General features: G+C 40.9%; 1 protein-coding gene across 2 annotated transcripts; it reads right to left on the bottom strand.

Annotated features, from left to right (window-relative positions):
• Positions 1 to 3,056: 3,056 nt before the first annotated feature.
• Positions 3,057 to 61,850, bottom strand: igdcc4 (immunoglobulin superfamily, DCC subclass, member 4). Of its 2 annotated transcripts, none has more exons than XM_068730343.1 (20): positions 61,513 to 61,850; positions 38,381 to 38,695; positions 31,252 to 31,393; positions 27,159 to 27,292; positions 21,269 to 21,403; positions 20,189 to 20,341; positions 18,968 to 19,375; positions 18,688 to 18,852; positions 18,110 to 18,247; positions 17,636 to 17,818; positions 16,915 to 17,127; positions 16,187 to 16,288; positions 15,859 to 16,051; positions 14,772 to 14,899; positions 13,560 to 13,730; positions 13,288 to 13,422; positions 11,212 to 11,314; positions 10,808 to 11,039; positions 10,563 to 10,691; positions 3,057 to 9,537 (listed from the first exon to the last, which is right to left on the bottom strand). In XM_068730343.1, exons 1-20 carry the CDS (start codon positions 61,577 to 61,579, stop codon positions 9,004 to 9,006), a joined length of 3,780 nt encoding a protein of 1,259 aa, XP_068586444.1. In that variant the 5' UTR covers positions 61,580 to 61,850; the 3' UTR covers positions 3,057 to 9,003. The 2 variants fall into 2 exon arrangements, with proteins under 2 accessions (XP_068586444.1, XP_068586445.1); XM_068730344.1 differs by having other exon boundaries at positions 10,859 to 11,039.
• Between the last annotated feature and the right edge of the window lie 684 nt (positions 61,851 to 62,534).

Below are 62,534 nucleotides of genomic sequence, written 5' to 3'. Positions count from 1 at the left end.
TTGGAAAAGCTGAAGTGTAAAAACAAGAAATTGTGGTTTTACAGCACAGACTATTTATTTAAAAGCACAGTGCGTTGGATTTTATGGAATCTCGGGGTGTGGTTGCAGAGAGCAACCAACTGCTTACCCTTCCACTCACTCCTCCCTTTCCATGAAAGCGGTAACATGAGCCGCCAAGTGCAAAAAAAATGGTAATGCTATTTGTGTCGCTCAGAAGCCACCCTTACCACAATAACACTGGAGCAAAGGAAGTGAGACAGCGGCTGACGGTACCACGGTTTCTGCACTTAATCACATTACCGCAAAAACATGTTGAAGAACTACAGTGGCCTTCGGGTAATGTAAAAACTTGAAAGGCTCTGGCTAGAGTCGATGTTTGGTTTATCCATTTTGGGCTACTGTAACATCATGACGAAGCAACACACCAAACTCCGTAAAGAGGACCCGCCCCCTATGTTGATTTGACAGGCTCATTCTAAGCTAACGAAAAACACAAACATTCATATTCTGGAATATCTCCCTCCGAATGTCTGACCCCCAATCATGTCTGGCTCTGGTAGAAGGTGCTCGTTTACGCAGCTTTTCAGGCTATTTAGGGTGGTAGATGCCATAATAGGGAATGTATAATTGTTCACCAGGAGTTCCATCTATCTTTACTTCTTCTACATCCTCTTTCTCAATGACTTCTTTCATGTATGCAGTGTAGTCCTTATATTTCTCGTCACTGTAGAACCTCTGTCGTAAATGAGTGAGCCTGAGTTCAGCAAGTTTTTTCTTATCAGGTAAGTGTGGCTGAGGGCAGAGGCATCTCATAATGTCCCTGATCATTTTTCCTTATGCCTTCTTTTGAGTTTTGAGTCAGGAAAACGAGATCCTCTTGTGAGACAGTCTTGTCATGTCCTTTGGTGTCCTTAAAGTCTGATTCCAGGGCGCTTATCACATCTATCGGCGTGACTATCGGGAGTTCCTTTACAGTGACTCTGTGACACAGGCTTGATTCTGTTTCATCGAGGCACGGTGTTGAGCAGCCTACAAAGCTCCACCCCATGTCTGTAAGGATGGCATAGGGCTCGTTGTCATTTCCTGCTAATACTTGCCTGGGTGTTAGTGTTCTGGGACAGTTATACCCAATTAAGAGTCCTACATCACAGCTGAGGAGAGGTGGCATCTTAGCTGCAATCGCTGTTAAGTAAGGCCATTGTTTCGCAGTTTTGTGAGTGGGAATATGATCACGATTCACAGGAATGAAGTCCTTTGTTTAAGAAGGAGGAGGGTTGATGTGAACACATGAATTGTAATGTTCTCTGCAAGCATAGTGGTTTCAGTTTCACTGGGTAGGCGTCCGCTTGTAATTCATTGCTTACCTCCTTGTTGATGAAGGTGCTGTCACTTTGAGTGTCTAATAATGCGTGGACAAGCTGTTCCCTGGATGGGTTTTCAGCAGAGGACAAACACACAGGAGCGATCATGGAAGTACTGCCTGACTGACTACCTCCAGTGTCGCTGAGTGCTGTGGCTGCCATAATTTTGTTTGCAGTGTTTGGAGCTGTGTTAACAATGGATAAAGACCTTTCTCTACCATCATGTCTTCTGTAGCTCTCATCGTGGAGACAGGTAGGGTGCCTTCCCTTACATACATCACAAGTGACATTCCTTGGCACTGTGACATGGTTCCACAGATCCACAACACAACTTGTTATCTCTCACGTATGTTCGTCAATCCTTAAGGGACTCGAGGAAGTCCGAGAATTTTCTTAACCCTTCAGCATCCTTGGGCTGAATTTTTGGCCATTTTGACAGCTTGTCCCTGAAAGCTCTTTGGGTGACAAATGGCTGGCCGTAGCGTTGGTTGAGGTTATTCCATGCATCTCTATATGCCTCATCATCATTTTGATAAAATGTGCCTTCGAGACATTTGTGAGCAGGCCTACGGACATATTTCTTTTGGTAATAAAGCTGGTTTATCAGCTGAAGAAATACCCTTCCGGTCAACATGGACGAAGTCCAATCATTGTACAGGATTGGGTCTCCACTAAACACTGTGGGCATTGGCAATGGGAGTCTGTTTATGGCTATGCTGTCTTTGATTGCTTGGGCCAGACAGAACATGTCAGTAGAGGGCACTAGTGTTACAACATGAGGGTTTTGATGGTATATAGAAGCCTCCATGTGTCTTTCTGCTTGTAGACGCTCTAATTCAGACTTCTGCATTTCTAATTCCTTCCATTAGTTTTCTTCCATTATCCTTATTTTTACCTTTTGCGTTCTTTCTTCTTGCATTATTTCATATTGAGCCTCCTTGGCAGTAAGCTCTGCGGCTGCATCAGCCCTTTTTGCAGCTATGATCGTTGATTCAGAGTGGTGACTGGTACTTGACTGAGAAGCAGTGCCATATATAGAGTAAGCATAGTCGTGGGCAAATAACTGACGGAGACGGTGCCTTTCATGCACTGCAGCATAATCGCCATCTACTGCTGACAAGCATTCAATGACTATCTTCACAACGTCTTCAGTCACAGCCTCACATGCATCGATCTTGCGTCTCAACTCAGTGGATGGTGTGGCACGCGCTCTTATGATTATGATTACTGCTACATTAAATGTTTCTATTTGCATTCAAATCCACCATATTCTACATACTTTTTGCTCTAACTGTGCGCACAGTGCAACTTAATTTCAAACTAGGAGAGCCGCCTTAAAAATAACGGCCCTTTATCTTAAAACAGGAAACAAAACAAATTTAGCGTAAGGCAGGCAAAAACATGCAACAAAGACAATAAAATTGATTGTCAAACACGACTATTTCCTTTCTAAAGCCAAAACACAAATTGGGTTACTTATATAGTCTATGCATGTAAACCTGCACAACACAATATATCATACACTGATGTCTAAAAATGATTAGAAAATGACAATAAATAACCGAAGAAGCCAAGTTATCACACAGAGATTAATAGAAAATAAAATAAAAGCTAGATTCAAGTTAGACTGAAGAGAGCAGATTTTGGCTTAGATATTATTTAAAAATCACACTGACCCTGGCTTTCTTCTTTCTTTGATCTTTATTTACAGAAGAGTAGTTTCAACAGACAACTTGAGAGTTGCTATGGGTTTTGACATTTTCAAATATGGTAACACAGTGGAATTTTTTCTACAAACCACAAGAATACCTATCCTGTGATGATACCGGTGAACAAGCAATGTTTCTATCACAAATCATTACTACGGCCGCCATGACTAACACTGAGTAATCCATCTGTCGTTTACAGACTAAGAAAATTGCACTTCTAGAAATGTAAAGATGACAATCCAAAACTGCTCATGGCCCAAAAAGTACTAATCTAAGTGCTCCTACAATTTGCTCCCACAGTAGCACATTTTGACATGGATGAATTCTTGTTCAGCAGACAATGATTACAAAGGTGTCTGAGTATCTGAAAAGCATGACTGAGCTGGTACACACAAAACTAGCGTAGAAGACAATGTGACATCACTGGACAAAGCAGCTCACCACCGAAGCACCAGAATGTACAGAGAAAAGCCAGAGAGACAGAAATACACTGAGCGATTTTCTACAAAACAATATATCATGTATGCATAAGGGTTTCCTTGATTTACTTCCCAAAAGAACAAAATGAGACATTGTGTGACATCAAATGACATGTATCTGAGTCGAATATGCTGGCATGATCCTCTACAATTCGATATAAAGATGGGGCACCTGAGTAGAGAAGAGACACATATTTTTGAAATGGCTGTCTGCACTGAGAGGTATGACCTGCCTGGGGAGGACGTCCCTTTAGCCCTTCTCCCTGCGTAGCACTTCCGTCTTCTCGGTTCTGCCTGTTGTTTTTTTAATTAAAAAGTAAGCAGACACTTTTCTGTTTTTTTTTCCCTAGGATTTTTGTTTAAAGCATGAGTACTACATGAGTGAGCCCATGCTTTAAACTCTTTACAATGCTTAGTAATAACTACTATTGCAAAATAGCAATGTAAAAGTCGATTTAGATTCCACTGACCCCTTCACCACTACACTGGAGCATCCAGGCCCCTGTAATGAGTAAAAACTCTCACTGAGGTAAAATGAAACAGTCGGTCCTGTCTTCTCTTGGCTCACAAAATGGGATGCTTACATATACGTATATATGTTCTACTTATTACAAAAATGTGCAGTATCAAGAAACTGATCAGAATCAAATCAACAAGTTACCAAAATGAGGTATACTGTTTAATAAAACCCTCACAAAAGATGATAAAATCAACTAAATTATCAAAATAATTATCATCTCTATGAAATGAGAGCATGAGTAATTTTCCTCCCAAAAATCTGATTGTTCTAGCCAACAAGAAGACAAACAAAACAATGTAAGTTATATGTCTTAAAAAGTTAGTGGTAAAGAGTTAATAGAGCTCATATAAGGAGAGCATACATCCTTTATGCTGGAGGCAGGTTTTATGCTTATCCCCATTTCAGACCCTGTCGGCTCCACATACCATAATGATCCGCTACTGCATCAAGACTGGAAACACAAGCAAACCGGCTTTGTGAAACCCCTCATTTTTAATACTGAATACTTCTATACTGAACCGTTCAATATCCAACTATCATTCTATGTTAGATTTTGACAAAAACCAACTCCTGCATCACATTTGTGTTGGTGTCTACTTGACTGCCAAATAGCTGTGGTCTTTCTTCAGTGACAATAGAGACTTTTCCATAGTGGAAGGGTGAACCTTTGCTATACGCAAAGCAATAGTTGCTTTGCATCCATTTAGAAATATACATACAAAAGTAAAACTTGAATAATTGTCTTTTGAAAATGGCTATGTTGGATTAGAGACAACTTTTCAAACTTTATACTCAAAAGATTTCAACAATCACATTTGGAAGGTCAATTTAATTTTCGTCACAGTGAATGACAACTTACTTGAAACATTATCTGAAAGGCTCTGAGTCAGTGACCTCCATCCACTTGGTTGTAGTCCCAAGGAGCTTTGCAAACACTGCAGCTCAGGCTTCAGTATCTGCAAATGGTGAATGGAAGAACTGAACTCAGGTCTTCACGAAACCTATCAGAGCAGAGCAGGAACAGAGTCTGGGATTTTAGCACTTCTCTTCTTTAGGTTTATCATCATGGCTGACCTTGACTGAGAGAGGTATGTTTAAGGTATCAAACTGGAATGCTTTTGAGAAGATTATGCTTATTTCTGGATTCAGGACATACAGGTTTTTGAGGATGATGAGAAAGCATCAACATAGAACAGTGTCGGTAAAGAACCTGGATCTAAAATATACACACATTGTTTTGGTGGTTTGCTTTAGCTTACTGCATATAAAGGGCAAATGATCGTCAAACCTCAGGGCGGAAAGCTGCGACTGCATTGCTTTCTTTACATTTAAATTGTCGTCCAAATCAATGATGTCACAGCAGATGTTTTCCTTTAACAGCTGATGGAAACCTGCTCTGGCATCACTAATTTGAATGGGGCCACAAATAAAACATGGTTGTCACTTTAGATTGATGAGTTGAGTGGTACAGCAGCAGTTTGCTGCCATAGTTGAGCTTGCTGTATTGCTCGTTTGCCAAATAGAGTCAGTTTTATTTTTGTCAGTGACAGTTGGTAAAATCTGAATTCTCCAAAATTCGGATTCACCAAACCCCACTCATTTATCCTCAAAAGATCTTGCAATTAATGTTTGACCCAGGTTTGCTAAAAACACATTCACTTCTGTCCCTATATGACTGCTACTGCAGCAAAAAAACATGTTAATCTTGTTGTGAAGGTAAGTACATACATGGCAAGGCTAAAAAAATAATTCTCTTTGAGGTACCAACCATGCATTTTGTTGAAAAAAAACAAAACAAGAACGATACGAGTTTTACAAAACACAGTTGGTGAGAAACATGTCCAGGGTGTCTCATGCATGTCACGAGGGACCATTTACATTTTTGTTGCTGATGTGATTGAGTTGAGCTGGTGAGATTTTGACACTTGACATGGACATGGGTAGAAATATGGGCAGTATGGAAGAGTTATCCATTCCCTTTTCACTGCTGGATGACAAGAAAGCCACCTGAGAGAGGATGAGACATCATGTACAACAGGGCTGGATTCAATGCTCTGCTTAATTCTGTCAATCTTTGAAGTGAATATTATTATTATTATTATTATTAACTGATCCCAAACTTGGCAAATTTGCCATTATCTCAAAGTCATACAGATGTACAAGATTATTTCATCTACAGTTTATATCACACTCATTCAGAGTAACCCTAATCCTTTCGTTGCACCAAAAGTGAAATAAGTTAAAGTATAGTATTAGTATCTTTAAAATAGACCTTTTGATGTGAAGCACCTAATGGAACCAGCTTGTAACTAACTCACAAACGTTCTTTCTCATGAGGAAACACAAGTCAATCATCACCTACAGGCAAACAAAAACTGCTGTCATTTTAACACTTCTGCCACCCACAGGCAATGAGTGTTAGCCAGCAGTCACACCACAAAATTACATTCACTTTGTCCACGCAAAATAGTTGGGGCTGGAAGCTTGGTGACGCTGTGACTACTCGTAGGGTTAGTTATAGCTGTAGCTGTCGAGCTAAACATTAACATTTACATTAACAGTAGCTGGACCGGCCAGGCTTGCGCTCGTCAATCTCATTATCTCATGGAATTTCTCTATATTTTACCTCTACTGTTAACTTCCTCTATTGGCATTTTGTTCACCATTGCAGACCGTTTTCTTCAATAAAGTTATTGGGAAACAGGGAAAATAAAGCTCTCTGAGCTAACAAGCTTGCTAACAGTCAGTTAGCGACTGAGCAAAGCTACCAAGCTAACTGGAAAACAAGTTTACAAAGTTTATTTAAATTACATATTTTTACCATCAACTCCTGTCTACTGCAAACCATTGCTCAGACATGAGAGTTTAAATAAAAGTGAATAGTGGGAAAAGCTAATAAACAACAGTCCGCCATTTTGGACTCTCAAGCCCCTCAACGGTCAGCACTGTCAAAGTTCACTGAAGTAAAATTCTACAATATCACTGCTCTACATGCTGGTGTGACCAGGCATTTAAAACTTGTTTAATTGTTGCTGTTTTTTGTGTACTTTTTCTTTTCATGTTCCATAACACATCCAACATAAACACACTTAAACAGAGCCTGTAAAAAAAGTAAAAGTAGCAGTAACACTGATTGCTTGCAGGTGGCACAATTGTCATTTTTGACATCACAATTGACATCTACTGGACTTAGTTTCAGGTGCTTCCTATCAAAAACACTGGGTGTTTAGGTTTTCTGTAGGGATTTAACTGTAACATAATACTAACCAATACAATCTTTCAGAGATCTGAGAGGAAGCCGCAATGCACTAAAGCAACATAAATTCCTTTAATATAACACAAGAACGTACGAATGATTACTTCTGCAAGTACCAAACGCTGTAAAATCAACTTTAAGAAAATATTTCAAAAGGTTTACATAAAACTAATAAAACCATATTGGAAACCATCCTGAAAAGAAATGAGGTAGTGTTGTTGATAAGTAGTAGGGATGTACCAGTTCCCCGTTTACACTGCAAAAACCAATACTGAAACACTCAGCTTCACTTATCAGTCAATAATGGTAAGCAATTTGATCGAATACTTAAATAATAAGTTAAACAATTTGGGGTCAATGTAAAAAAAAAAAAAATTGGACCACATTTATTTTATTTATTTTTTTCCATCAAACTCCTTTCCTATCTGATAATTGCAGAAATGTATCAATGTATGTTGATTTCTGGTACTGAGCAAAGCAATGTGGAAATGTTCTCATACAACTGGAATCAGATACACTTTATGAATCAAGTTGAGTTCCCCTTTGAATTAAAAACATGGCTAGCTTTTCACATAGGAAAATTATTATACCAAGTTTAAATGACAACTAATGGCACAGTATCACATTGGTGCATCCCTAATTAGGAGTACAATTTAGAAGAGTGGTCTACAGATGCGTTGTTGTAGCATCTTCTCCCACCAACATAAATAAACCAGTAGCAACATAAACGTGTCAATTCTTTGATTCCAAAATGAGATATACACCATCTAAAATATAGTGTCCCTGGTAAAGAAAAAAACATCACGCCACGTGGATATATGGGATTTTGGAAAAAAATACTTCATGTGTACCAAATCTGTATACTCCATTTCTTTTTACATTTTGAGTGTTTTTTTCCTTCATTTTGACAGGTGTTTTGTACTTGCACTGAATAGAATCATCCATAGAAATATACAGAGGTTATAAATGCACCTACAATAATTAGGCACCTGAGACCCCCACACTCCATTCAGGGAATGTGTGTGTAAATGTGTGTTTATGGGTGCGTTTGTGTGACTTGAGCTTTCTGTGTGTGTTTCTGTGTGTGTGAGTGTGTGAGTGTGTGTGTCTGTGTGGGTGGACCCTGAGACAGCAGAAGGCTGGAGAGAAACACAGGTGTCACTCTCAGAGTGTGCAGATTTTCTTCAAGACTTATTCCTCAGTGCCACGTTAAAAGTAGCAGTAGCCTGCGTTTCCGATCCTCCCATTCATGATGTTAGCCTGTCTCACTCACTCACAGAACATTTCAGGCTCTCTCATAGAATAAAGCCATGTGCGACACAGTGGGAATAGCCTCCTTCAATCCACTTCCATCTTGGTTTAGTTAAATCTTTCTTTTCTTTCCTAAAGACAGGAAAAAACCCAGAGGAAAACACGGTTGCATTGCAAGAGATGCATTACCATACACAGTACTCTACCACTAAAAATATACTGTATATGTATACAGTATGTGCCAACCTATGAAACAATGGATTCAAGGACCGTATAAAATTTTCACGGAAGAGAAAGGAATCCAATAATGAGGTGCATAAAAAAAATCCCTAGGGATTCTGCCTGGGTACGTAAAAGAAAGAAAATCAGTCTGATGTCTGTGTTTGTGTGTGTGTTTGTGTAAGGGTTGCTGCCCTACATGCAGGGGCTATGGGCACAGATAACTGTGTGCTGCTGAGGTAGAGTGGACAAAGCCGGAGCTGACAAACGGGGCAGAGGACATCCTACCAGAGATGGCCTTCCCTGGTGCCGAAGGGCAGTGTCCGGAGTCCCCGTTCTCCAGATGCTCTGACTTCAGCACAGAACGCACATTTTTTGGGGAGTGGAAGCCATTGGTTAGCCCCATGTCCTTCTGTGGCTCTCTGTCTGAGCTCAGCTGGTCTCCCGTGCCTTGTAACTCCCTGTTGTGATTAGCCACCAACTTTATCAAGGGAAGACTCATGGGGCTTTGGGCCAGTGATAGTTTTTCGAAAATGTTCTCTTCTCCTGGTGGGCTTGGCTGACTCAAAGGGGAATATCTGTCCTCTGATAATGAGGGTCCCCTGGTGGTGTTAGAATCCTTTTCCCTTTCGCTGCCCTCCTCCTCTTTCTCCCTTCCTGGGTCTGACAGCTCTGAGTGAACAATAACTTCTGCCTCCACCTGGTTACTGCACACGGATGTACACAGGTGATCTTCTATGTCCTGCAACAAAACAATATCACTTTTACTTCAGGTTGTTCTATTAGTTGATCTACACAGGTCACTCAAGAATTTTATGTTTTTTAGTTAAGTACAGCGTATGATGAAATTTTACATAACTATCAGCAACAATCACAACGGACTGTTCGCTAAACCCCTCCATCAAACAGTGATGGGCAAATCATAGTTAAGTAACTGTAACTGGCCTGTCAAGATTTTTCCTCATGTCAAAGGTGAGTGGTGTATATTTTCCCCCTCTCTAAAACAAAGAGCAAAAGTGTAAGGAATGGATTAAACTGTGTTTTTATCTACTCTAACTCTAAGCTTCAGTTATTATAGTATATTATCAGGTATGTCCTACTAACTAGCTTACTGCTCACTATAGTATGTGTTACTGCCAGAGCCAAGGAGCACACAATTAACTGAGGCCACATTAGTGTGTGAGGTTGGAGGTTATGTTGACAAAAGCCCTAGTCACGACTAGCACATCCATTGTGTTGTTGTTTCACAATAAGTGGAAGACGGTCTGTTAACAGAGTTCAGGGTCAGGTTAGCAGCTCAATCCGGCTCTTTAATGAATTTGGGGAAGATACCATAGCATTGTTAACTGTGATAGCATTACATTTGTTAACTTTTCCCCTGGGACATGCATCTTAAGCCTCTATCTTCAGCACAACATCATATATGAAGCCATCAAGTGCATATTTAGGAAACCTTTACAGAAACTGTGTTTAAACCAGTCAGCTGGAAAACAGCCAAATCTGTTTTAGTAAACCTATTACTGAAATCAAGGAGCTATTGTTTATTTCAAGTGGTAAATCTGCCCCGATGACCCTCATTGTATACTGCATATCTGCTGTGCAAGAACAGACAGCTTGACAGCCATAGCAACAGTAAATAAGGGAGGTGGTTTAGCAAACAGTCAATTAATAATGTCATTTGATTTGTGGTGTACAGCTAAAGTTGCTTGTCAGAGACAGGTTGATAGCTAAAATAGATTTTTCATAGAATTTAGTTCATTCATTTACCGTGCCATTATCAGTAATTTGCATGTTGAGAGCTCCATTAATGAGTGTTGGAGAGTCTTCTGTTATGGTGTCTCTGTATCTAGTGATTCTGTTGGCCCAGTTATGACTCACAGAGCCATTCCAAGCAGCCTGTAAGACAGTGGATGCACCAAATTACAACTATTATCCCTCTATCAACACGTGACAAAAATAACAGAATATTCAAGGCCCATCTGGAGAAGAGCTTCCCCCTTGCTGGTTTTGACCTTGGGATCAGGTGCAGGGGCATCTTCCCCTTTCCCCGGATTAGAACTTGCCATCAGGCTCTGCTCCTCTGGGGCCTCTTCTGGCAGCTGACCAGACTCTTGGACGCCTGGGGGCATCAGTGTCTCCAGCTCGTGGCTATCGCTGCACTCTGGCACGTTGGAGGAAACGGGGCAGCCTCCTCGCCTGTACTGAGGGGTCACAGCTGTGGAGTCCAGGCCCCCAGACACCTCCCTATTTAGATGAGAGGGATAGTAGTAGTAATATAGAGGTCTGAACGTTACATACTGGATTGTTTTACCTGTTTTTTAGTTATTAAGACAACAGTTGTAAGTAAGTAAAACATTGAACACATTCAAATGTGCATAGGTTCTGTACGACTGCTGACACTGTACAGTTACCTTACCTTGATTTGCCATTACGAAAGCTTAAACACATGCAGAGGAGGATGCATATCAGTCCCAGGCACACACCAACTATGATGCCTGTCACTGCATGGATGTCCAGCTCTGTTCAAATATCAGACAACAGGGAATAGGAGAAAAACACTGTCAGAATGAATGTAAACAACAATCCAGGAAAAACAGAGTTCACACATGGAAGAAATATATGCCATATTGATTTTCACATGTGATCTGTTGCCAGTAGCTATTATCTGGCTCATATCTCTCCATCTTAAAAAGTACTAAGATACAATGCATTTCTAGTTTGAAATACTGTTTGGCTCAGGCCTGATGTTTTGAGACTGCGTATTGAGACGTATTTAAGACAAAGTTACAATAATGAAGAGATATGAGGCGACATTCAACTAGGGACAGCAGACCTTCATTGATATTCATTTATGCTAGGTATTTTTGGCAGTCTGGACATAGAGAGGAGAGGAAACAGATGGCAGGAGCTCTCAACCACCCACCAGCCACCTCACTCCCATTCACACTGGCAACACTATTACAGCCTATGTGAACAAAATAAACCTGTTACTCTTATTAAGGATTTGGTTACAACAAAAATAAATTTTCACTGCTTATTGCATCAGGAAAGTTTATTGTTCAGATATTCCAGAAATATGATCTACAGGTTGGTGGATAGCAGGTTCGCAACAATATTCTTCTATACGTATAAGAGAAGAAAAAGGCTTAAATGGTCAGACCAATTGAATACTAATTATCTTCATTGTTGATGAACTGTTTGTAATTGCAATGAGTTTGACAGGCTCATGTTGGATAATAGTTGACAGAATAGTTCTTTATTTAAGATTGAAGACAAAAAGCGTATTTCATAATTTAAAGTAAAGCTAAAATGCTGCCTGATGGAATCACAAAGTGTATAATGAGATTGCATGCTTAAACACAGTGACATGAAAGTAAAGAAAGTGCTTTTCACAGCAATTCTGCACAAAGAGCAGTAATTCAAAGATCTCCCCTGGGGGTGGCTGATGAGGCCGCCCCTTTGATACCCACACTTCTCCTCACAATGCACCAGAATAGGAGAAGCAAATAACAGTGTCCTACTGAGCTACACTTTCTCTGCTGGCAGGGACAAATTACCCACTTTAGAGTGATAGAAAAGTGTGTATGTGTGTGCATGGGTATGGGTGTGAAAGCATGGTAAGGCTTGCGTCTGCAAAAATGGCTGTACGATTTTGAATCTCAGAATACTTAAAGAGGCAATATGTAAAATACGGCCATAATTTTTGTTTAAAACATTCAAAAAACAAGCACTAACATTATCAACAGAATGTGAAAAGGCCTGTCCTGTCTTGCAAAACCACTTGTACCTCAAGAGGCAATAGTGAGTCACTGTAGTGTCCAGACTGCCCCGACTCCATCGTAAGAGGACGAAGATGTAAAGCTGCCCTAAGGGCTTGTCAATCACGTTGAAGGTACAGCGTCTGTGTGCGTGTTGATAGTTTGTTTATTGGATTAAATTCAAAGTGGCAGAAAAGAGATGATGACTTTGATGATGTTTTTGTCTCGACCTCCCCGCCACCAGGAGGCTGCTTAACCGAAGGAGAGCAGGCGCAGCTCCAGGAGATGGACGGCCCTTCAGTTAGCACTTAGTTAGCAGGCTGCAGACTGGGGGTCTGTCTCCCAGTGCACACTTTCCTCCTGTCCGGGTGGTCTCCTGGCCGCGGGGAGGACAAAATGAAGGTGCAGGTTGTTTTCTTGATTCTGCCACTTTAGAGTTAATCCAACAAACAATCAAAACATACACGTATTGAACAACCCCCAGGTTAGTTGCACAAACACAAAGATGGGTAATGGAAAACACAGGCTGACGCCACAGGAGAAGATCATAAAAAACAAAATTATTCATATTCTGTATTCTGTAGACTACGAATGTAACCTCTCTTTACTGAACTACTGCTACTACAACTGTTATTGCAACCTTAACTACTGCAACCACTGCTCTTAAAATTACCATCACTTATTTTCTTGTTATTAAGGTCACCTATATATTGCAAGTACTGTTTGGCACATACCATATTTCTGAAGGGGGGTGTGAACATCCTTTACAGGTGAAAAAGGCCCTGGCCCCACCTCAGTTGATGCTCCCAGCTTAAAAAAGTAACGGGTGCCACTGGACAAACCCTGGACCTCCACACTGGTAATGCTCCCTGTGAGAGACAGACGGATAGGAAATCACTGTCAAGGCACATCATAAATCACAGTTTCACTCAGAATTTCATTAAGTATTAAACAGGATTATAAAAATAAAGGGCTCAGGATTTGTGTCATGCCAGCCAACACCTACCGTCCTGATATAGGTTTTCCCACAAGTGCTCAGGCTGGCTGAGGTTGCCACTGAACAAGATCCTGTAGCTGATGATGATGCCGTTAGGCTCCAGCGGAGGGCGCCAGCTCGCCACCACAGACGAGGAGTCCAGAGCACTCAGCTGCAGCTCCTCAGGAGGTGTGGAGGGCCCTGAAGGAGAGAGGAGGACTAGGTCAGTAATTAGAGCCCAGAAATGAGGCCTCACAGCTGCGGAATGTATATTGTCTTGGTGGGGGATTTGACATGTTGTGTGACAACCATCTGCGTCCTCATGTCCCCACCACCTGGGTACATGATAGAGGGGACAAGCAGGGCAATGGGGGAATGGGCTTGGGCTCAGGTGATGATACATGGCATTGGAGAGCACAACAGAGTGACTGGTGGTAATAATGTCGTTAAAAGCAGCCCACTCTACACTCTCCACCCTTACTTGGTTTACAGGCAGAGCTGCTGGCCAATATGAGAGCCACTACTACACCTGGGTATTCCATTATAGCCAGTTATCAGCCATCAATGCCAACCACGAATTCCCATGTCCACTGGCCACAGGCCAGCCAGCACACTGATCCACACATGAGTGAGCGCACACTCACTTGCAAGCAAATGCATATATTACCGTATCTGCAGGCTTCAGAAAGCAAAATTGGAACACTTTTACCTTGCTAGCTGGAGATTAAAGTGATAAAATATAACTCAAGTGCAGCTAATCAGACAAAAAAATCTGAATGCATAAATGTGCACTTAAAGAACAAGATGAAATAAATGATTTATAGGGAACATGAGGTAATATATTTAAGCAGACACAATAAAAAAACATAGGTGGGATATATTTCAAGATCAAAGCAAGAAGTGACATGCTTAAGGGCACTACAGAGTTGTGAGAGCGAAGAGTGTCTTCCATATCAAGTGAGTAAAAAAAAGACTTACTAATTTCCAAACCAAGTAAATGCCAACAAAATGGCATAGCTCTGCAAGAATGTTTGAATACCTTCTTCATACAGCACCCTTGAAAAACAAAGTTACAAAGTGCTTTTCACAAAAAAAAACCAAATAAAAGTAAATACAATCACTATATCAAGCATGTTTTAAAGACCACAAAATACTACAGGAAACCCCTCAACCCCTCTTTATGGACTAAAACGGAACACTAACTTAAATGACTGCACTGATAGGAGCACAGCAGAGACTCACGGTCAGACAAGGTAGACTCCTCCACTGTGCCGCTGAAGGGTCCCACCACGTCCACACCATTAGACTGCACCGCCAGCTTATAGCGGGTGAAGGGCCTCAACGCCCCGAGCAGTATCTCCTGAGCAGAGCTGCAACACACAACAGCACGGGAGAGTCCTGAGTGTGTGGTGTATGGTCTGTATTCTGGGCTGACAGAAAAAATAACTGACTTTGTTAAATTTTGCCTGGTTAGTTTGTACAGCATGTTGGACCACTCTCAGCTTCAATATACATTATCTTACTATTTTACCTTTATTACATGCATCTACTTGACAATCATTTAATTTATTATTTTTATTATTAATGCACCTCTTTAACCCAAGAATTCCATATCCTTACTTAAGATACTTCTTGAATAAATATGACATAACAATGATGGTGAAGACAGGAGGAATACAGGGTATAGTTCTTGACATAGAGTAATAGTACCAAGTTAAGGATAGAGGGTTAAATAAATCCAAGGGCAATATTATGTGCTTCATTTCGATTACTGTATGAATGATGGATAATAATGGAGTTACTCATAGCTACCTGAAAGATAACAGAACTCTAACAAGAAAAATGTGTTGGTTTTGTGTTTGGTGTTGTAAATAAAACATTTTTATGCAAAGAAATGCAGAGTCTCCTTCAAGAAACTCCCTTCTGGCTCTTTCACCAGAAAAGCTTAGTGAAGCAATGTATTGGTGGCAAACGCAAGCTGATTTTGACCTGACAAAAAAAAAGAATGTCCAACTAATCAAGGGCAGTTCCTGAAGCATGCTCCTTGTTAGTGACCCGTTTTTATAAACAATATCATGCTACTTCTCAAGGTGTTTCTTTGCATCACAGTTCAGGTTTGTATGATTATTGAATTGATGGGTTCACACACAAATACTGTTAAAATGTGATTTGCAATATAAACATTAATATATAAGGAGTTATACCGGAAGCAGTATTGCTCAAATGTTGACCATGAACTATGGTGATACATTTTGAGATATCCAGGGCTATTATCTCTGTAAAATCACAGGCAATTATTAAGTTTCTGTTGTTTGAACTGGTTTCTGACCTGGTATAATAGGAGACCAGGGAGGCGTTGGTGGTTCCAGCTGGGCTGCAGCGCACTGTGTAGTTGATGATGCGTACGTTGCTGAACCGTGGTTTCTCCCAGCGCAGCCAGATCGAGGTGGAGCTGTTGGCCATGGCTTGGATGCTGATCGGGGGCAATGGAGGGGGGCGCATGGGCGGGAAGGACGACGACGCTTTAACACACACATACACATTATTTGCCTTGATACAATTTGTCATTTTTATTATCCCATAAAAGTGATGGAGGGAGGGAATGCCTTTTTTACAAGACGCTCAACAATACACACCTGCAGTAAGATAAATCTTACCTCTGTCATGGGTCTTGTCTGTCCTTCCCTTCCACACAGCAGCTGCTCCATCTATCTGCTTGTTGAATGCCCAAACTCTCACCTCGTACTGCCGATCAGGGACTGACACACACACACACACACACACACACACACACACACACACACACACACACACACACACACACACACACACACAGACACACGCACACACAGCAAAAGAGAGTGAAAGACAAATATGAAAACAGAAAAATAAATGTATATATATAAATATTATATGTTACAAAGACAAGCCATTTAAATATTGAAATTAGGCCCTAGATGTCATCTAAACGTAGTCAATCCATTTTGGTCTGATATGCTGTACCTATAATGTAACACTAATGGCAGCTAAGCTACTAAATACTTTAGAATGAAACGTTGAATTATACTTTTCATGAGAGGTGTCTGTCCATTTATGTTCCTTATTTTTTTTTTAAATAAGAGTGCTAGTGAAAGCAACTTTAAATCACTGTAAATACTCAACTCAGAGTTGAACAAGGCTCTCCTAAAGCTTAGTGTACTAAGTTTGTAAAAATAGCTGAGACATTTTTATCAAACCTTTTTTTCTACAGCAAAGTCAGCATAATTTGATTTCTTATTTAGTCAAAAGTAGATGAATGCAAATCATATTTATACCATTGACCATGGTAATAATATAAATATGAATGTAGAATCAAAAGCATGTTACATTTGGAGAATGTACTTACCCAGCCCAGTGAGGAGATGATACCTGGCCTTCTTACGGAGCCTGATGGTGTGGGTCTGTGTTGTCTTTTCTACATTGTCTGATTCATCAGCCTCCACCTCTCGACAGGACAGCTTGTAACCAGAAACCAGTGTGTGATTTGGCGAGGGATGCCATGTCACATTGAGTGTGTTCACTCTGGCTCTGACTTTCAGCTCAGTGGGGGCAAAGATCACTGAAATATTTAGAAAAAAGTTAAAAAAAGAATTCCACATGGTAACATTATCAACATCCACAAGCATTTCCCAGTATATTTTGACCTGTTGTTTGTCCTGCTAATAGCTGATATGTCACATTTCACAAATAACTCTAGGTTGAGGAAAAACTAGTGATGCTCATGAAGCAAATGTGGACTTTGTCTCTTGATAATGCGACTTCAATAGAATTGTACATTCCAGTATTTCACGTTTCATTATATATGACTGCTGGCCTATGTGTCATATGTCTACTAAGTGACTAAATGGTGACTTACTGTACAAGCAGAAAATAATAATCTCAAAAAAGTGTAAAGTGACTCAAAGTTTCACAGTGAGAAGTTATGTTCCCTGTATGGATTAAAGCTCTCAAAATTCCATGTCATTCCAAAAAGTATACTACAACACCAGAGGGAACTCTGCATAAAAAAACAGGAATTTTAGGAATGAACAAATGCTAAGAGAGTCAGGTTCTGGTGCCTTCCTTACCCATGATGTGGTCGCTGTAGTTGTAGTGGGCTAATGTCTGGTGCTGGGCCCACTCAGAGGCAACCCCAAAGCCAATGCCTGTCCCAGCTGCTATCCTCAGTCGATAGGCCCGGTTGGGCTGCAGCTCTTTCAGTGTGAACTGAGTCTCATTACCCCTTACTTCCACAGAGAACACAGTGTCCACTGTGGGAACACATAACACACTTCAAATATGTTGTCTCTAAAAGGACAATCTGTTTTGAAAACGCTTCCATCGTTTCTGAGCGTCTGCATTCTTAAGCCAATCTGACATATTATCCCAAACAGAACAGAACCATACAACATTAGTAAAGTAGGCTGCCAATATTTGCCCTTTTCTATGAATACATTATGTGAAGAAACCAAAATGGGTAAATTTCCTGAATTATACTCTGTGAGTCACTAAATTGTACTTTCACTGGCAGATCAACTTGATATCCTGCAGGGGTTACTCACCCTGATCCAGAGTGCTATACTCAATGCGGTAGCGGGTAACAGCCCCTCGACTGTGCTGCGAGGACAATGGATGCCACATCAGCCTGATGTCTGTGGGGGAGGTGCTGACTATAGACAGCTGAGGAGGTGCACTTGGTACTGAAGGAGGGAATAGAAGGACATACTAAACTGTTTGATAACGCACATTCAAGGCATATCCTATAAATCTGCACAGTTACTGGACTCCTGTAAGGCACTGCTGATTTCACAAAGACATTTTAGACTGGTTTGTGTTAACCCAAAGTTAACTTTTTGGTCACCTAAACATGTCTTATTCAGTGTTTGGTTGAACTGAGCTCCACTCTCCTGTGACACATCTGGTTTAGTCAAAAATACTCTGTTGAGTCTCCAGTGAGCTACTACTACTACTACTCTTTAAATAATAACTAGGACACATAATGAATGGCTGATACAGATGACTCATAAACTCTTAACAATCCGGAGGAGTTACAAGGTTGGAACGATATGATTTTTGCTCTGTGAAGCATCCAAGGCTGGCCTGAGGTTACCAGTATGAGTTTATGAGATTGATTACGCACCATCCTCCAGCATCTCTACAGTAACAGGCAGTGATGGGCGACTGGCACCCATGGGAGAGTAAGCCACCACAAAGAATGTGTAAGCAGTATGGGGTAGAAGCTCTTTGATATGATATTCTGTTGTGTCGTTGTTCATCGCAAACTGGTACTCCTCGTTATCCGAGCCTGAAATAGATGAAAAATGTAAAATCAAATCAAATTTTTAGGAAATGTGTACATACTTACTGTACTGCTATACACACACACACACACACACACACACACACAAATAGAGACGCACCTGCGGCGTGTTGGCAGTGCACAGAGTAGCCAATGATTTGGTCCGAGTTGTACTCAGGTTTCTCCCAGATGAGCAGGGCAGTTGTGCTGGAGGGCATGGCAGACAGGTGGCGAGGAGGGCTAGGCAGACCTTCCCTCACAATGACCGTCAGCTTGGCAGTGGCACAGGCCGTGCCCAGCCCGTTGTCTGCTATGCACTGGTAGTAGCCCTCATCCTCCAGCGCCAGCTGGTTGATGAGCAGGACTCCAGGGCTTTGGGTCTTTACTCGTCTAAATGACTTGATGGGCTGACCATCCTTAAGCCAGTGCAACACTGGAGGAGGCTCCCCAGAGCTGTTGCATACAAACCTGGCTGTGTTTCCCCGGGAGAGGGACACTGTCTCGGGGGGCTGGAGAATCACTGGAGGGGCTGTTGGAAGAAAGAAACAAATCCAGGATTTACAGGGGAATCGGATTATGTGCACTGTAAAATTAAAGGGACACGCCAAAGATATTGTGTGGGGCGCAATGTTCTTTGAAAAACTTGCTTCACTTGGCTTGTGTTATGTTGCCACTGACGAAAATGGCATCCAAAAATATGTGTGTGCAGAGGATGTTACGAATGACGATAATTTTGGCTGACTCTGATTTTCAGTCGCATTCAGTCCGAGAGAGGCCCCTGAAGGCCGCAGCTGCAGTGGGGAGGTAATGAATGGTGGGGATCCTTTAGAACCTGAGCTGACGAGAGATAGTGGTGCCTTTGCTCAAATTGCCTTCTAATACCAACAGAAACAGAATCATTCTGCTGTGAAGAATGTGAGCGTGGGTAGTTTTTGTTGGATACTGTCGCCGATGACAACCCAGTGGGGAAACAGTGTATAGTGGCGGCATATTTTCACATCTTACTCTGAGGATTAAAAATGTATTTTGATCAACCAGAGTTGCTGAATGTTGGAACAGTGGTAAGACTAGCCCAGGCATGTTAAGTGATTTTTTTAAATTCTGTGAAGTTTGAATGAAGTGTATTTCACAATAAGTTAAGATTGCAATTAAACCTATCTTAGTAAGAGAGAAACTTGAGGGTTGTATTTTTCTGCCTAGGTGTAAGAATATTTCCTTTATTGACATTTTGTGAGTTTATTTTCTGTTTAAGAGTTAACTGGTGACAGAGACTAGTCTCAATGAAGCAGCACTCAGACATGTCTAATCCGTCATTATATACAGAACAAAACAGGTCTCCTACCAGGCACATGCAGCTCAGCAGCAGCATTGATAAATTCTCTGGTCTTGGGCTTGTTGGCCCGGCAGACATAGACGCCGGCATGGTGACGCCTTGTGTCCCTAATCACCAAGTTTGTTGCGAGGACGACCACATCAGTGGAAATGGGCTTTCCGTCTGATCAAAGAAGAAAGCAACAAAGAACAACAGGACAGTCTCAAATCATACAGAAGAAAGAGATCGGCCTTGAGAAAAGTGAAGATCATTTCTCAGGCTTTCAGTTGCCTGAGAAACAGCACAAAAGAGAGAGGCAGCAGAGGATTTGACCTGTAATCCCATAGGTTGACCAACAGATGGCTCTGTGACTTTTTAGTCTGGGTCGACTGAGGCGTCTGCATTGGCACACTGTGTGTAAAATCCTTCACTATTCACCATACAGACCACTATTTAGTTTGTCCGCCATTTTGTGCTGTTGTTGGATGCTTTACATAGAATGATCATCTACAAGGTGAATTACCTTACTATGGCACGTACAAAATAGTAACTGAGCACAAGCTATCACTTTGCATTGCACATGATCTGCATATCGTACTGCAGTTTTTGACAACTGATACAATGTGTAGAATTCCCTGAACAGTGAAATGTTAAATGCTAATGTGGGAAGAATTTCAGATGCAGCACTAGATGTTGCCCAATCACAGCCCAAAGAAATTCCAATTATTATTAATATTACCACCAACACTGTGTGTGTGTGTGTGTGTGTGTGTGTGTGTGTGTGTGTGTGTGTGTGTGTGTGTGTGTGTGTGTGAGAGAGAGAGAGAAAGCTGCAGAGTGAATTAATTAAGGTGACAAATCATCTTATGAAAAGTATGACTCAATGCACAATAGAACAACAGAGGGGAGATAGCTCTCATCAGCAAAACAACAACTTTACAGCCACAGGTACGCAAATCTAATCCTGACTTGTTGATATTTGCTCTTTGTGTGTGAGAGACAGATAGATAGATAAATGGTGAGACACAGATAATGTATGGAAGCGCAACAGATGCAACTAAACAAACAGGATGACAACCACGAAAAAAAAAGAGCATTTGCAAGCGTTACCTTGTCTGCTCCAGGACACCAGTGGCCTCGGCTGGCCTTGTGCCATACACTCCATCACAGCGGGACGGCCGAGCACGACTGTTGCATTCTGAGGGGGGGAAACAATGGCAACGCCATTCAGGGCTTCAGTAGAGCCTGTAAGGAAGAAAAGAAGTGTATATTGGTATTATGGATAATGAAATATTTTTTTGACTTTGTGATAGTTGCCTGTTTGAATCTTTCGGCTGAATGAAAGATGGTGCCAGCTTGGTCCCGACTTCTGAAAGGCTGACTACATCCTTTTTTGTTTTCAGCAATTCAAATACTTCATTCTTCACCAATGAAATGAAACAAAATGGCAATTCAGTCTGATTGTATGGCTTTGGTAATATCCCATCTTTGACCAATCACTGTTAGACCTGTTTTTTATGTAAACTGCCAACATGAAATACTCAAGAAATAGTTTCCAGCTTTATATTTAAAAAAACAAGACGGAACGCAGCAATACTGTATTTGTGCCTTAATCTTAACTGCTAAAAAGAAGAGGAACCACTCATTTTGGACACAAAAGCGGATTAAGAAACAACTGACTTTCTGACCTACAAAGAGAATTGCGGTGACAACCTGAATACGGACTTCTGTTAGCGTACCCTTTAAATCAGCGGCTAGTTTCTACTACTTTCTAACATGACAAGTAACCTTATCATTAGAACAGCCTATAGTTGGCTAATTGGTATCTGATTGAGACTTTCTGATTGAGACCAATTCTTAGTAGATGGATGAATATGACCTGAATAGGAAATCTTCATCAGAGGTTTTGATGTGAGAGGATTTGCTGGGAAACAGGCTTGATGCCCTTATAGCACATTTTATTTACAGGTAGCAGTGCATATCTGACACAACAGGCTGTAGACATACTGTACATTACCATGAATAATTAAACCAAATGGTTGACAGAGAGCAGATTGGTGTGATAGAGAAAGGAGGTGATGTTTCTAAGCGGCTAGAGACACATAGGGGTTTGTGACACGAAAACGAGAGAAAAAAAGAATCCAAAAGAAAGAATCTTTCTAACCAGTTGATAAAATGGCCTCAATAATGGAATTGAGACACATCTCTGCTCTTTAGCAACTAAGGATGTTCTTCAAAACATATTGAAGGTACAGCTTGCGTTAGAGAGCCTTACTTCTATGCATTTCTCTTTAGCCCAGACAGTCTCAGCAGCACATAATGCTAATGACCTCCAGAGAAAGACCTGGCATCCTGTAGACACATTATAAATTAAATATTGAGATTACATACAGCAATCCTTGGTTATGCATAAGGTTTTAAGTGTGTCAGTCCACCTTTGCGAGGACTGCACTGCAGGGTGAGCCTTCATAGAGGTCTAATGTGGACATGATGGGTGTGGGCGTAAAGCATGGAGAAAACTGAAGGTAAAGTAAAGAGGAAATGGAAGAAACCATAAAGTAGAGATTTAAAGCAGCTGCAGCACTTGTTAAGTACATGGACTTGAGTACCTCAACATCAAGCCGTCTAAACTTGGCTATGGGTGTTGAGGTACTTTATTCATAGACTTGTGAAGTGCAAGAAAGTGAAGTGATGGCATTAGATGTGATGTATGCCACTTGTAATGGCTCGCAATAAAGCCTTAAGTAGTTTCCTTCATGGGATCCACAACAGCAGGAAAAGCACCAAGGGGGAAAAAAGCCAGAAACATCAGCCTTCTTGTCATTAGAGGCGTGAAAAAACAATAAAATAAACTGTACATATTCCAGTGTTATTTGCTGTGCTGTAGTGTGTTGTGTTTTCTACCTGCTCTCTCACCAGGGGGCACCCTCTCCTGCTGCAGTGTGTGATTGTATGCAATTGGTTTCAATCACTTACTCATCAGGCACTGGAGGATAAAGCTTAGTTTATACTCGCCATAGTGAAGCCAGCGCTAGGCGCGCACGGCAGGAAATGCCTTGATCACGACGTGGGTGGTCGCGCACTACTGAATTTTTGTAACTTGGCGCACGCAATCATGTGACTGTCACAAATAGTTCACTGATAAAAACACTATTTGCGCGTCTAAGGATTATATAAAGAAGGCCAATTCACTTTTATATGCTTTAGAAAAAGGTGGTCTTAAAAATCTTTATTTGAGTAAACATTTTCAGTAAATATCGTTTTATTTTCTTATAATGCATACTTGACTTCTGTCTTTACAGGTCTTGTACAAAGGCAAAAAAAGTAGAGAGTAGAGATATGAATTTACAGACAACTACAATCCTTTCTCGCCATTGTGGAGGTTAGTTTATGGCTTTTGCCAGTTACACCTACAGTCTATGGGCATATCTATAATATTCACTCGATTCTTCACAGTACATTTTGTTGTACGCCCGCTGGCATTTTGGAGAATAATGCAGAGCACAGCGCATAGAGAATAAACACCTCCGTATCCTACATACTCGGAACTCGCAGGCCGTCTGCGGAGGTTGGCGCTACGACGCTACGGCGCCACGCGCAACTGTAAGTGAAGTCAGACCCAACCCAAATTGCCCCCTAAAGCCTCAAACCCTGAACCCTCAGGGACTTACTGACATCACCTGTTAACTGGTTGAGTGTGAGATACTGTAAGGGCTTGAAATGGTGTAAATATGAATGGGACAGCACTTTTCTGCAATATATCATGTTACCATGCCAATAATTTGAATGTCTTCCAGACTCTTTCCTCACAAGATGAGAGGTAATTTCAAATAATCTATTTACTCGTTTTAGTCAAAACAGCTTCAATGACAAAAATAAATAAATATTAGATGAATAAATAAATAAATATCCTCTGATTTTATGTTTTTTTACGTCTCCATGCTTCCACTGGCTACCCGTCACATTGCAATGAATTGTGGGTAATTCCTGTTGTGGAAAGTTTCTATGTTAATTGAGAGAAGACAGTTTTGTTCGCAAGTCAATAAATAAAGTCTTCAAAAGATTCAAAGTTGTCTTTGTCTGTTTATTCACTTGCAAGATGGAAGAGAGTACAACAGAGCACGTATCACAGCAGTCTGTTGAAAAAGCTTCAACAAAACACAATATTCAATATCCTTTATACAGTCGTTATCTCTCAAGGGAGTCACACTCACACGGGCTTATCTATCGTATTCTGCTGAGTTTCCACAGTCTTTGAGGCGTGTGGAGATTGGCATTGGGCCTTAGTCTATCCAGCAGCAGCTGGATAGACTAAGGCAGCAGCTCATTGCCTGAACTCCAGGCAATGAGCTGCTGCTTGTAAAGGCCCGCTGCTGACAACATAATCAAGTCAACAGAGCCCTGAAGCTCCACCCCCGCTGCGTCAATATTCAACATGTCGCCTGCACCAAATTTGACAAAACACTGATTTTTGCGAACCAATAAGTAGAGACCAATGTATCCGCCTGAATCCAACGTCATTTTAAATTGACAGGTGACGTGTTGCCATAACAACATACTTTGTGGCAGTGTCTTCAGAATGGAGCGGGGCGAGTGAAGCGATGACAGAATCATGACATAAGTGGCTGGTAGGTGGCTGTAAACATGGTGTAAAAAAACCTTTTAAAGCCCAAAACCCATTTCTGACTCACTTCCTGTGGCCTCATCTGTCACCCTCCCGCTTTCTTTTAAAAGACACAAAGGCTGTGACTCAAATAGGACACAATGGTTCCCACATAGCAGCCAATTACAGTTGACTGATCTCTAGCTACAGAGGCAGATAATAAAACATGGCTTTAATGTGGGCTGCCTAATGGCTCAATGCATGTAATCCACTGATGCAAGTCCTTATAGGATGCAGTCACCCTGGGACTTTGATCAAAGAGAGAAGGGTGTTTATATCAAAATTGTCAAATGCTGTAGACTGAACGATTTGTCTTTATCTAGTAAACAGCATAAGTCATTTAATTTAATTGACATCCTTGAGTTTCATTGATTGGAGCATTCTTAACATTTAGCATTTGGTTGTTGCCAGATTATTGTAAAATTAATCGACATGACATTTTGAGGATTACATTTATTTTTCTCTGTGGTTTCAAGATGTGTAATAATTTTGATCATAGTAAATTAATGTTGAGGCTATGTAGAGTCAGCTCTCTGACACAATTCACTGTAGTTTGTACAAAGTGATCAGTGATACAGTTTAAGATTATTGGGAGACAATTAAGTGAATCCTACATAAATACATATAGAAATGGTTTCCCTACAACACTTACTCACAACTTAAAATAATGTTTGTATCTGAATTGCATAACTTGTGTGTCATGCTCATATTTAGTAACGGAAATGAATCACTGAAACATTTTCAATTCTTCTGCCATACAGGGAGAATGAGTTCTGTGGATGAAGAGATGAACAAACAGCACCAAGCACGGCAGGCTCATTTGAAAGTGTAAACCTACTGTCTGCCAACACTATTTTCTTGAATCTGTATGTGTTGCAGCAAATGAAGTCTGAAGGACAGGAGAGGTAAATGCACACCACTTGCATTTAATACAAAACATGAGCAGCTCAAAGTGCTTCGCATAATAGAAATGCTTTTAATAAGAAATGAGAGGGAAATGTACCGCAATAACATTGCATAAAGGACAATGGCAAAGGTCACTGAAGTTTGAGTTGGATTAAATAGGCAGTTTTTTCAACCACACGTAGTAGAGTTGAGGAAAGTCTTTTCTTTAAAAAAATATGTTGTAATTGCATAACCGAACTCTGCTTCACTTTGTTTTGTTCTAATTAAGGGAACAATTAGGAGAGTGGCCTCAGGATGACCTGAGTGTCAGACATCTCTTCAGACAATAAATTTGACTTTTTCAATGAATTGAGTTGAAACATGTGTAACTCTGAGCTGTAGTTCACCTTCTGTCAAAACATATTTTCATCTGCTGTCCAGCTTAATGAAAACAGTTGCAAAGGTGGGTTTTCTAATGGAAACAATTAAATATTCAACTATTCTCACTTTCCCAGGTCCATAAGCCATATCACCGTATACAGCAATGACCGAGGTGCTCAAGTGGTCTATGTATGTTACATTTTCATCACATTACACCCATTCTATCCCCCTTTTTCTGGTTATTGTAGAAGGGAATAGATAGCGAAAGTCATAATTCATAATTCCCCATTCAATGACAGCATCTATATGAGCAGCATCAGCTATTCCTACTGCTGGAGTTACTACAGTCCTGGAATACTCAGAGGAAACACAACATCCACGAATGTATTCAGAGCCACTGTTTCCTTTTGTAATGCAATCCATAATATGACATCATCCACTCAAAAGATGTGTTTTGCTTCACTTGAGTGTTTGACCTGTGCAGAATGATGTATGTGCGGAGTCTGACAATAGAATGCTGTATTCACATTTATCTGCTGACGAGGGAAAGTTTCTCTGTGCTTACCTTAAATCTGAGTTTAAGGCGTGTATGTGCAATTATGATTTTGTGACATCACAACAAGTTTGGCAGACAATAATGATTCAAAGTACAACTTATACAAGTGTGGTGTGGAAACTTGAAATCAGAAACAAATTATTATTCAAAGCAGAGTACTTAAGTTGTCTTAGAAACATGTCTGGAGGGAATCTTTAAGTATTATAGCAATCTGTTATTATCCAAGTCCAAATAATGCAAACTCAACATATGTTATGCAAAATTGCCAGAAACAATACTCTAGATATAGATTATTCATTATAGTTTAAAACACAAGACACCCAATAGAAACACTGATTTACCCACAATACATGGTGAGGGAGTGCCATTTTGTAAGCACCGGAGAAATACAGAGAGAATACATTTCAAGCATCTAGTCTTCAAACTCACATTGGATTTTTTGAGGATGGCCTGGCAGCTCCCAGTGGGGCCTGGCTGCCTATTCAAACACTATAAAGCACCGCAACAGACCTTACCTGTGGTGACAGTGAGCCTGGCTTCATGAGAGATGTCTCTCCTGACAGAGTTGGACGCGACACAGCGGTAGGCCCCCTCATCCTCCTTGGTCACCTCCAGAATCTGGAGCACCCCGTTAAGAAGGGAAATAAACCTGTTTTTCACAGGACGAAACAGAGGAGAGGGGGCAGAGGGAGAAAGAGTAAGAAGGCAAATGACAGAGAGAGAAAAACAACTGAATAAATGGCTTAGTGCCCTGCAGCAGGAAAAACACAGCTGAACAACTCTGCAGGGGTCCTGACAAATCCTCACAGGACTCCATCCTTCTTTATTGAGGAGTGAGACTATTGTGTGCAACCACTACAATGAAAGGTTGCAATTACAAGTCATGCAACTCAAAACATGACTTAATTACAGGACTAAAAAGATGAAAGTAGTTCTCTATACAAAGACAACCACTCAAGCTTCATAAAAGCACAGAATACCCCAAAAAACAGTATATACAAATTATTACATTTGTGTATATTATCTTTTGTGCTGTTGATATTCACTAACTCTACTTTAAACCTACATGTCTACTTTTCCCTCTCTTATGGAGGTCATGTTCTGGACACATTACTTAAGGCCGTCAGGGCTATCGCACAACCTCTTATCGTCTTTATCGCCTATTAATCCCACCAAAATGTGGCCAGTGGTAGCCTGTTGAGGAGAGAAGACGGGGAAGGGAGTGGAGAGGTGGAGAGAAAAAGACAGAGGGAGAATAAAGAGGCAGTAGATGGGAAAATCCAGGAACAAGAAAAAGAAGAGATAATAAGAGAAAGATAGGGAGCCATAAATGAAGAGAAAATGGGGAAGGACATAGATGTATAGGGGATGATAGCGAAGAAAAAGAGCAAGAGATGGCAGAGAGGCCAAGAGAGAGAGAAAGGCACATTAGAGCAAGAGAGAACAGAGAGAGAAAAAGACTGTGATGTAGCAGCCATCCCTTGGCTCATCTTTGTGAGAGGCCATTAACAGCGCCTGAGGTCGGAGAACCACATCCCACCAATAAGACCTCATAAGCAGCGAGCTGTTTGCGGGTCATGCAGGGCTACAGCAGCCATTAGCACATAGTCCTGTGCAATAAGGCTGAAAACAAATTCCAAGGCGCCAGAGCCAGTCGAGTCACACTGAAATGTCAATATCGTTAAGTGGCCCAGTAAATGAGACTATTTGTGAGAGAGCGCTGACAGAGAGAGATCTGTCAAGGATGTGGGAGCCGATATATATTTAGAAAATGTTTTTTTTCTCTATCTGTAAGAGCACAGAAGGTTCATATTGAACAGTTTGTTTTATCGTTAAGGTGAATCTACAATACTTTTCTGATAGTTGTTTAATTCCTGATTATATACTTTGATACAGTCCCATTGCCAGAGGACACTTCTTAGACGGGCATGTGATTTTGCCAGCAGTAGCCTTTTTTCATGCATTCATTAAAGGTTTTCGATACAACATTCAGAGAATTAAGTCAGTCTCCCTCTGTGTGAGTTGTAATCCGAGGTTCTCTGTGCTTTGTTTCCAAAGCAGGGGTCGGCCACGTGTGCATGTTAGTGCATGTGAGCGTACCCGGGGTCACCACTTTGCAAAGCGATCATACGGCAGTTACAGCTTGCTCCATCATAGGCCATCGCAGAAGCGTAGATAAAACATTGTTAGCTCCGTCAGCACTGTTGAGGTTGTTTGCAGTGTTAGCGCTATTAGCACTGTTAGCTGCAAGCCACCGGCTCAGATAGTCAACCTCCGGTGCTGAGAAATGAAGCCAAAGTACCAAAAACCACAAATCATCAAACGGCCACTTGAGGCTGGCAACATTTTTTTTAAATTGTATTAAGGCTTTAAGTTAGGCATAATTGAGGGTGCTTTGAGTGACAGGTGGGTGCCGTCCCAGGTTTCCAGCTGCTAGCTGTCTGCTCTACTGCATCACCCGGGCCTGCCTCAGCTCCACCGACGAGCCACCTCTTTCCGCATGTTTGGATTAGCTGAAAGTTAGGCTTTGTCGTCACTGCCAAAGATGGCGACGGCCAGAGATATTCTTTCACAACAGAGAAGCTAATATTGGTAGCGAGAGCAACAAGTTAGCAGACTACCGAGTGCCCACTCAGCTCAGCGCACATGGAATGTGTGTAAGCTCCGCCCTCGGAGATCAGAGGACAGCGAAGAAAAACAAGCACCACAGACAGTAAATGACAGCAAAACACAGTAACGACTCACACTGAGCTTAAATGAAACCAAACTGCTGATTATGTTCTGTCACTGCTTCGATGCAGAGTCGTTTCAATCAGCATCGCGATGCATCCTAGAACCAAGAAATGTCCACATCTAACACCTAACAAATACCACCATAAATATCTGTTATGTGAAACATAAGTTAAATCCAAATGCAAAAGCAATTAGTAACATAAGCTTTATATGGGTCGCCCATATATATAACCGTATATATTAAGTATAGTTGGCAACCCTTGAGCAATTTGTATTATCTGTTCAAGAGAATGACATCATCCGCTATCGCTTTACTTGTGGACTAGTAAGGAGTGGATGGAGAGCTCCTTGCTGCCTAAGCTGGACACACGCAGGACTACGATGCGACAGCCCGACACGCTGCTACACTCTGCTCACCTGGGACTGAATCACTACGGGCGACGGATTATTGTACGGGCTGGCATGGAGAATGTCCCAATGTAACGTAGTGGGTGCTGTACCACCCCTTATTTTTGATCTTCTCTGAGAGAGTGTAATACTCCCACATGAACGACTTATTCTTTCAATTTTACTTGTTAACAAACCACATGTGGCGAGGTGAACGGCACCTGTCCTCATGCCAGGGTCTCAGAAGCTGGTTATTATTATTGTTGTCCAAGACCAACCTCAAATAACCAACACAACAGATAAACATCTTCCATTGCAATCGGCGAATGATGAAAGTCAACAAAATACCAATGAATCGTTGCATCCCTAAACAGCACCATGAATTACATTTATACAACCATAAAATCAGATGTATGTTAGCATGTTGTTAATTGTTTTTTGATACTCTGCAAAGAGGCATTGAAGCATAGACAAAGCAAGAGAAAAAGAGAAAGAGAAAGAGTGAAGCTGTAGCACAAAATTCACAACAGGCGTTGCATAATTGATAATCATCAACCAACCATCAGCCTATAGCACACTCAATTCACAGCTGGGTACAAACAGCATGAGGGGGATGTCAAATTAAACTGAAAAACTCAAATGTAATCAACAAGTAAATCGATACTGAAATAATCTGTGTCATGGAAGAATACATTTGGTCCTTTATGAGTGAGTGACAAGTTCCTACTTCCACTAATACTTGTGTAGCGTTGAAGGATGAAAGGAAATTAAATATGAAGACTTTTCTACCTTGAAAATCAAAAGCAAAGCATTGCGGTGAAAAAAACACATTTGTATGTATCAGAACAAATGCAAGGAACAAATGTAATACCACAGAGCTAACTAAGCTTGATAAACAAGGTCATTTCAGTATGGCATGTGCTTCCATTTCTGATAATTTATGGAACTTAGCATGTGAATTTTTTTACAAATGAACTGTAAACCGAATGACACTACATATGTTATTGTTACAATAACTAGCTTTTATCCACACTGGGACTTTTATCTGCACTGGGATTTAACCTTACATCCAAATGTGGAGGGCCACAGCAAGCTTGAGTTGTACAGTACAGTAGTCTTCACATCATATTCACTAACATTAGCATGCATACAATTCACTTAGCCTGTGTGTGTTTCCACATTAAACATTCCACAACACTATGGTTTAATCTATTTTTTTGGAAGTAATTAAACTAGAAAGTAATTTCCCATATGACTCATCACGTCAATCATTTTAATGATGTGATGCTATTATATATTGGAGAGTACAAGGATATTCATGAGGAAACACCAAAAAATGTATCATATAAAAAAGAACAATAAATATAACAACATCTGATCAAAGTAATCACATCATTCATTGATTGACATTTTAAGAAAATGAATAGACAGAAAAGCAAATAGAATAATAAGAACATTAAGTTCAACAACAACACATTAAAGGGTTACCTTATCTCCTCAGGGACAGCCACTGTGTCCTTTTCCCAGGTAATAACAGGTGTGGGTACTCCCTCAATCTGGCACTCGAAGCGAGCCACTCCCCCAGCAGGCACCGTTTGAGGTGACGGCTCCTGATGGAACTTAGACAGACCTGTGGGTAAAGAGATGATAAAGGTCAGGGGGGTATCTATCAAAGCAGAGTTGGTGATATCCCAGAGGACAGACACAAAAAGTGGCCCATATATAAACTGCTGTTTGTGCAAATGCTCTTTTTTAATGACCTGTAATGTGTGTGTCATGCCGGCTACCTCTAGGACACAGTTTGTTTGATGTACTAGGTCACACATAATGTGACTGACTGCTATCATGTTAAACACACACACACATATACACACCAAGTACACTAAATAAAATGGACTGTAAAACAAATGTAGCTGGTCACGGAAGAAAAGGATTTGATACACTTATTGTGGGTTCAAGCCTTAATAAAACACAATAAACAACAAGAATCTGTCCATACTGAATATTGTTTTCTGGCCATTTCAGGGAGTTTTAAAAGGCACCGTTTTAAATTTTGTAATTTAATTAAAGACTTCTTATACACTTGAATGTCCTGATTATGAGAAATACTAGGGATTTGATCAGGTTTGGCTAGACTATTTCTCTCTCCAGGTGGAGTCTTGGCAGGGCTCCAATTTTCACAGCCTCAACACATTCACACACATGGGAAAGCTTCCTCCTATAGATTATAGTGAGCACCAGGAGGCAGCAGAGAGCACTGTCTGAGGGCCTCTAACCTCTGACCCCAGCAGACTGTTGGAGAGAAGAACAAAACAGGTTTCATGTCCCAGCTACTTCGCCTGTAGCTCTGACTGAGGAGTGGAGAGTGGGGGGTGGATCAAAGGAGAGCGCAGAGAAAGAACACAGAGAAGACAACCAAGAGCAAGAAGAAAGCAGGAAGGTAACAGAGGGAGAACTGATATAAGTAGGCTAGAAATACAGTAGTAATGACAGAAAATCAACATTAGCAACACACTGTAAAAGATTAGAAATCACCATGTCACATACATTTTGTGTTTGGTAAAAAAAAACTACATCCTAACACAATAATCAGTCATTCTTTCTGGTTTCTTTATCAAGTTCTGAAACACCTTTTCTCCATGTGAGGCTAATCACAGAAATGATTCCGACCAGAGCCTGAAAACATTTTAGATTATCCAGCAGTGTTACATTTAGAGATCTATCTTGCAGGAAGGACAAAGCTGATTAATTCATTTCAAAGAGATACTGTTGCATTACCCAATGGATTAAGAGTGAACAAATTGCACAGCTTCTTTACAATATATTTTCACAACAGATTAGATCTTACTTAAGGGAAACATGACATTCCCAATAGCAAGTATTATTATTGACAATTACAGACTGTGCTGCACTGAATCCAACTGATTCTGAAAGCGTTTCTATTGGGAACAAAATGCTATTTATTTTTGTGTTACTCTAGTTTAGACAAAACCATGTAAATGAGCCATGAAATTTTAACGCAAAGCTAAGAGCCTAATGGGCTGATCACAAAGAAACTCGTAGCTAGAAATGCACATGCAGCAACGAGTGTCTTTCCGATCAGCCCATGAAGGCACCGCCACACATGGGCAAATTTAAACTATTGCTGCTTTGTACATGTTGTGGAAATCCCAGATACGTCAGAAAACCAAACACCGTCATATCAGGGTTCACAGCATCATCCGGAGGCACTCAGTGAATTTCCTCGAGCTGTATTTAGCAAGCCACACGTCAGCTGGTTCACTACAGCGGTAGGAACCCAAAATAAACAGATTTTGCTGTGATTTATTTGCAATAAATGCATCAAAATTAGGCTGAAATAACTGCATCATGATGCCAATTCATAAATGTTTTTTTTCAAATGTTTATTTTCTGAGTGGAGTTTAGATCGATCAGTGCTAGGCTATGCTAACAATGTAGCTGTTCCATCAACACAAGAAATAATGTCATCTAGGCATAAATACAGCAGCAACATTATCGATTATACCATAGACAGTCTGTGGTTTATACATAGATTCATAGTTTCATCCGGTCCCTAAATATGAGGTACTATTGTAGAGCTCTGGGTGGCTACGGACACCTACAACAATGTTTTTCCCTTCATTACTCATTCAACAACGTCAGGACGTCAGGAGGATAATCAAAACACTGATAGGTATTGCGACATTGCATCAAGCAAATTCTCCCTTGAAATATTTTAATTCAAGCAAATATGCAAATGTTGGCATTGTCAGTGGGACCTTCTTAGGATACCGACATTACAGCCTTTAGCACATTACACCACTGTGAGTACAGTCACGCATACTGCTGCACTCTGTGTTTACACCAAACGTGAAGTGGTGTTTTGGTGTGGCATGATAAAGTCAAGAGAACAGAAATGAAAACGCACCAGACAACGCTAATGAGGCAACAGTTTTTTTCTCCTAAGAAGCTCCCACTCACCATGCCAGCATGCAGATTAGCAGGTATAATGTTTACCATATTCACAATCTTATTCTAGGATGTTACCATGCTAACATTTTCTAACACAGCACAGAACAAATTGAGGTTAAGGGGACAAAGTGAAATTTGGACCTAACAATGGTACCAGTTAAAAAGTTAAGGGATATTACAATTCCTCCTGAGGGGCAGCATTAATACTCAAAACCATATATGTTCAATCTTATGGTGCATCTACTTAAAATATGAATGTGTGAACATAGTTTTGTGCTAATCTATTTAGTGTTTTTACCTGCCAACATGTCAACAAGTACGAACACGTAAACAAAAGTTAAACCTAATTCAATCAGCAATAACTGCAGTCTCTCATCCAACAGCAAGCACGATCGGCCAAAAGCTCTTTTTTTTGTAAACTTCTCTGCTGGCTGAGACAAAGCAGACAGGAGGACAGAGAACAGGGGGAATGACTGATACTGACGGATGTCTGTTCTTCATTCTTGATAATTCATTGACATTTTACTTTTACTTCCAGTGAGATAATAATGACTTTATATAGTGACTTTGCTGTTGTTAACATAACTGTTGCTGTCATGTAGAAGAACCGAGTATTGATAAAAGTAGCTCCTAGTTGCATTAAATCCTCAAGATAACTATCCCTACATGAAAGCCACCTTAGTTCTCCAACGCGCTGGAAAAGTAAAGGGGTGAACAGAGGAGTATTTAGTTGGTTGCAATCTGCAACACACCACTGGATACCACTAAATCTTACACACTGTTCCTATAAAAAAAAAAAAAAAACTAGCTAACAAACTTGTTTTGGTTCATGGGTGTTTTCAAACTTGCAGTCAATCACATGGATTCATCAAGATTTCAAGCAACCTCAATTTTTTGGACAAGATTTCCTCCAAACCACTGTAAGCCCGAGGAGACAAAGGGTGGACTATTCGTAATTACCCTAACCCCTGTCACACCAACTGTTAGTCATGGCAACAAACTGGCCATCTGTGTTTTCCTACTGCGCTGGGGGAACAACGTTTTTCAATGAGTACACAGAGGCTGGCCATAGTTGCAGAAAGCATTTGATTCATTTCAGGAAAAACTTGCAATGATGTTTGCGTAGTAAGCTTTGCAGGAGTTGATGAGTAACCCTTGCCACTTCTTGCCATGACACATAAAGATGCCCTGGTGTTATCACACTGCCTGTAACACTGCCAAAGAGTTCTTAAACAGGGTGCCAGTCACACAGTGTGTGTGTGTGTGTGTGTGTGTGTGTGTGTGTGTGTGTGTGTGTGTGTGTGTGTGTGTGTGTGTGTGTGTGTGTGTGTGTGTACATGTGTCTAAACTTTGGTTCATGTGTGCTGAGCTACTTGACCTCAGTATTTACTCTAGTGTGGGCCTTTGATGCTTGTACATGGACTATTAGTGATTACGTCACTTGCATCTATGTGCACAAGTGTCCGGGGGTGCGTGGGCGGGGATGGGGTGGAGTGGAGGGGGGGGTGAGCAGTGAACAACAGCTGATAAGTGAGAGTGCACATCAGCACACTTTAATGCAAAGGGCGGTGTTCGAAAAAGACACTTTGCCCATGCTGTGATGGAGCAATGGCGACTGACTGGGCTTCCAACTCCATTATGTCAAGCATATTCATATTAGTCTTTTCCCAGGCCTCTATGAGAGCCCCTCGCAATGAAATTCCACAACAGAGCAGCCCGGCACCTTGCCACAGGGCCAAACAATATTTCCAATTGTTTCCTAGTAACAAGGTCTTTCTATGCTTAAAAAGCATTTTCAGGCAGCTCCTTGGGCAGTGCTCTATATGAAAAGTGTTTAACCCATCAATGCACTACATACAAATCTCCCCATCTTGCCTTTCTTTGCTCCCTCTCATTTGTCTTTTTCCATTGCTTCTCTCTCTTCTGCCCTTGACTTTACCCCGTACTCTCGCTCTGTCTTTGTCCGTCCCTCTATCGATGCCCCACTCTTTGGCCCCACAGCTATCAGATTGCAGTGTTTTTACCCTCCCCTTGTGCAAGCAGATAATTTCACCCGTGACCTCTTTGCTACCGAACTTTCAGGCTGACTGACAGTGTGAGAACCCATCGTGCATACCCCTAGCCTCAACAGATATTTGTAAAAGCAAATGGGAAATAAGTGAGCTGTGAAATTTTTATTTCCCATTTTCAGTACACTGCCTTTTTTAGATTTATAAAGGTGCTCAATTCTATCAGTTTTGGCATTCATGTAGGAATGACACTGACAAAAACATTGACAAAAAGAAGTTGATTACAGTAATTCTGTGGTACATCGTTTTTTAATTAAAATATTTCAGCCTAGAAATCTTCTTAAATTATTAGATGTACAAGCTACCATTTAAAATCTTGAAACGTCATTCTCCTCTCCTTTTCATCTTTTCAAAGGCATTGGCTGCATAGAGTTGGACATTTTGAGTCCGATGAAGAATGTATGCATTAATATAAGGCTGCCTCAAAATAAGAATTCATGAAAATCATGTGAGTTGAAAAAAGAGGCAGAGGTACACTGTAATGAAAACACCAAAATGCGTGTACAAAAAACATGTGCAAAGCATCACTCTCTGTAGCTTGAAATGAAAAAGAAAATGTTCTACAATGTCCTTTGTAAAGGAAGAGCAAAAACAGAAATGTGTTAAGTACACATAGCTTGTTTGTATGAAGGAGAGAGATCACTTTTTATGATTATGACATCATCTATTTGACTGTAATGGGTTGCAAAAGCTGGTACGAATTAGGAAATGTTGACATTCACCTCAGCACTCTCATAATGAGAAAGGTTAATTGGTCTAATTGACATTAAAAGCAGCTTTTTTTTCTTGCATCATCATTTACCAGTGGATGTGTTCGGAAAATGTAATGTATGCCGCCTCTGGCATTTTGTAGAGAAAAGACCAAGTTAGAGAATGAAATACAGTTTCTCTCCATCTAGAGACTGAGACAGTCTCTGTCACTGTGTCTCTCCCTTTGCAACACAACACATTCACATATTTCTGGCGAGGCCACATGCATCATATACTGCGACGAGGAAACTGGAGCAGGTGGGTTTCGTAATGTGTTTTCACAGATGTGATCTCTGCTACGTGTTGCAGGCGAAGGCGCAGTAGGAAATGAGAATGTCCGTTCAATGACAATGTTGAGGCAGTTCGGCCTCGACCCCTTGCACACTGGTCACATCTATCTCATAGGCTCTCTTCACTGATTTAATTCAAAAGCCATGCACACATCCATGCGCTTATACACAAACGCAAACTGAAGGTCATTCTTAATGGTCTCTTCAGCATTTCCTTTCACCATCACGGCAAACTCTCTTCAGCCTTTTCACCATTCATCCCACATCCCTCCTCCCGCTCCTTTAGTCCTTATTGTCCCTCAAACAAGAGATCCTCATAAATAGGCATGTGACAGCTGACAAAAGCAGGGGCATCCACAAAGGATACTGTCTCATTTTACACAAAGCTAATGACTAAATAAAGACTACCACTTAAGAGTGAGAGAAAAAGAGGCTTCCTTGGAGGGGCGATTAGAAAGCTACAGTCTGTGCTCACAGCCCTCACACCCGTATCTTCATTCATTTCTTTCATTTCCACCCACATTTCCTCCTTTGCTCTGTGTCGTTTAACAGACTGTTGTCTAAAAGGGTAGCTGTTCCCAGGGCACTTGTCAGCGCTGGACAAGAGGATACGTTTCCTATCTGAGGCAGATTAGAACCAAGTTTATCTCCACCTATGCAAGGACATTCCATAGACAAATCTGAGAAATCAAATTGTCTGTGTGTGTGCATGTATACCCAATTGAATACTTTAAATGGATAAATTAATTAAACAGATATTCTTTCACAACATCAGTGACACTGTAACCTACCTCTTCTTGCAATTTCAAGCATTTTGACTGCCCCGACACATTCAGATACAACAATACATGTGTAATGGCAAAAATGTAGCTGTAGTATACGATGATGTATATGATCACATTTGTATGGAAGGAGTGCCTTCATAATATTAGCTACTTTCTCTCGTATCCCTCGTCATTGTTTCGTGCTATAATCTAACCTCATGAGCATAGCTCCCACTTTAGGATTACTTTCAATAAAATAAAAAAAACATCTCCAAATGTCTTGTTTCGCCTAACAAAGAGTAAAAAAAAACCAACAAAGATATACAATCTATAATCATTGAAGAAAAAAAGCAGCAAATATCAAAATGTGAAAAGCTGAAAACAGGAAATTTGGGGGATTTTCACTTTATAAAATTAACTCTAATTATTAATCTACTATCAGAGCTGTTGTGGCTATGTTTTGTGTTAGTCAACTAATTGATTGATTTACTAATAGTTTCAGTTCTGCTTTATTAAAGCAGCTCTACCAATAAAAGATTGTTAAACTATCCATCCATTTATCCATTAATTTTGTACACTTGGGTATTGGAACCGCATGCATAGGGTGAAAGGCTAATCACAAAAAAAAGTATGGTACACAGTTTTTGCGCTTCTAACTAAATCGCGGCCCTAGATTAGCAGCATGCACGCTTTGGTTTTTCTTCATTCTCACTAATCTCTCACTAATCAAAACAAACTGCAGGACTTGCAAATGTATCTGCTGGGTACCTACTTGCTAGGAGAACATTTACAGTCCGGCTGGTCAGGGCTCCAAGGGCGCTGGCACTCACACAGCTGTAGCCCCCCTCCACGCTCTGGGGAGGCTGGCCGTCCTTAGAGGTCGGCAGCAGGAGGAGGGATCCGTTGGCCAAATACTGCAGGAAGTCCCCCCCTTCCAAAGGCAGAGGGTGGCCATCTTGAAGCCAGGTGATATTGAAAGGTGTATCGCTGGCCCCAAGGTTGCAGTCCAGCAACAGGGGCAAACCTGACTCCAACACTACATGGCTGGGCCCAGCCCCGCAGCTCAGCTCCACCGAAACAGGCTTTGCTGTGTGGGACAAAGACAGAAAAGTTTGTTAACCATGCTCAGCACCTGCAACCGTGTAGGTTAAGTTAATCTTTATTTTTTTTAAATGTCCCTAAATTTTCACTTTCGAATGCATTTGTCAGTGTTATTTGTGTACAATAATAATAATTAAAAAAAACATATTTACATAGCACATTTACAATAGAACAACAACAAAGTGCTTTAGTTCCAATTAAACATGTTATTGATACCATTGCACCCACTAAAGTGAAGGTTGTCTCGGGTAAGCAAAGATCTCCTTGGAGAAATGCTACACTGGTCAAAATAGAGAAAACAGAGTGTCGGAAAGCTGAGCGCAGGTGGCGAAAACCAAATCTCCATGTTCACTGTGACATCTATAAAGAGAGACTTCGCAATTATAATTTGGAACTTAGAAATGCAAGGCAGTCCTTCTCTGACATCATAACCAAAAACAATAACAATACACGCGCCTTATTTGCTACCGTCGACAGGCTAACAAACCACCTGGGCATGCAATCAATTTGCCTCCTTTTTAATGACAAAATTCAGAAAATTAGACAAGCAGTCAGTGCCTCCACACCAACCACAATATATGTGTTGTCCCCATCTCTAAATAACATCCATTCAAATATCATGACACAATTTCATTCAATCGACCTTAGAAGCCTTGAAGACATTATACAACATCTGAAGTTATCCTCCTGCTGCTTGGATATTCTACAAACACACTTTTTCAAAAATATTTCAAATTGCATGACCACTGATCTTTTACAGATTGTAAACACATCCCTTCTCTCAGGTATCTTCCCACAAGCCCTAAAAACTGCAGTTATTAAACCACTCCTAAAAAAGGCTAATTTAGACTCCGCAACAATGAAAAAGTATAGGCCAATATCAAACCTCCCATTTTTAAGTAAAATAATTGAAAAAGCGTTTTTTTCAACAGCTGAACAACTTCTTGGCCATACATAACTGTTTTGATGTCTTCCAGTCAGGCTTTCGACAGCACCACAGTACTGAAACTGCTCTTGTTAAGGTTTTCAACGACATCCACTTAAACACAGACAGTGGCAGAATTTCAGTCTTAGTATTACTAGATCTCAGTGCTGCATTCGATACGGTCGACCATGATATACTACTAGAAAGACAAAAAATCTGGGTGGGACTCTCTGGCACAGCACTCAACTGGTTTGAATCCTACTTGAAGGACAGAGAATACTTTGTGTCTGTAGCTAATTACACATCAGAGCTGACTAAAATGACATGTGGTGTTCCCCAAGGGTCAATACTGGGACATCTTCTGTTCAACATCTACATGCTTCCACTAGCTCAGAATATGGAAAACAACAAAGTGTATTATCATAATTATGCAGACGACACACAAATCTACATAACTATATCACCAGGGGACTATAATCCCATACAAGGGCTGGGTAAATGCATTGAACAAATCAACAACTGGATGTGCCAGAATTTTCTTCAATTAAACAAAGATAAAACAAAAGTAATTGTTTTTGGTACCAAGGACGAACGATTGAAAGTCAGCGCTCAAACCAAGCCAGAAATCTAGATGTAGTTATGGATTCAGACCTCAACCTGAACAACCACATCAAGACAATTACAAAATCAGCCAACTATTACCTGAAGAATATATCAAGGATTAGAGGACTTGTGTCTCAACAGGATTTGGAAAAACTTGTCCATGCATTTATCTTCAGTAGACTGGACTACTGTAACGGTGTGTTCACAGGTCTCTGTAAAAAGTCAATCAGAAAGCTGCAGCTGATTCAGAACACTGCAGCTCGAGTCCTCACTAAGACCAAGAAAGTAGATCACATCACTCCAGTTCTGAGGTCTTTGCACTGGCTTCCTGTCCAACAAAGAATTGACTTTAAAATCCTGCTGTTGGTTTATAAAGCACTGAATGGTTTAGGGCCAAAATACATCTCTGATCTGCTGCTACCTTATGAACCATCCCGACACCTTAGGTCGTCTGGGACCGGTCTACTTTCTGTTCCCAGAGTCAGAACTAAACATGGAGAAGCAGCGTTCAGTTTTTCTGCTTCACATATCTGGAACAAAGTCCCAGAAAGCTGCAGGTCTGCAGAGACCCTCAGCTCCTTTAAATCCAGACTGAAGACTTTTCTGTTTGCTGCCGCCTTTAATTGAACCACATTCAAGGATATTAATCAATGTCCTGCATTTCTGCATTTTACTACTGTATTTTATTTCTTACACAGCTTTTTAGTGTTTTAATTAATGTTCTTAATGTTTCTTAATTGTTTTTAAATCTCCTTTTTTTGCCTTGTGTTTTGATGGTTTTAATGGTTTCATGTGAAGCACTTTGAATGGCCTTGTTGTTGAAATGTGCTATACAAATAAACTTGCCTTGCCTTGCCTTTACAATAATGAAAACAAGTGAATGAAACAAACTAAAAGCCAAAAAACAAATACATAATAAAACACTGAGTTAAACTAACTAAATTGTCATAAGACATAAAAGAAATGTGATTATTAAAAATAAGGTTTTTAAAAGTAATTTAAAAGACAAGAGAGAGTTTGCAGCCCTGATCTCCTCATGCATTTCATTACAAAGTTTAAGAGCACCGACTTCAAAGGCTCTATTGCCTTTATGTATGAATTTTGACCTTGGAACCACAAGAAACGACACAACAGAGGATATCAGGGTGCGGGAAGGGATACAGGGCAATAAGAGATCTGATAAACAACTTGGTGCAATGCCTCTCAGGGATTTGCAAGTTATCATAAACATCTTGAAATCAACAAAAAGCATGGGTAGCCAGGATCGGTGAAATGAGATCGTGTTTCCTAGCCCGAGCCAAAGATCAGCAGAGTTCTGGATGAGCTGGAATGTTTTACTAATGCCAGAGATCAAGGAATCACAGGAGTCTAATCAGCTAAAGTTATGAAGGTGTGGATAACGGTTCCTAGATTTTGGGGAGAAAGAAATAATCTAATCCTTGAAATGTTTCTGATGATTGAACCATTTATTTCACGTTTGTATAAACTGAGATTTGGATAAAAAAAAACACGCCAATATTTCCACAATGCTGAGTTATTGAATGGAACAGTGAACCAGAACTGTCTTGTTCACCATCTTGACCTATGATTTTTATATCTCTCTTTTAAGCATTTACGAGCAGGACATTTTGTGACATCCACTTGAGGGTGTCATGAAGGCAGTTTGAAGGCAGTTTAGATAGTTTTGAGTGTCATCAGTGTAAAAATGGAAACTGATATCATATTTTGGTGTTGGCCAAGAAGAAGCATGTATGTGGGTCCTTGTGGGAAAGAGTACTGGACCCAGCACAGTGACTTTGGGCACCTCACAGTGAACACTTTTTGCAGCTTGCCTGGAATCAGCAATACCAACGAATCGCCTGTCTTTTTAGGTAAGACCTAAACCATTGCAGAGCAGTTAGATCCAGGATCAAGAATGGATTCATGGCCAGCATTAGCTGACAGCAATAAGTCATTTAAGACCTTAAGAAGAGCAGTTTCAGTATCATTACATTGTTGTTGTTTTTTCGAAAACCAGATTGGAATTTCTTAAAGATATTTAATTAAAGCTAGCAGCTGATCAGAACATTTTTCTAGAACCTTAGCAATGGGTATTACTGTAGATGGAGGAATTGATATAAATGAGACACTGAGCTTTTCAAGGGTAATTGGAGAATCTGGGGGAGAAGTGAGACTTCTTATGTTTTAGATCTTCTGTGTAAAAAAGGAAATACATTCTCTGCATTTCTCTGGGGCATCTAAAATCTGGCCTGGAGAGGATTAATGACATGGTCATGAATGATCAACAACATTCTAGGCCTGGATTGATTGTTGTCGATTAAAGTAGCAAAATATACAGAGCCTCTCTGCAAACCTCTGTAGGAACCTTTTTATTGCTCTGTGAAAACAATGACAGCTAAACTATAAATTAGATATTCCCTTTTCTTCTTTGTCGATCCAATTATTCACACATCTGCATCATTTGTCATTTTTGGCTATTTTTGTATACTTTTTCAATTTCAGCGTTTGTCAGTTTTTCATTTTATAGCATAACTTCAATAGAATCAATAGTGTTGCTAGCACATATGGATAGGGATAGTGCCCTCAGAGGCAGGGTGTTTTGAGGACAGAGAAGAGGCCAGACTTAGAAGAGGAGGAGGAGGAGGAGGAGGAGGAGGAGGAGGCGCTCTTAAAATGAATTGGGTGCAGCGGCATTGAAGGGATTTGTATGTCAGCAGCAGGACATTAAAGTCTGTGAGAGAGAGGGGAAGTCCTGGAGTGAGAGGTTGATGAGCTGGTGTGAGATGAGCGGAGTGTTACATAAACTGCACCCAAAGGACATGTTGTTGTTTACCCACAGCAATTTTACCATGCTAAAACGTCATCATTTTTATTCTTTAAGTTTGACAAGAAAGTTGCAAATGATTTGAAACTGAATGCATTTATTAATGATCGTGCTGCGTATGTTACCTGCAGTTTCTCCTTTCTTTATATTTCTGTACCTTACCTACACAGTTGATATTGTTTCTGTGTTTTTTCAACATTCAGTTCTTCGAAGAACAAGATGAGTAGAAGGGTAAAGGAAATAGTGAAAAATCTAAGGAGAAAAGAGAATTGATGAAAAAAAAGGGAAAGATCTAGAGGGAATTGGTGATGGAAGATAAAAAAGAACTGAAAACTTCAAAACTTGACTGACAGGTCGATAGTTAATTATAGATGAACAGGCTGGATGGCATTAGACGAATAAGGTAAAACCATGAAAAGTAAGGGTCAATAGTAGCTCTAGATTGCACTATACTTACAGTAGACTTCTTAACTAGTCATTATCAGATGCTTACGGTACAATACAGTAAGTAATAATTGTGATAAAACATCACATACGTATTCGTATTGTCTAACCTCCTGTATAAAGAAACGGCTGATTTATTTGTACTGCTCTCAAAAGCAGCGGCAATTATTGCAGAGTAAGAATTCAACTGAACACATTTACACTGACAGTTTCGGTTGTCGCCAGTCTGTCAGATGAAAGTAGTCTGCAACAAATAAGAGGTACAGAACCCCCAAACCACTTCTTTTCAACTGAAAACCAATGTATATGAATATTAAGTAGTGTTGTTGATGGAATCAGGTCCTTATCTTGACATTTTAATCCAAAGTATTTAAATTCTACAAATTTTGTTTTACATCATTATATTATTCAATTCACCCATACACTCTTGTCTCAGCGTTGGAAGGTACATTGCTATCGCAAGACAATCAGTCATTAAAACTAATTAACCTGATTTTGTAAGGTTCTGATGTCTTCATTTCCAAGTCCACTTTAAAGAGAGGAAAGGCTTGTGCTGTGACGCTATTGTAAGCCGGTGTTTCGGTTTATCAAGCGACCCTGTTAACTGGCGACTTTCAGCCCAATGCATCTGTGGTTGTCGTAGTTACGACAGCTGTTGAAAATAGAAAGAGAACACCCAGCTGTCCTCGTGAATGCCGCATTGTTTAGTTTTTCATTACAGTGTCAAAACCTTCTCATAAACTGTCTATGGTCAAAACATACAGAATTCGAAGTTGAGTCTCTTTTGAGGAAACAAGGCCACTCGCGTTTGAAATGTTCTGCTTCGTAACTACGCCAACTACAGACGCATTTGGCTGTCAGTTGCCAGTTATCAGGGTCGCTTGATAAACCGAAACATCGGGCAAACCGTAGGGAGATGACACCCTGTGCAGCCGGGAAGGCACTACCTCCTCGCGGTGTGCCCAGCTTCGTGGCCCCGGAGGCCCGTTTCTCTAGCTTTTAAAAAAAAGGCCCCCTTTGGCTTCACCAGTGGAGGCCAATGTCAAGTTAACTGTTTGTGATAGCCAGTAGTAAGGTTAGGTGTTGGGTTCTTAAGTGCCACCCGCAAAAGTGGCTAGTAAGCCACACACGCCTTTGCCAAATTAACATTATGCCCGCATTGGCGGGTATTATGTCAAGCCCTCATTGTCGGAATAGTGTCAATTACCTCTGTAGCTAGGGCTTCGTTTCTGAAAATAGTCGCTTGTTTGATGGACGAGAGGGCGCTGACAGCCGGTGAAGGGGTTAAGAGTTGATTCACACACACAAGCAGCTCTTTCAGCATGGCTAAGTAGCGTTGCCTGATGTTTTACTACATTTTCCACATTTTGCACGGCCATAATCCTGGTCTTTCTCAGCCATGCCTTGAAGTTCCTTTTCCAAGTGAACATTATTCATTATTAATCGTAATTTTTCTGGCATTGAGCGGATTTGTCGACTAGTACAACCATATGTTTGCAACCTTATATACAGTCTATGGTTGTAACCGGTTGCAACTTAGATGAGATAAGAAAAACGTAACATCAAGTGATGTAACTGATCTGCCCGAACAACCACACATGGTTTTACAAGTGAGGTGCCACCACAGCAATGATGAATTGTTTACTTCCAACTACAGCCCGGGTCCATATAGCTGCCAAATATTATAAATTAATGTTATGTCACTTAGAATGTCTTTTCCATGAAGTCATTTGTACATGTGCAAGTAATATCATTTTAAGTTCTCGTTTACAGTCCATTTGACAAACCTCTTCATGAATCCAGCTTAGAAACACAATTTTCTCACTTACACGTCCATTAGCACACACACATATACAGAGGCAGGTTTCTTTCAGCTCTTTCTCCAGCGTTGGATTAATTAAGTTAATGGGAGATGGAATTTTTTTCCTTGATTAAATGAGGCTTGACCGGGGGTTCACTTCTTGATGAAGAGCCTGGGTAATGTTGAGAAAGACCGCACAGCACTCTGACACACACACACACACACACACACACACACACACACACACACACACACGGCTGTGGAGACAAGACAACATAAACATGCTTTATACACACTTGCACCCAAAAGCAATACAAACAGAGACACATAGAGACACACATGTAAAGAACACTAAACACACTCACAATCTTGTAGGAACAAAGACTACTGTACAAGCGTGCCAACACACACTGACACAGATCACCTCCGCAGCTCCTCTCTTCCTCTCTCCCATTTCAACTAATTAGGTCTTATTAAGTCATTAAAACGTTAACAGCCATTTCCCAGCTCACTGCCAATGGTTTCACTTGGCGAGAGGTGGGGATCATTCAGCATTGGCTATGGAAGCCATTACCAAACTGGTGTAGACGTGTGATGAGGAACATGCAAATAGAAAGAAACAGGAAAACACAAATTTTCTTTACACCTGAAACCGGGTAAAACAAATTATATAATAGGATGAAATAATGCATTGGTTAAAAAAAGTTAATGGAACAGTAAAGTCCGGTTACAGGACTAGCATGACCTGCTATCCTTAAAAAGACTATAGCATGGTAAGCACATCATATTTCAAGTAGTGGCTATTTCATCTAGGAATAAAACACTTGATACTGAGACACACATTCGCACCAGAAAGCTTGACATGCCCTAGATTTGTGGTCATGTGCAGCAAACACACATATACACACATATTCACACCCTGATATGTAACCACTCGCCCATTACAACACACGCAGACACATGCACTTCCACAGAGTAATCTCATAAGGACACATTGTGGTAAAGGGGGAGATTTGTGATGTGGCCATTTTGCCATTTTACTGTAAAAGTGGGAGCTGCTGGAAAGGACAGGGTGGACTCTGGGATATAGTAGCAGCTGTGCGGTTTCCCTGAGCTCTAGTGAATGGATTGTGATGGCACTGAGCCGAGAGGTTCATAGCTTACTTAGTAGACAGAGGACAGTGGTTTACAAAACGGAGAGGATGAAACAAAGCACGACAGACAACAGGAAAATAACTGAGATAAAAACAACTAGGGACCATCTTGCGATGGGATCACAGCACCTACGACACCAAATCAGGCCAATGACTTAAATTGGGGGGGGGCCAATGGCCGCTTCCACGCTTCCTACTCCCCTACTTCAGGCGCCGTTGTTCGGACCACGTCGATCTTTCATCTCGGCCTTCATTTTGAGCTTAGGCCTCTAACCTGTGAAGCTTTGTGACTACATCTTGCACGGTTGTGACACTATCTGTCCACAGACATATATACACCTAGCAAAGTACTCAAAACTGCTTCTGTGGTAGTTCCTGGAACACATTTTGCAACGATGAATCACACAGACTCAGAGGGTGAACACAATACCAGCGTTGTTGTCAGTGAGCCTGTCGCCAATCAGTAACAATATTGACAACTTATCTGGATTTGTAATAGCTTTTTTGATTGCGCCAATAACAGCAATGTGGATAAAGATTACAGTGGTGATATGATCTCCAAGATTTTGTGAGATTAAATCACATGTTTCATGTACCTATAGCTAGGGGTGCAACGGATCACAAAACTCACGATTCGGTTCGGATCACGTTTTTTGAGTCACGGTTCGGATCATTTTTCGGATCAGCAAAAGAAAAGGGGAGGAGACAAATATAACTTTGCTTTCCATTTATTAATTAAAGAACTTCAAGAACACTTGAAGCAAAGAACTTTGGGCTATTGTCTTAAATAAAAACAAAAATATTTAAGATGTCAAATTTGAAACTAAATTAAATAAATAACAAATAAAAAAAACATTCAAGAATACTCAATTCTGTTAAGTTTAAGTGCAACATGAGGTATGTTGATACCCTCTTACTTTCAATATTGAAAGAAAAAAAACACCAAAAAAGTGAATAAAAGAAAGAAAGCAGAGCAGACCAGAGCTTGTGGCTTGTCCTCTGTCGCTGACAGACCAGGATGGTGGCACTTCATATGTGTGGACATGTCTGGGAAGACACAGGGAAGACAAAATGCTCCCAAACTTGCGACTTAAATGATGCTGGTGGCTTCTGAAGTTCCTCCACTCGCCATGACTTTCACTGTTAAATGCTTTTAACCTACTCCGTTCACGTGAACACACTACTGCTTTATATCTGTTCACTGACACTTTGCATTGATATTCGGGGACTTGTTACTTGAAAAGGAACAGCAGCAGTAACTTTTTATTACACACTAATATGATTAAACTGTAAAAAACACACACAATGAGACAAACATTCCCTGTTCATCATTCAGACAGAGAAGAAGAGAGAAAAGGAAGGGAAAATGGAGACGTTGGGAGGGCAGTCTTGATACCACCAACACTATTCCGCTGGTCCATTTACAAAACGTTTGGGAGAACAGAATTAGAAAGAGGAGAAGCAGGAGGAGGAGAGTGATCGAACACTGGGAATATTTCAACCGGTCCAGCTTACTGTCAACAGAGACAGCTCATGTTTCTGAAGTGAACCTAAACAATACCTCAGGAACTACAGATACCCAAACAAAGAGACTCGGGTAAGAGTCCAAGCTAGTGCTTCATATATTTATTTATTTACTTAATTTTCAGATAAATTAAATAATAAGTCCTTGTTATTATTATTATCATTATCATTTTTATTATTATCGTATTTTACAATATCTCAATATATTTATTTAATTAATTTATTTTTATTAACATTTTACATTTGTTACAGTGACTTATTTCTTGTAAACAACTGTTGCAACTCTATAAACAATATTAGATATATTTTAGATATAAATTCTAATCCTGTTCTGAATGTATTTGTTTTTAGAATTGTATTTATATATATATATATATATATATATATATATATATATATATATATATATATATATATATATGTGTGTTTTTAAAAGCACTTATTTAGTTACTTATTTTAGGCACATCGTAGTTCTCCAACACGCTTGGAAAAGGAAGGGTGAGCAGAGGGGTTTTTAAGTTAGTTGCAATCTGCAACACACCACTAGATGCCACTAAATCTCACACATAGGGCCTTTAATATAGCATCAAACAACTATTAGCAATGTAAAAGATATAATGGGGTAAAGTCTATCTGAGCTAAAGTAAGTCTATCACTCTCCCTCTGCGTGTTGTAATCCGAGCATTTCTGTGCTTTGTTTACAGTCGGGCCAGTAACACGTGCTTTTAGTGCACGTTAGTGCATGTGAGCGTGCCCCACTGGCTAGCCTCCGCTCTGCACTGCACTCATAAGGCGGTTACAGCTGACAACGCCAGCATCTTAGAGGAAGTGTAGCTACCGCAGTCTGGTTCCCCCTTGTGTAAACACTGTCAGCTTTGTCATCACTGTTGCCGTGTTTGCACTGTTAGCTCCTATCCACCGTCTCAGCAGTCGACACGCTGATAGACTTGTGGAGGCAATAGAAATGTCCGAATTTAGCAATGAGTGCCTTTAAAGGATCACCAAAGTTATTACAATTCATCCTAAATTCAGTTCGAGTCTGAACCAAATTGGTGGAACGATCAACAGACCGACATTGCCAACCACAAAACTATACTGCAAGCATCGCTAAAAACTGGTACAAGTACCAATTGCCAAGTAGGCGGAATGAGGTCACAAACAAGAGATGGAAAGAAAGGATACTCTACAAAGAAAGAAGTCCAGTGAATAAAAGAATGAAATACAGGACTGAACAGTGCAGATAACATTCGGGCAGCCTCGAGACTCAATTGACAGAGAGCAGCGAAATGTGATCACTGACGCTTTTGTGAAGAGGAACCACTGAAGCACTCAAAACAGGGGTAACCAGATTGCCTTGTACCTCCTGCTAAATTGACACGGCAGCAGTAGATAATTGCTATGACTTGTTCCTGAATGATGTAGCAATTTCTTGTATTGTACATGTAGCAGGTAATACTTGTCTCTGTAAAACAGCGTTGTAGGATATCACAATGCACTGAAACCTAATACAGGCTGAGTGGACAAGGACAGATGGTCTAATTGATAGCACTCGGCCGTTTACAGCACGATAACTCCCGTTTGTGTGTGGCCTGGATGCCACAAACCAAACCTCAGATCAAGCTCAACTAGTGCTCATCTGTTGTCTCACCGCAGCCTTTGTTTGCTAATTCAATCACCTTACATCAATAAAAACAAGGTAAAAAAGAATATCCCAGGCCGAAAACTATCCTGTGTGACTCAATCGATATGTTGAAGCCACAGTTGGATTGATCTGAGCAGAGAAGCAGCTAGCGATACACTCTGCAGGGAGATGGGGGCTCTCAGGTTTCGGTATGCAGGTGGAAATGCCTGTAATAACCATAAACAGTCACTACCTCACTATCAAGTAGGCTTTATCTCTTTCCATGTTAAAAAAAAAAAAAGAAGTAATGTTAAGCACCATCAGGAGTCTGAAGCCTGCTATACAATCACTCCCCTTAATGAGTCTTAAATTGCTCTGATGGCAAATAAAACTCTCTGTTTACTCGTTAAGCAATGCTTTTTACACAGGGCTCAACATTTCACTGTTGATCCACTGTGAGTCACTCGACAATCTGAACAGCTGCCGTGTCAGGTGTTAACCGTTCAAGCTGCGTTTCCTCCCATGACGATACAGCAGGGTTCTTCTCACACCCTGTCATCTTAACCACAAACACACACACTCACTCTGTGTCAGAAAGCTGATACAATGAATCAAAGGTTTTACTCTGACTTTGCGCATTGGAGAGTTGACTGAGTTTACACGTACTGACCGGGCTGCAATATTAAAACAACTTGCTTTATTAATGTGCCTTTTTCTCTGACGGTAAAACAGTTTGAAGCATCTTTCTAAGTTAGATATTCTGTCAGCGGCCTCCAGATCAAGTGGCATATTGGAAATCTTTACTTTAACATAAAAACAAACAAATCAAAATTATTATCATCTAATTACCCCCCAAAAGCACATTATTGATATTTTATAAAGGTTCTCTATACGATAGTCAGAGCATAACTACAGCATCAAACAACTCTTTACTATGTAAAATAGTGCAGTAATGTTTACCTGAGCAGAGAATGGAGTCTCTCTCCCTCTGTGTGTTGTAATCAAAGCTTCTCTGTGCTTTGTTTGCCGGGGCCTATGTGCATGTGAGCGTGCCTCCCTGGCTGACTCACGGCTGCCGATCTGCACTGCCCTCATACAGACGGTCACAGCTGATAAAGCCGTCTCCACCCAAGGCATTGCCACGGAAGCGTAACACCCAACCTTTGGGAGCCATCCCCCCAGGTTAACACTAGCACTGTTGCCACTGTTTGTGTTGTTGGCATCGTTATCTGCGAGCCGCCGGCTCGGCCTTTGCCATGTGGAGAGCTGTGTATATGCACTAGATATGCTCTGAGTTTTCAATTCAATAGGTTTATGAAGTAACTAAAAGTGAATGCCCATCACCATTTCTTAAGCCCATGTTGACATATTCAAATTGCTTGATTGTCCCACCAGTGAAAAATTCCAAAGGTCTTTAATTTACTATCATAGAAGACTAAGATATCCAGCAAAAAGAAGTCAGAACCATGTGGATTTTGGGCATTTTAGCTTAAGAAATGACTCTGCATTGTTTCAGTACATGGTCCCCAAACTTGTGTAATGACATGTCAACCTGCCTTTGCACCTGCCACGCTATACTTATATAGCGCTACAATAGCTCTACTTTCCAACATCTAATATGAAAAGTTTCCATGTTTTGCACAGAGTAATGAATCATTAAGTTGACATTTACGATCACCACAATTATACAGTGACTTTCTTCTCAAAGCCAGCGAATAACAAATGGCATGAAATTGTAGAGTGAAATAAAGTTGGGTTGTGGTGAGACAAGCATGGCTGTGGCATCCTGTGTCTCATTGAATGTGTGTGAACAAGAGGAGAGGAGAAAGGGAGCAGAGCAGAGAACGAGGGATAGGGAATGGGAGGGGGGGGGGTACCGGTGCAGTCCCTCGTGCCTCCTGCTCTATGTACGGTGCTCATTCATCCCAGTCTGGCTTCCTCCAATCACAGAGTGGCGTTCCTGCATACGGGGCCTCCCAGCAGCATGGGGCCTCCACATGACCATGTCAAGAGCCGGGCCCACTTGCATGAGTCAACAAAGCAGACAATAAAACTAACACGGGAGTAACACTGGAGATCCAAATCAGAATCTATTTGTTCACGCAGCAGCACAATGAGTGTACAGGAATTGCTGCTGGTGATATTGGTACATGCAACGGTACACTGGTTATGTAAAGGTTCCCAGTGTGTGGAGAGAAACGCAGGACAATAGGACACACTGGAAGGTAATATATATCAAAAACATTCTGCTCTTACTCAACTCTGCTCTTTGAAGTGAGGCACATATACATTATTATGCTCATGTGCAAGGGTCAGGGTTGAGCGTCTCCCACAAGGTCAGAATGATGAATGAGTATGCTATGTGACACAACCTGCTACACACACACTCAAGAAGGGCATACTGCAATGAGCGAGCTTCACATGTTATTATGCTCACGACGGGGATCACAATAATAACATTTTCCATCACTGATGAGAGAGAGATGTGCGGAATATACTGCACCTGAATGAGAATTAAAGGGCGAGTGTGTATTGTATGACGGTTAAATGTAATACCAATAAAAATACAAGGACTAAGGCACAATCTACTGCTGCACTTGCACCAAATCCTCTTTTGACTTCTAAGCATTGGAATTTCCTGCACTGCCTTTTCCCTCTGCAGTACATACTCATCAGTACATCATAACTCTAAAGCTAAACTACAGCATTGTAGTGGCATTGCAATATTTACCCACATTGCAATATTTACCCACGTCTTCCCACCTGCATAGCCAGCTTCAGTGTAACTCCTCTGCACTCATGTGACCAAGCAGAGGAATGGAAGGAATGTGAATGCAGGTTAGTTGACCAAGTGAGCGCTGCCAGACTGCTGCTTTTTACACAAAAGCACACGCACGCACACACGCACACACACACACACACACACACAAACACACAGATACAAAGATAAAGCTACACTGGTAGAATAAAAGCCGAAGCAATGATACCAGCGTGATAAGTTGACTTATTGCTGACTGAATGCTATCTTCAAAAATCCCTGAGTGAATTTATGAAATGACAGAATAACCACTACTATAAGTAGCTTGTTGTCTGCCTCCCTTTGGTATTCGGTAATCTCATATTGCTGTAGCTTCAACATGAATATGAAGTTCAATACTACCACCGCTGTCAGTGGAGTATACAGATAGAACAAGTGCTGGGTTTCATATGATGTTATTATTGGGCCGTCGATTGCGTTTAGTGCTGGCTTGCTTGGATAAAATACTGTATACCACCTTCTGTATCGCTGCGACCCTACTCTGAGAATCTGCTCAAATCACATCATGTAATGTTATGAATTACACTATGTGGCAAACTTCAATGACCTAATGAGCCAACAGGAGGAAACAGCATGATCCATCTGAGTTGCATCATTGCAGCAGTAATATCTATCTGTGCTCCTGGGATCGAGGACTTAACAGCCAGCCAAATGACTAAAGACGTGGAAACATTTGATCTCTGTATGCAATAGAGGTGCAACAAAAAGCTGCTATGGGAGCACATTACAGTAGGTCCCGTAAGGTATTCTCTGTAATAGCTCAAGTGTGAACAAATGCAATAACATTGCTGGTAAAAGCACACTCAAGATTACAGTGCTCCTATATGACATGTTTGTGTATAGTGTGCAAACTGCTCACAAGAGACTTTGAGGTGAGGCTTTGGCTCTGACATGTGACTTTTGCGAGCAATGCAAGATACACTACGTTTTTTTTTTTTTTTAAATAGTTGGATAATTGGTGTGCTGGTCAAGTTAATGCACAACTCTGCTTGAGATGGCAAGACAGCTTAGCAGCACACTGCAATACAGAATCTCTCACCTTGGTACCTAGCTTGAGGGCCAAATTCTAAATACCATTGAAGCAGCTCTGTAACCCTTCTGTCACATGAAACTTTTCCATCACTGAAACCCACGTGTGAATACCAAAGGACATTACTTAAGCAGAAAGATAACCCGTGAAATGTTCAATACCTAAAAATAGTTTATAGAAAAACCTACATAATATATGTACAATGTTTTATTTTCAGATATTTGTAAGTGGTTGTATTCACCCCTGAAAACAAAACTAACTAAATAAATTCAACACAGCGCTTTGAACATCCCAAGAGACCAAATCATTTCAATTCATTGCAGACAAAAATCAAGCTCAAGACTTCCTCTCCTTCCATACAAACACTTCTGTGCTTAAGATTCCCTCCCTGGCAGCATGAATAGGTGCACACACAGGGCAACCATAAAAATCAACATATTCCCTGCACAAATATACCCAGCTGAAACTCAGCCCAGGGCATCTTTAAATAATATGCATCCTAATTTAGCATGGAGTCTTTGGGGAGGGGATCAAGATGCACTCACAAATCGCAGCTGACACACCCACGCATACACACAAGCAAGCAGGCAAGCACACGGGGTGAATGTACCTCAACAAACACACTTAATTTATCGCTAATGCGTAATGAGCTTTTCCACACAGGCACTGCTGTCCAACAGACTCTGGTTTTAAGTCTCAAGAGATATTTGCATGTGTTCACAGAAACACTGAAAGACTGCAATAATTTTGTGTTGAAACAAGGCTAACTAAACATAGTCTTTAAAAGTACAGTTCACATTAGTATACCACTTATATATCAATTGAAGTAGAAATGCAATTACATGAAGTCATTAAGGAGGGGAACTCTTAATCTCCTGCAGGACATGAAAGAATGGAAGGTGAGAATAAGTATCAGACATTTCCCTCCACACTTTGTCCACTGCACTTGTCCACATTAGACCCACAAATAAAACTGAACACAGAAATATGTTGTGGTGACCTCGGAGCCGTTACACACTGATGCAAGACACATGGGCAGTAACAAAGGCTAATGCAAGTGGTTCTACAGACAGCATGCATCCCTCCACAAATTCAATGTTTAATATTCTGTAGCTGCCACTGTACGGGAGGTTGAACAGCTGGCCCTCTGGTGTAGACACAACAAACCGGAGCTGAACACATTTTAAACATTAGCCTACAGAAAACAGAAGAGTTCAGGAGGAGACATGGATGGCGAGTCTTAGGGGACCTAAAGGTGGAGACCAACATTGACTCCATCTTCCTCTGGTGGATGAGGAAGTTCAGCTTACCAGAGGGGCTGTTTATTCAGATAGGACATTCATTATAAACTGTGGTTATTTCTACATCTATTTGTCGTGTAGATTGCAGCTCTGTGTTTGTTTGCTAGTTACAGTGAGAGACAGTGACATCGCCTTCTGTATGCATGCATACTTGACTGAAAACTGGACACCTTGACCTTCTAGTTCTGATACCACTTTGGTACCAAGTAGGTGAAGCTGTAGAATGAAGGATGACTTCCAAAAATACAAGTAGACCACTGGCGGACTGACGCCTTGCAGACTGGCGCAACAGAATCAGATTATTAGACAAAAGCAGTCAGCAGGGAGACAGCTAGTGCCAGAAACAAAAAAACACAAGCTTTAAAGGAAACTTTCATTTCTGAGCCAGAATTTTCTTCTCCATATTTGGATGACTAATAGAGGCCAATAGACTGGAGTATTGGACTGACATTTAAAATGTGGTGGGGGAATAAAACGTGGGATGCCCATGTTGCTTTGTCTCTGCTGTGGATGCTACACAGTGCTAGCCGTAAGAATGTGTCTTCATGAAAAGAAAGGAAAGGCTTGTTGCTACTCACAGCTCTTGCTACACTTTCTATTGACATTTCCAGCTTCTATGATGACACAAATGTAAGCACTTGTTATCTCAAAGGTTTGTGTTAGTATCTTGTTTTGTGCTGCAAACTTTGAGCATTTTGTGAAACTCAAGCTTTAATTTTCATGATAAATAACCTCGTTCAGACTTTCTTTTTAGTGATACTGTTTGTAACACACCAACCTCACTAGATCCAAAATATCATCATCTGACACTGTGCCAAGCCGCCAAAAGGTAACCTATTGTGTAACTTTACATCTCCACCATATTTAAGCTAGAGAATGGACTTTGCCTCACAGTGCCCTGGTGTAGCGTGTGGAATAAATGGTTGACTCAAAAAACATTTCCCTCCCACCACCATGCCTAACACTGCACAGGGTCACTCAGCAGTAAGTTTCCTACAGCTGTGTTCCTCGGGTGTTCAGTCGAGATATTAACTGCGTATGAAACAAGCTGCTGAGATGACCTGAGAATATTGGAGGAGTAACTGTGTTTTTTGCCTTTAGCAGTAACTACAAGTTTAGTTTGGAGAGTTATACATCAATTTCACAATAAAATTATGTAATTTACTTCCTCCTAGAGCTAAAATCACACTAAGTAGTTGTCTACGGTGATTTCAAAGCAAGCTAAAAAATAAGACAGCAACAATGTGGTGATACTAATGGGCTGAGCATGTGAGCGAATGCTGTTTTTTTGGATACTTTTATTTTGAATGAAGGTCATCATGGTATTCACTTACACTGAGTTCAAATATTCAAAAACCTGTGGTTAGCCATTTGTCCCCTTTCATTTACTTTTACCTATAGATTTATACAAAGTACACATTATCTTTCCACTAAAGTCAACATTATAACTTTGTTTGTCCGTAGGGTAACATTACAAGGTAATAGAGGGAGGGGGAAGCTGTGATAAACAAATAATGTAATCAGAGACACTTTAATAGAACTCTGCAGATTTTCCTATTAAACTGTTCCTGACTTTTCTTGCCTCAATGTCCACATTTCTCCTCAGTTATTAATTCACAGGCCGCACAGGCTCTTGGATTTTCTTCAGTTTAATTTCACAACATGAAAATAAAACTAAACAAGATTACATTCGGCTTGAGACCCAATTAAATAAAATGCACCGCCTGATGAAAACACTATTGGGGCTTAAAAAAACAATGGCAATAAAGATGTTGCAAAAGCAAACTCATTGAGGCTTCATAAACACAGTAACATGTTAGTAACATGGCAGTGAAAAAGTTTCTCTGGTGAAAAACCTAAAAAGTTTTAAGCAAAAACGCTCTAAAAAAAAAAAAACACAGTACAGTACCTGCTCAGTATCAGACGGCGGAAAGAACAGTTAGCAACGAGAGGCAGATATTTCCCACAGGAGTTGGTGGAGACCAAAAGCAGAGCTAAAACAGAGTGAATATTGAACTTACATTCACTAGCTGGACAGAATCACGACTGAATGATTATGTTGCTTCATTAGTGATGTAAAAAAGCAGCTGTTTGCTAATGAGTTCGCCATATCAAATTTAAAGAGGATATGTCAAGATTGTGTTCACAACTTGTTTCTATTGCCCTCAAGTGGACAACAAAAGTCTTCATCTGCCACTAGCAGGGGAGATGTAGGAATCATTACAATGTACAATGTAAGAGTCACAATACTGACTGTGGAAGTCAGAAGCATCGGTAGGCTAATTGCCAGTAGCCTTGCTTGCGTTGCACAAAAGAGTACTTCAAAATAAAAGGCCTACACTCATTCTATTCTTTTTCGTTTGAATGATATTGAATCTTGGCCCATGCTTGCGACCCCTAAGAATGGACCCACAGTCCAATGTGTACTGTTCACCAATTGGAAGACATTGTTCTAGACAAACTGCTCTTAAAAAATGCTTCCGCTTAGTTTCTTCTTCCTAGTTGAGGGTGTTTTAATCCATGACGCCACCTGTGATTTGTGAGAATCAACTTGCATATGGGCAGCACAGTGCCTTTCTATGTTGATGTTGTTTGTTCTCTCTGTATCTGATGACTGCTTTCCTGCAGGCACAGTGGTTTCATCCCATTGAAATGCAGAATAAGCAGTTAAAAGAATGGATTGTACTTGGTAAAGGGAAAGAAATTAATGGGAAGTACTTTTCCTTTAAATCAATGCATATCACACTATGCTGCTCCAGTGGAATTGCAGGAGACTGGAGGCTGTTGCACTGCATCTCCCAACTGTGTAACTGCATAAGCTGGACAGTGCAGAAAAGCATCAAGTGAGCTCAATCAACACTTGCTGGTACAAAGAGTTTATGTGACTGTTAGAATGTTAATGCAAACAGTAAATACTAATTGGGTGCATCAATGGAAAATGATCTTGTGACATTATCAGTCAGTGTAGAACCAATGCTTCATCATGCAACTGTTGCTGTGTTTACAATTTTTATGTGCATATAAAAAGGCCAAAGGCGTTGCAATAATCAGATTAATTTACTCATAAGGTCTTAGAGTGCTGCAGATGTTTTATTTTTATTATGTCCATTAATAACTATGGAGCGTGAACCAGTGGCGGAGCCAAGGGGTGGCAAGGGAGGGGGCACGGCCCCCTCACGAGTGGCATCAGCATAATATGGGAGGCTTCTGTGTGGTGTTTCTAAACATGCAGTAGGCTTGTTCCTAGTACTTGTTTTCTTCCTAGAATCAATGTACTCCTTGAAATTAAATTAATTAATTTTTCATTTTTCAGGACAACTAGTCTATTATAACTATGAATTGTCTAACACATGTATATACAGACACAGAGCTGATTAAAACAGGTTTGTAGTGGAACTGAAATTGTAAACTGTACCGGTATTATTCAGTGCACAAGCAGACAATTAGTAACATTAACTGTAAAATAAATATCTAATATGCAATTCCACAACCCTCATATTGACATAGTTACAACAGCATAACAATATTTCTCTCTTCTAATTTTGGTGTGCTGCCCTAAGATTTTCAGTGGCCCCATCTGGCCACCCCTGTGAAACATTACTGGGGGCGCCACTGCTGTGAACACACAGACACTCAGGCACTTTTGTTTCATTCATTTGCTTGTGATACGTTAAGTGAAGTTGACATACTTTCATTTGATCTTTAGAATGGACAAAACAAGCTTTGTTTGTGGATGTAGCAATGGCCCTCGCCCTCAAATTCGCCCCACCAGCACCCGCTAATTCAGCCCTGTCCCAGAATCACCCCCAGCTCCCACACACCAGCCTCAGTTCCCACAACTACCAACATTCACAACATTCATGCTCCACTTTCCAAACCCAACAAAATGCTACCACGGAGAAAGATGCACACCCTGAGTCACCTTTGACGACTGTTGTTTACTGGTCTTGATGACCAATAACAATGCACAGTAATTATTTTGGGGATAATACATGCATGACGCTGCCGTCGGTGTTTGCAGAGAAATACAAATGTGGCCTCTCCTCTGAAGCAACGCACGTTTAGATGACAATTCTTGAAGGTCTAAAAGGATGTTTTGTCATTTTCTAAATGAGATGTTAAATAAATTCCAAGGCTTTTTAGACAAAAATGTCAAAACAGTTTGATACCAACTTTCAATGATAAATCTCACAGTGCAAATGAATCAATTTCCACTTCACTGTTATCACTGACAACCTCCATCACAAGCGCCATTTACCTGCATGAGATTTCATCATCTGGATGTGATCGCCCCCGGTGTGGCACTCACTCTCCTGTCAGGAGGATCTCAAGGGGAGTAATTCCTTATAGTCTCTGCTGGAGTCTGTGGGGCATGGTAATCTAACTCTATATAAATTGTATCCTCTGACCTTCTACCATTATATCAGATGGAAGTCAAGGAGGCATACCTCTAGTTGCCTCGCTTTTAAGTATTTTATATGCATAATTGAACAATGAATAATGGGACTCCTGATAAAATGACAGTATATCTCAGAGGGAGGTGCTGTCTTCATGGATGTGCAAAAGTACAAAAGTACAATTCTTGTGCACGATATTCCTTTATTTCTTAGCATGGTGCTGGTAGCAATTACTGCAGAGTATGTCATACTAGAGTTGCAGCACCAGCAAAACTACATGCAGGAAATCTCCAGACACAAGAGAAGGATAAAGTACTCAGTGAAAAAAAACGTAAATAATGCAGCACTACACTGCACTAAACCAACGCAGAATGGGTTGCACTAAACATAGCTCCACTGGCTAATGAGTGAGACAAAGTGCTATGGTAAGCAAAGTTCGCTCTTCTATTTGTGTGTTTATGTGTTACAGGAAGAGAGGCAACACCCACAAACAACATTACAGTGCAATGTACATCTTCAAGGATTCAAGAGAAACGTATCGGCATGATGCATCACAGGGACGCACAACGGAATGCAGTTGTAACCCATTTGCTACACAACCAAACAAATACAGCAGACAGAATGATGTGCTTTAAATCTGGACAAAGCCTTGTGTCATATTTGCATGGGCTATAAAATATTCCATAAAAAATTGTAGACATCAGAGGTATTGGGCACAGGTATAGTCAAAGGTAGTCCAATGTGATCTGGTCTCAGAAGAAGCCAAAGATAAATTGATTTGAGTTCACTTCATTTGGGGCCCATGCGCCACAACAATTGGGTGGCAATTCAAAGTGGGGCTGCAACTAACAATAACTTTCGAATTGATTAATCCGCCAATTATTTTCTGGATTAATATATAAATTGAACGTCAGAAAAAAGACTGAAGCAATTAATAGTTTATCAAAAATAGTTGTTGATTCATTTTCTGTTGTAGCTGTAATTCAAACTGTGGAGCAGTATAGACTTACATAAGTTATGTAATCCAACCATGTGCGCAGTCTGAACGTGCCATCTTAGATCTTAGTCCAAAGAAGATAAACCTCAGAGTTCTGTTTTTCACACACACAAACACACAGTCCAACATGCCTCTTCCTCATGGTGGGCTCCCAACAGATAAATACCAACCTGTTAATGTTAAGTTCTGAACATTTTACCTAAATGAAAGTCAAATTGTTAAAACCTTAAAAGCAGAATACGTTTTCTCCAGTTTTTCATATACAGTCGGATGACAACTGGTTTGTTTTTTTAGCCTTAATTCGCTCCCTAAAGATCTACAAAGACACTGTGATATACACTGTTTTGCTTCATTCATGTTTCGGTAGACTATTTTCATACAGCAATGAAAGATGTCATAACATAAGTCAAAACATGTGTATGTTGATGCTCTATGGGGGTTCTCGATGAAAATAAAGTTTTAAGAAAAGAAATGCATGGCAGGTTCACTACTTCTATGTTATATCTTATTTCCTGGGCAGCATTCGACTGTATAAAGCCCTCCACTGATATCCTACACAGGTCTTTGTCATGTGAATCCTGTGGTCGGTCTTTCAACCACTAGTCGTCGCCTATGCAGGCAGACTTCCCTCTCTAGCAGCACGCTTCCACTCTCAGGAGCCACCGCAATGTCTGGGAAATAAGAAGTGCTGCTGTGCATCTTTCAGCATCAGCTCTCAGACACATTGTTCTTCAAGTTTAGCAAGATCGACGTCCTTTTGATGACAGTATTACTCTTTCCACGAAATCCTCTCACTCAACTTTCTGAGCCAGTGACTAAAACCAGTCGTCCCATGCACACAGTTGTTCTCGGTTATTAAACCGTGAGAGGGAAAAAAACAAACTTCAGATGTTTTTATTGGCAACGCATTCGACACATTTAATCCACTCTTGTTAATAAACACCAAGGACGAGCCCACATGTCTTCATAATGAGCCCCATCCTATGTTTGATCGGAAACTTCCCTGGTCGGTTCAAAGCCCCCCCCCCCCTCCGGCAGCCCTGTGGCACCAGTCAGGGCTGCTCATCGGGCAGTTTGTGCTGCAACTTCCTAACGCCAAAAGCCACACAGCGCGTCCCGACAGAGACACCCGTGAAGTGATGGCACATACAGCCCTACCTCATGCGAACCGGAGAGGCCACATGAGGTGAACACGGCACACGGAGGGGATATTGCGCTCACCCAGTAGCTCTCTCCTATCTTTTATCACAGCCCACTTGTGCTCTGAGTAACTGCACTTCAGTGTAATATGAGTGGCTCGCTGCCTCGCACATGCACTCCGCTGGAGAAAAAAAACATGCAGATTATTAAAGTGTGCGCTTTACCTTGCTTGGATGGACCACAGAACAGCGAAAGAAGACAGAACAGCCAAATTGTACTCTCCACCGCCATGTACAGCCTTTGATTTCCACCAGTGGGGTAGCAGCGTACGTCTATAGGCTACAACCAGCTATACCGTTCCAGCGACATGCATATGTTGGAATCCGCTATTGTCTCTCCGCCGGTGCGTAAAGGACTCTCTGTGAATGTTTAGGTCTCCACGGTAAACCGTCCCCTGGCTTTCCCAAACAAGCTTGCATTAGTCGGGGGACAGCCGTCGTGTCTCTCGGCGCTTCAACGCCATGTTGCGAACGAATGTTAAGTGTGTGTTAGCTGCTGGTCCACACACACACACACACACATGCACGCACGCACACACGGGTGCGCGCGCACGTACGCGCACACGCACGTTCACCAGACACTGGCTGGCTGGCTGGTCGTCGCCGGAGTCCTGAAAAGCTGTCGGTGATTCTAACACACCCCTTCTGCCTTCTTTTTGTTCAACTCCATGCTCTCCACTAAGACTTGGGCAATGCATATGAAGCGAATGCGTCCGTAGTAACACTTGCAATACCAAATCAAAAAATATATTTTACCCCAGGCGCCCTCTCTCTCTCTCTCTCTCTCTCTCTCTCTCTCTCTCTCTCTCTCTGTCTGGAATGATCAATTCGTTCGGGATCTCTCCGAGAGAGCAAAGCGAAGTGTGGAAAACGGTCTGGCGGAGCAGTTATCTGTAATGACTGCAAATGTGTTGCCCTGTATGAACCCAATGTTGCAGACACTGGTCGTTTTAATGAGCACTCACCGCATCCAGATACACATGCTCCAGTGAAAACCTTCTCATCATGCAAAACCTACACTCATTCATTCATGTGATTTAGTCACGATATCTTAGTGTGTTTAGTTCTTTCAAATGTGTGTGTGTGTGTGTGTGTGTGTGTGTGTGTGTGTGTGTGTGTGTGTGTGTGTGTGTGTGTGTGAGAGAGAGAGAGAGAGAGAGAGAGAGAGAGAGAGAGAGAGAGAGAGA

Source organism: Cebidichthys violaceus, unplaced genomic scaffold (genome assembly GCF_023349555.1).
Source record: "Cebidichthys violaceus isolate CVI_PGR_0920_01 unplaced genomic scaffold, fCebVio1.0.p SCAF_5, whole genome shotgun sequence".
NCBI classification, from domain to species: domain Eukaryota; kingdom Metazoa; phylum Chordata; class Actinopteri; order Perciformes; family Stichaeidae; genus Cebidichthys; species Cebidichthys violaceus.
This window is presented reverse-complemented; position numbering and strand designations above follow the sequence as displayed.

What these genes read in the sequence shown, in the direction of transcription:
- igdcc4 (XM_068730343.1), bottom strand. Translation starts at nt 61,579, where the DNA reads ATGGCGGTGGAGAGTACAATTTGGCTGTTCTGTCTTCTTTCGCTGTTC. An exon ending in CTGTGGTCCATCCAAGCAAG is followed by an intron (nt 38,696 to 61,512) that starts GTAAAGCGCACA and finishes TGTCCCACACAG; the next exon opens with CAAAGCCTGTTTCGGTGGAG. An exon ending in TGTAAATGTTCTCCTAGCAA is followed by an intron (nt 31,394 to 38,380) that starts GTAGGTACCCAG and finishes CTTTACCCACAG; the next exon opens with GTCTGTCTAAGTTCCATCAG.